Source organism: Balearica regulorum, chromosome 2 (assembly GCF_011004875.1).
Source record: "Balearica regulorum gibbericeps isolate bBalReg1 chromosome 2, bBalReg1.pri, whole genome shotgun sequence".
In the NCBI taxonomy this organism is placed as follows: domain Eukaryota; kingdom Metazoa; phylum Chordata; class Aves; order Gruiformes; family Gruidae; genus Balearica; species Balearica regulorum.
The window spans coordinates 35,893,897-35,965,985 of record NC_046185.1 but is presented as its reverse complement, the minus strand read 5'-3'; the positions used below and the strand labels follow the sequence as shown (position 1 = coordinate 35,965,985).

Sequence of the window (72,089 nt, the reverse complement as noted above, 5' to 3'; positions counted from 1 at the left end):
TCTGCTTACAGCTTCCATGGCCTTTGGTGGGTCAGTGCGAAGCAGCTTGGCACTATTTGCGAGAAAGAGCAAAACTGCCTCATACCATGCATTTGCTTTGATTTGGGGTTCAGTCCTTCCATCAGCCAGCACTGAGCATGATTCAGAAAATTTGCGTACTGTGCAAGAAGGAGAAAGGTCTTATGAGATTAACCGTGTCCTGCTGATTGAGGCGCGTCGGCATCCAGAAGAGCTGTATGCACCAGTGTTTGGTCTACTGTCTCTTCACAAAGAATAAATAACAAGCTACTTGCTGATGTTCACAGCTTTGGGATAGGTTTTGTTTTGGGCTGTGCGGATGTGAGGTTGCAAGCGAGACTACAAGCTTCACATTGCACAGGTCCTCACTGTGCGAGGAGAAGAGTGAGGGCATCCAGCCAGGCTCTCGGCCAGAGCCACTGTTCCCTCTCCAACACGCCAAATCGGACAGTCCCTACCTGTGGAACAAATGGGCAAGATCGGGAAAGAACCTGTATCGACCCGTTCCAGATTTCTCACACCCAAGGTGACTCTTAATATGACACTGTCTATCCCCTTTTAATTTTCTGTCAGTATTTTCTCAAGAAGACGGCACACACATTCCTTACTCAGAGCTATCTATGGCCAAGACTGAACTTTTAACTTTCAAACTGCTGCAAGTCATTCCAGTACAAAAACAACTTTTGAAGAAAGGCATTCATGTTAAAGTAACATTTTTTTGTGCTTAAAAAAAGAAGTGAGACTCTTTCAAACTTGAAAATATGCATTTGCTAACTGAGAATATACAATAAATATTTAATTTGTGTAGGTTTCTTTTTCTCTTTTTTTTTCTCTGACTTTTTGAAGATGGAGTCACTGGAGATTCCAGACATATTGAACAAACTGTTCTGTAGGTTCATGCTCCCTGTAATTTTTTTCCACCCTCACTGTATCAACATCTAAAACCAACAAGCATGGCTTTGTAAAGGATGTATATTGTTATTTAAAATAGATTTCTGAACATTTTTTTTTCTTAAAAGCCTCCTTTTTATATAGAAGTTGGCTGACTAGGCTTTAAAGTACTGCATGTTTAAAAATTATTTACTGTTATGCAAACAGTCATGAGGTTTCCTCAGCCTTAATTTAGAATATTTATCCCCAGAGAATCCAGGACCCTAAATTTAAGGATAAACTAAGGCTGTTTGTTTCCCTGAGGAATCTGCTCCGCAGATACAGCAGCGACGGCGCACTGAAATGGCAGCAGTGTCACGAGTTCAGCTGTATGCCAGACTGTCTGGAACTGCAACACAGCAGCAAGCTGTTGCACGTATGCCCAGCGCATTGTTACGGTCAGGGTAAGGCAGTACTACGCTCACAATGAAAACGTGGATAACAAAATAGTTTAAATTCAGTTATAAAATGACAGAAAAACTTACTAAATAATTATTTGAATAATTATGTAAATAATTATGTAAATAATTAACTAAATATTAAATAATTATTTAATAACTCTGACTTTGAATGCTTTAAGCCAGGCTCTTCAGTTTCAGTGTTTCTACTCAAAACGTCCTTCTAAGTTTCTACACGAGCAGTGGTGTTAATCTGTCAATGCCAACTCCCCAACAATTAAAAATCTTTTGTCACAATTTTTAGCTCTCTTTTGCTTTTCACTTCTGATGTGGATTAAAGTCTGCAGTCACAACTCTGATGGTTTGAAGACATTTGATCCTACAGTATTTATCCATTATTGGCTTTGTTTACCTGAGGGAAAATTAAGTGCTGTGCCTTAGAACAGCGAGATCCGTAATACACTGATGCCTTCGGTGATCTCTGGCAGATGTTAGTCTTTGCGAAAAAAAAAAAAGAAAAGCTGCGTCACTAACTTGGGAAGCCAGTTTTGAAAGCTGCCTGCCTTTGCAGGTGCACACATAATTATTTGTCATGAAAACTATACAGAGGTGAGAATGTTTCTGATGAAATGATGATTCAGTGTATTTTAGTTAACAAAATATCTTTTTCAGTATGGAAAACTTGTCTGTCTTTCTCCTTGTTCTATCCTCCTTGGGTGACCCGGTGAGACACATCTAGAGATATGCAGTTTGCTTGCTTTACAGAATGCACTTTTTTGAAGAGAACCACAGAGAATTTCTTGCCTCTCAGATTTAGAAAACACAGGTTTCTTTAGCTAGGAATAGGACATTTGTACCCTGACACCCAGCTTCTCTATAGCAGTGTGCATGCTTGCCTTAAGAATTGTTAGGAAATATGTATTCCCTATTTTATTAGTAGTATGTCTTTAAAATATACACAATAAATGTCTGATATACCTTTAATTCTTATTCATATACAAGGGCATGTCTAATATATATTAATGTTGAAGTAAGTAATATATCCTTCTTGCAATACTTTGTCTGCAGTAGCAAAGTGTTTTACATCATTACTATTTAATCTGAATATAAAACTGAAGAGATACTAGGTGGCAAACCTGGAACCCCTCAATACCATATCTAACACACAGCTCTGCCACCGGAGTAAACTAAAAGCCTCATTTTGCTAATATTCTGGTAGGCAGCGGGCTCCCGTGGAGCTGATCTAAGCTCCTCGACACTTTTCAAGTTAAAGTCCAAGAGAATCTGAATCCAAGTCACCCTGAGGGAGTTTGGCAGTGTCTGTGGCAAGCTCTTTTAGGTTGATTCATGGAATAATACAAAACATCAACCCCACAAAGCTGTTCTCATCTACTTGGTTAGGTGGCAACATGATATATTAATGCCCTGAATCATTACAACAGAAGAGCAGAATAAGCATAAAGGACACATTAAAATGTAAAGCCTTGACCTACTCACATTTAACACAGGAGAGCTGTTCTCTGGTATTGACTTATGTGATCAAAATGCTATTAAAAAGATTGAGGTGATTTACACAGCACTGAGCAAAAGATCCCTAGAAATGCTATTATGGAATATTTGTTTTCAAAAAAAGCAGGGAAGGGTAGGGGATCAAACCCCTCACTCTTACTTACACTGAATAGGACAAGAGTTACGGGAACAGTCCCTGTGAATTTGAAACAGGACTTCGGCAAAGAATTTCTGTTAATGGAGGAAGAAATCTTTTTGAGGATTTTGATGACATTTTAAAATTACGTAGCTACTTATAGGAAAGCCTATGAATAAATCTACAGACTAAGAAATTCCATGAGAAAATGAGATCAGAGCTTGACAAGTAGCTTTCATCAAAAACATATCAGGAATGGGAAGCCCATCTTCTAAGAATGATATCTATAAGACTTGAGGCAAGGAGAGAAAAAAATTCTCATTTTTTAAGGAGAAAATATAACCTGAGTATTAGAGTCCAGACCTGTAGCTGAAATAATTTGATATATCTTCCCTGGAATCAGTAGAACTATGCTAGCTGAAAGCCAACAACTTCTCATGGACAAAAATGGCTGTAGTAACAAAACCAGGATGGCAAAAAGCCTGGTTGTGTACATACTTAAAATTCTCAGTATTGGCCCATTAGTAGGAATCAACAGCTACTTTTAGGAAAATTTGCTCCCAAATACACAACTCAGACTAGACTTAGTTAGCCAAGCAGACACTTGAAGGCATTTCTTCTGTACAAAGTATTGTAATTGCTTTCACATATGGCAAATACAATTATGCATCTCACCGGTAGGGTGGATTATAAATGTGATCCATGAACAATGACTTATGTTTCAATAGATAGCAGCTGCGTTTCTGTAAGGAATGTTACAGGAACTTGTGGCCAAAACCAAAAAAAAAAAAAAAAAAAAAAAGGCCAGTCAGGTAAAGGGGAAAATGCAAGTTCCTGATCCTGAGAAAAGAACGATCTGGCCTTAAGAAAAGAGCGGCACAGCTCACTGTACCCAGCCCTATTCAAATATGCAAGAATGATTGATTTAAGAGAGTATGCAAAACTTCTCTCTCTCAGTAAGGGTACAGTTACTATTGAAACATGTGTGCCTTGTTTTAAACAATCTCCATGAAAGAAGGGCACAAAATGCTCATTTGGGCTAAAATTATTTCACAGATTATGGAATTTAGTGTGTCTTATTTATAAAAGTGGCTACCATCACAGATGTGAACTGTACAAACGGTCAGAACTGATTGATTACTCCATAGATAAACTCATTTCACACATAATCAAGAAAAATTAACATTTGAAATATGGGAATAAGTACAGAATCAATTCAGTTTAAAGCATAATAATGAAGTTGTTCTAGATGTGTAAGAAGTGCAATTAAAAGGGCGTCCCAAGTAAAAAGAAAAATGGTTTCTTATGAATACATTATTTTACTCTTGGCTTTTTGTTTTCCTTCTGCTATCAGACAGATCATCCTACATTAGTGATATACTATTGCTGCTCCACTAACTATCAGCCCTGGCAAATGAAGTTCAAGGCAGTATGTGAGCCCAGTAAGAGTACAGTCTGCTGGTCTCTGTCTTTACAATAGCATCCAAAGAATAATACAGTTGTCTGTGGCATAAATGCTGGCAACAAGAGCTGTTGGACTTGCATACAGTAACATCTGGTTTGGAGCACGATCTAAGATTTAACCTATGTTAGAAAGAAGGTAAATTTGTTTTAAACCTTTGCAGGATTAAAATTCTGACTCGGTTGAAGTCAAGGGGTGTTTGGCCATCAGTCATCAACTTCTGTGAATGAAGATTTTCTGAAGCAGCCTCCATCTAAGGCTTTCCTGATGAACGGGCATTTGCACGGCAGTAGTGGCAAGATGTGCCAGCAGAAATCAGAACCTCTCTGTGCTCTGCCTGCTCTGCAAATCCATAGTGAGACACCAACCCATAGTTGGAGATACTACCACCTACCTGAGCAAAGCAGACAGAGGTCAGAGCAATAACAGAGACAGGAGAATGATTTGCTGAAGATCATGCGATACTGCCAAGTAGCCTCTATCCCAGTTTGCTGCCATAGCTATTATGTTGTTTTGCCCTGCACTTGACTTTGCCTAGAAAATGTACTCTTTAAGCTATAATATAATAATATATACCCAGAAGAAGTAGATATTATCTGACAAAGAGCTAAAAAATAGTGGTAAGCCTTAGAATTTTTCGTGTGCATTTTATTTTATTTATGATGTTCCAAGGGACCAGTTTCATCTGCAGTTGTGGGATGGAAAGAGAAAACAAAACAAAACATCCCCTTCAAATTTAATACCTCCCAAAGGCTCCCACAGGCTGCACTGCTAGTTAAATTCACCTGACTTCCTTTGCCTCCTTGACAAGATTTATATTTTTTGTTGTTTGAAAAATTCTATGAGCAATGAATGTAATTTCCTTTGTTTATCAGTGATATTTCTAAAAGGGTCCTTTGCCTGGGCTCCCAGGTACTGGAGCCCTCTTAAAGCCTGGTATGGAAAGGCCACAGTGAGTGTCTCTGATCACACATCTGAAGGGTGAGACCACCAAACTGAGGAGAGCAGGGGGGTCTCTTCCATCCAGCCTCTTCAACCACTGCATTGGGCCCTTCACCAGAAAATCAATTCAACTGCTCTTCTATGTAGGCTTTATTGCATTTAAGAAAAAAAAAAAATTAGGAATCCTTTCCCTGAACCAATGTCAGAAGTGCTTTTTGCTCCAGCTCGGTTCTGTCCCCATCTTTTCCCCTCGTCGTTCTCTGAGGAATACCTGGGGAAATTAGCCAGGAAAGGGGAACTGTTTCCCATCATCTTCAAATATATGATGGGATAAGCGTCACTCAACAACCAGCCTTACTGAACCACCTAGCGATCCCCTCTCTTCTGAACTGTAACCGATCACGTCACCACTCCAGCTGTTTAGCCGGATTGCGATGTGGGTCTCAGGGAGGCAAACTGCTGCACCTCACACCTTGCTCTGGCTGCAGCCTGTGAGCTGCTTTGCCTTGGGGCCCTGACAGGTGCCGCAAAATCTTGTTTGCCCAAGGTTTCCTTCTCCTCCCCCAGCAGCCATTAGCTGCATGTGCATCACTTTTGAAACCCAGAGATCCTGTTTGGATGAGCCTCAGAATAGCTTTAGAAATCTAACCTTACCTTGTTCTGCAGAGGGAAAAATGTGCCAACATAAGAAAAAAAATCTCACAAGTATGATATGTTTCTGTTAGTCTGCCAAACACATGCAGAGGAACCCAGCAACTCCTGGACAGTGAAGTGATTAGTGTAGGATCATACTAGTGGTGTGGAGTTTAAAGTCCTGGGACTTCTTTGAAGCATAGCCTAGCGCTGTGGTTGCTGAGTTAGGTCAGATGAGTAGTCTCCTAAACTCTACCTATCTATCATGTTGAATAGACCATTGACATTCCTAGCAAGGTAACTGTTTTTAACATACCAGTTAAAAACTCAGCTAAAAGAGACAGTCATTACCAAAAAGCTAATGGGATAGGTGATCTGGTTTAAGTGTTTCTTAAGGATAAATAGCTAGTCAGAATATGTAAAAAAACCCCACCCCAAGACCTAGGCTCATGTAGAAGGAGGAGACTCACAGGGAAAGAAGAGACTAAGGATGCCTCAGTATTCACATGAGCAGGACAAGCCCAGGGACAAAATACTGACAACAAGAGCATAACTAACGCTCAGCCGTGCAACCCCATGGGCTGTTTCTGCACATTTTTCTGTGTTGTAGAGGTCTTTGGCTCAAAGTGTTTGGGGAGATCACCTGAAAGTTGTAAAGTTTAAGCAGTTTATCTGATGCTAAATTCAGAGCAAAATAAGAGCTCATTCAATGTCTCTGTGGCTGTGAAATAAAGATGTTCTCTTTCAGGACAATGGAAGGAAAAATACTTTAATTATGTGTCTATCTTGAGAGGTGTAAGCACAGAACTGACCAATTCCCCGTCACGAGCAAGGTGGTATTCTCTGAAGAAAGTGATGGCAGAAATGTTCAGGTGGGAAAATGTGCCACACCATCCTCCCAAATGTTTTTACTGTAATGTTTGCATCCTGTTTGCTGGACTGTTCTGAATCCTAAACTATATTTTGTATTTGTCTTATGGGCAAAAACCCCACTTGCCTAAAGCCATTCCTGTGTGTGGTCTGAAGCTGGTTATCACAAAGTCAATCAGTCACACCTTCGTACACCTCCTCTGTAAGTCTGTGGGGCATGGAGAGAGTTATTTTTATACCATATCTCCCTGTATCTCTAATAAACACAAACCATACCTCATATTTTCATCACGGGCATAGGCAAACCACCATTCCCTGCAGCCCTGTACAAATCATATATTGTGTACTCTGGAAACTTTGTCATTTACCGGCTTTTGTGAAACTGAGATCCCTTCAAGTTTCTACATATCTTATTTTCTCCATTTTTCAGCTAATCCCTTTGCTCAAACAGTAAAATCACTGTCCAATGTATGGAGAGCAATGCCCATGAAGTTTGGCTCGTCTGCAGGGGAAAGTGTTTTTGGGGCGAGAGCCTGCAAGAGCTATCTGAAGGAAATACTGCACGTAAAAGGTTCACAGAATCCCCGAAAATATTTTCAAGGAAACCCTAGCTCTGTGCCGCAGATATTCTCGAGGGTCTCGTACAAATGACTAAGGAGGTGCTGCCTTCACTGAGTTTGTAGAGCGCTTTCAACTTCAATCTCTGTCTCAAACACAAGGTGAAAAGTCCTGTGATGTTTGCTACTACCCACATCTAATTTGAACCATTTAGCAAGGCCTCCAGTTCATTGTTTTAAAATCATACATCTTAAAACTGCACAGCTGTTCACCTCTGATTGCCAGCTAGATAACAGCTATAAAATACAAACCATAAGACAAATATTTCTGCAGATTTGCTAAGTTATAGCCATCCAAAAATATTCCCTCTGCTGCCCAATATGCAAACACCCTTTCTACTGTTAGGTTTTATGACTGCCGAGGATGGAAGTTGTAAAGAATGTGATACCATTGTGCTATACCATAAACTGCTATTTCACTAGATTCCCCAATTTCTTTGGGGAAATCTAGCGCAAAAAAGCAATTTATGTGGAAAAAACCCTAATTTATTAGAAATACCTTTCTTCTCTGATACAGTCAAGTACATTACCATAAATATGTTTTACAAATACAGGGCTCTGAGTACAGACCACCCCTATTACTGCCTGTGGATTGAAACCTGGGGTTTGCCTGCATAATACTGCTTCTCCAGTTCTAACAGTTCTGCATTAATATGGTGTGAAAAACCTATATATAGAATGCTTTTGTTAAAATCAGATTATACTAATTCTATATGAAGTGCTTTAATGAAAAATGTTTAATGGCTGAAATACTATAAGACTGCAGTTAGAGTGCAGGTGCAAAAATGATATTCTACACTCCCTGGAGAGCAAACTTGTACATACTGTGAAATATCAATTAAAGTTTATAGTTGCCTGTACCGGTTAAATGTCTTTTTCATGGGAAATTTTCATCTTCTCTTATGAAGCAATCACTTGGGTTAAAATGTGTACTGAATTATGTGGGCATGTTGAGTTATTAAGGAATAGATTTGTTTTACAAGCAAGCTGTAAGCATTCTTTGCAGTTTTTATGAGGTCATCTACATGACTTTTAAATGGCACTCTTGGCCAACCCCGATTCTCAGATCAGTTCATTAATTCACACAGCTGTCTTTAAAAACTACAAGAATAATATATACTGGAGTCTGGAAGAAAGAGGTGGATTTCAAGGCTGTATTTCAATCAAGGGGCCTGTTGACATCATAAACTATGAGAGGACAGCCTAAGCTGTTTTGTGAACAGCAGCATGCAAGAGATTGAAATACAGCCTGCTGAATTGATTTCTTTTAGAATACATGGAGAAAGGATGCAGAATTTCACTTTCAAGTAAGAACACCTTCCAGCAAGTGTTATCTGGGACATACGCAACATTCAGTGGTGGCAGAGGTCATCCCAGTAAAATCTTATGTTCTATGGTATATGCTATGGTAGTCAGCCAGCTCACATGCTTCTGGATCTCAGTGGAGAAGACCTGGATTTAATTTCTGACTCTGCCACACTTCCTGGGTGATTTTGGACAGGTGTCTGATTTCCCTGTGCTTCTGTTTCACTTTTTTATATTTTTGAATAGTACATCTTCTTCTTTCCTTTCTTACCTACCTTTTTGCTATCTTATCATCTTGTTAAAAAGCTTTTGTGCCAGGGTCTGTCTGCCAACAGGTGTCTATATCGTACTTAATGCAACCTGTTGAGACCTCAAGATCCTCCTGCAGAGCAAACAGATTTTTAAATATACTGATATAGAAAAAAACCTGTTAGGGGGGTATTTAAGAGAATGCAGCCTGGGCTGACAAAGTTGGATAAAAATTTTCTAACAAGACCATGCTCGCCCTAATTTTAATATGCTCTTCCATAGCCTGGTAGAGCACCAAAGTCAAAATATAAGAAATACTTGCAACTAAGCACAAGCATAGTGGAAGGGGGACAATCCTCACAGAGCTTCACTGAGAATGGGATGACTAGAACAATGAGGATCCACCCCAAGATTTTCTTTCTTCACCTTAACTGCAAGTAGAAAGTGGCACAAACAGTAAGTAGAGAGCAAAAAGTTGTCATAGATTTTTAGTTGTTCTTTTTTTTTTTTTTAAGGTATTTGAATTAAGTCAAATAAAGTTGATTAGAGGCATATTTGAGCTGAACCTCCTGCAGCTAATTCATGGATAATATTTTAGAATTCACTACATTCTGTTTCCTGAATGTGCTTGAAGTGAAAGCAGTCATCCTGCAGTGCTGCTGCTACCAGGCTTAAGCCCTTTCCTTTCTTTGACTTTTGGTTCCATCCAAGTTGAGAGCTGTTAGCAGCTAGAGTCACTCGGTAACCCACGTGGGCAAGGCGGATGATCTGAGACACCCTTCAGCTCAGAAAACCTGCTGTAACCGCTGCTGTAGCTGCCTCAAATCCAGAATGTGCCCACTGTCAGTATCCTGCAGTATCAGCAGTATCCTGCAGTATCTCTGAAGGTCTACCGTGGGAGAGTTACATCAGCACCAACAGGACCTTCCATTGATGCCAGTGTATCCATTTGACAAGTAAATATTTGGATTTCAATCCTTGGAATTTGGCTCTTCAAAGGCTTTCAGAATTACAGTTTTTGCCGTGGCAAATTTTCCTATAGTAATGTTTTAATATAAAAGCATAAATGTCTATCAGGTTTGCTTAAAAATAAAATATTTGGAGTCTAGAAAGGATTTCATTACATTTACATCTTCATAATCTACTGTTGTTCAATTAAGCCTTTTAATGAAACTCCAGATCAGCAGACAAGCCTGGTAGAATATAACCTGGAGTCTCTCAGATCAGCTGGACTATTGAACTGCACAGAGAAAGCCAAATCCCACCCAGACTCCCACGATACCTGAGTCGGGGACAGTTGGGAACAACATCTGAGTGAGTCTCAGATATTGAATGGGGCACAAAAGAGTCTGTCTCCTGACCACACAGCAAGAAACTAGGGGGGGGGGGGGGGGGGGGGTGGGGGGGGGGCAGAAAAAAAGGTTAGGAATCTAAGACAGGACAAAGAAGGTATCTTTTAAAATCATATATGGAAATTCTGTTTGAACTCCTCCTAAACCAATCTAATTAGCTGATTTCTGTGGTAGGAACTTGAAAAACACTGACAGCAACGTGCTTATCGCCCGTTACAGCTACAAATGTCTGGCACACAGATAATTTGCCTTCTGTTTGCTCTCTGCCCACCAGCAGAGAGACTTAAGCAGGAAGAGATGACAGACAGCGTGTGCTAACTCCAACCATCCTCCACAGCAGACCCAGGAGCAGTTTTTCCCGAGGCGGCATACCATAGCTATGCATTGTGATTACTGATAATTGCCCGTCATCCTACTCAGCCTGACCTGGGACAAAACATGGAGGCAGGAGACCAAGGCAGCCCAGCGTGCGGTGGGAATCAAGCTTTCCCTGCCACGTGGTGAGAATCATAGCGAGGGTTACGGTCAGCAAGCCACTGGTGCATCACAAAGGTGCAATATGAGCATCTGGCAGAGGCACTGTCAACCAAGCAGCATATTTGAGATGCTGGAAAATAAATTGTGGAAGCTGGTTACTGATCAAACTTACAGACTTTGGGAGAAGAAACAGAATTAATAGGGTCCTACATTTAAAACATGATGCAGTGAAATACAAAGGAAGGAGTGTGAGGGATGCTGAACAAAGAAAAGTGGAGTTACTATCCTAACCCTCCATGATATGACTTAACTAGCCTGAAGAGAAACACTGTAAGAAGATAGCTGGGACTCTGTTACCACATCCTGTAAGGAAGTTGCTGTGCACACTAAAATCTATGGAGAGCTCATAAACGACATTGTAACTGTGGAAATTGCCGAAGATCAGATATAGCCTGCTTTTTAACTTAGAGCAATGAGGAATAGCATAAACCATCAACACTGACTACAAAAAAGCCTGAAAAAAATGCAGGATATGTGCTCTGAAGAACATGGAAACTGGTCTAACCCCCTTTTTGCCAGAGATCAAGGGGTGGAAAGAGCAGAGCATTGTGCTCCCGCTAGCTACATCACTGTGGGATCCCAGGAGAGGTGTGAGGTGGTGGTTTGCTGCCGCTGGCATTCTTCCCTCCTGCTGCCCACGCAAAACCTAGCAACATTCAGAACTGTATAATTTGAATACCAGCTACCTATTGAGATTAAGTTATTTGAAGAAGGCCTCCTTCCCTGAAGAATCTTGCTAAGGGCTGTCACTTGTTTTTTGGCCTGTTTTTGCCTTTTTATGCTCCTCTTTATTAGTTAACTCTGTGTTTTCTGAGCCTCTCTTGTAAGACAATGCAGCTCAGTACCATTAGTAATAGATAATATATACAATATAGATAATATAGATAACAGATACAATATACGGGCAGCCAGAGTCCTACATTTTGTTTCAAGCATTACCTCCCAAACATCTCATTTAAGTATCCTTTGTTCACCAGTGAAAACTGCCTTGCTTTCTCATAGTCCTCTTTGCCAGTTAGGGGACAAGAGGCAAATCTTCAACGCCTATCACCTCATGTGCACACAAAAAAAATAATAATTTGCAGAGTCCTTTCAAGTACCTATTTACAGTCTATACATCTACTTTCAAATATTGACCTTTAAAATTGTACCTTTCAGCCTCAAGTCTCCACAGGAGCTCATGACAAGTATATGTGTCCAGAATGCCCTTAAAATATCTTTGGAAGTGTCTGGAAAGAGCCCTAGGCTCCAGCTGGGCCTCTGGAAACCTCATTATGGTCCCTGACTCATTCAGGGCAAGCAGGCAGGACCTCCATCATCACGCAGAGGGTGAAGAAAGCTGGATGGGACATGGGCGATGACATTCCACACATTGCACAACCTGTGCCTTGCGAGGATAAATGGTTTCCCCTTCCAGGACAAATCTCTTTTTCTTTTTAAACCAGAATCCTTGCCATTGAACACATTGCAAAAAAAACCCCAAACTCTGGGCACAGGGATCCCTTACTCCTTGATAGTGTTGGCATTTTGTGGAAAAGCAATTACACAGGCCATAAAATATTTTGTCCTGTAGCAGGCCATTTGTAATTGAATCAGGGAAGACTACAACAGCACTCGTGCATCCCTAGACACTCTTTGAAAAGACTGTTGCTTCTTGTGCTTCTCTAAATTTTCTACTGGGAAATTAGCTGATTTGTGAAAAGACTACAAAGATGCAATCTGATTCACTCTTCAAGTCTCTATAGGTACTTCGTGCTCCTAAGGCCCCAAGTAATACCAGCTATGGTTAGCAGTATGGTTACTTTCTCTTTGCGGTCTTTGCTATGTTTGGCTGGTAAAGGCCATTAAAAGCAAAGAATAACATGGCTGCCTATTGCTCAGCTTGTCTGTGCGTTAACTGTTCACATTTAACGATACCTTTATTGTAGAGCTGCCATATAACGTTCAATCGTCTGGCCTGATAGTTGGCTTCTTGGACAGAAAATGGACTTTTCCAGAGTCACTTTCTTCCATGGATCATGATATTCTTGAATGTTTTGAGTGATTTCACTGAACAGTTTGCTTTCACTTTAATTCTCCCAAAGGAATTTATTGTAAGTCCTCAGCACCTTCGAGTCTGCCACATCGAGCAGTTGAGAAGACGGCACCATTTCCAGCATTATTTTTTTTTTTTTAGCACCGTTTGCTTCCAGGAACATTTGAAAGTATTAAAGTCACCTGCTCCAGTTTTCTGCCAGTTGCCTTCCAAACTCAGACTGCTTCAGTTATTCCATTTTTCCCACTTATGTACTGTATTTCTAACACCGTGTAAAAAAAGACGTGACACAGGAGTTTTGGCAGCGATCCTCAGGGCTTTTCCTCCTTAGGTCATTTCCAGGACATAGTCACATGAGACTAGCAATGATTTTAAAAGATTCACTCCTGCTGTGGGCATGAATTGGCTTCAGCAAGTGCTGTGCTTTACAGATGCTTTTGCCCCTCTCTCCTACTTAACAGGATTTTGGGGCAAAGCAGAAGGTCTTTAGCTGTCGTAACTGCTCCTACGTGACTTCCTCATCTTCTACTGGGTAGAAGTGAGCAGGAAAAGCAATCGGCAAACATTTTTTTTTTTTTTTTTTTTGCAACAGTTGTTCTAGTCTGCAGCTGTGTTTAATTAATTACTTGGGTAACTGAGATGGATAGAAGAGCTTTTGAAAGCTGTTGAGAAGAGAGCTGTCTGCAAGCTAATTATACTGTTATAATAATCCCTTGGCATTCCGCAGACTTTTCATCCTCTGACTGAATAATAGTATAGCAAAATATCCAAGGATCCCTTGTAGTTTTGAATAAACAGCAGGGAAGAGCAGTAAAGCAAAACAGGATCCAGTTAGGAACAGCTAAAAGTCTTTCAGCTTGCTTACAGACAAATCATAAAAGATCAGATCCCAGGAAAATGCACAAAGGATTTTAAGAATGTTTCCCCTCCTTCACCCAAAATATTTATTTAAGTTTGCTTTTTTGTGCTTTAGGTAGCTGACATGATTCATTTTAACCAAAATACTTAATACTTATCAGAATCACTTGGAAAAGTTCCTTGTAACGAGCAGCACTGCCAAGAGGGAAAACCAACCACAATGTCACATAGCATTTTTGCTCATTTTGGGAAGAAAAATGCATACATGAATACTGAAATACTAATACCACAGAGCCAAATGAAAGATTTTTCAAGGACTTAATAGCCTGGGGTTCTTTTTGCCAGAACAAACTTTTATTGTCAAACATCCTGGGTTGCACCTGAGAAATTAGATTGGGGGCCAGAAGGGAAACTCTAAGTACCTGGTGAATTGGGAAACCTGTGATAACAACAGGACAAGTTGGGTGGTTCTTCCATTAAACACTGTGAGACAGGTTTCTTTTTCTTTGTGTGCAGAACTTCACATTGTGAATTGCTCATGCAGGAGATACCACACATGAATCACACTTGGAAAAGTAAAGAATAAAAATGAAAAAGATCTTCCAAGCTGTGGCCCCAAAAGTGTTTTTATTTTAATACGTTTATCTCCACATAAGCCTCAGCGAACTTTCAGCGCATACATCAGTCCTCAATGCAGCTACCTGTTATAAACACACAATACTCCAAGAGGCATACATCTCCTGCAAACATATCTGAAAATAGAGAGCACATATGCAAGCAAAATCAGTGTCAGCCAATGCCTAATGATACCCATCAGAGCCATTTCTAATACAGGTCTTCTGTTCGCTGAGCTCCCATTCAGCCAAAAAAAAAAAAAAAAGTGATAGGAGAGGACACTTAGTTAACACCAAGCTATATCTCAGCTTAAGCACCATGATTTTTAATCTTACTACATACAAAAACATGTTAGGTCAGCGTATTCACTAGAGCATGACAGATCTAAATATTAATGGAAGTATTAAGTCAGATGTTAAGACACAATAGTAAAATTATTAGAAATAACACCTCAGCTGCTGTGTCTCCAAGCATGGAAGTTATTCCAGAGTAACAAAACCCAGAAATGACAACTCTATAATGCAGTCACACAATGCTGGTTCAAATGGACACGTCCAAAGCTCTTATATTTGCAGCTTTCATGTGGATAGTCCTGCTAATATTGCAGATGCTATAGATTTTTTTCACTAGCGACACGTATTTTCAGAGCTGGGTGTGCAGCAGCTACTACTTTGGTAAAGCACCAGTTGCAGACACTGTAGGTAGACAGTGGAAAAATATCTCACTTTTGTGGAATAAGTCCGTGTACGGGCAGGCAGAAAGGAGCCGTCAGTGTAATGCACTGACAGCCACTGCAGAGACAACCTGGAGATTTTACTTGGCTGCTGACTGCAGAGATTTTTCTGCAATACTTCAGGGTTCTGCATATCTAGCAAAGACAACATTTTTCCAAGCTAAAGTTATGCCTGACGCTTTCATTTGGGGCATGCCATTAATAATCTGGCCAAAAAGAGGTATCCCAACACCCAGCATCAACAGAAAGGTCCTTAAAGCAGCTGTTGCAATGCACCATACAGTTGGCAATTTTCTCATGTCTTAATAAACTCCATTGGGCAGGAGGCTGAACTTGACAGTGATATTTCTCTTTCCTCTCTGCCCCTCAGCTTTCTTGCAAAGGCACAAGCTGTGGGTTTGGGGGGTTTCTCAGTGAGCACTATCAACACCTGAAGCCCTAGAGACATAATTCCATCCCACCAGAATCAATTGTCTTCCAAAGTGCCCTAGCAGAGGTGTCCCCTCTGCCTGGGCAGACATGGACTTTCAGAGCTGCTTTCCATCTCTGGATCCCTTTTGGATGGTGCAAAATGAGATGGGGTATGAGGGGAAATGCTAAACGTGCACTGTGTCATGTCTTGTTTCTTTCTCTGATATTCCTTCTGGAATTATATTTTCTCGCTTTATAACTTGACAACTCAACCCTCACAAATGAGAAGACATCTGCAAAGTCAGCACCTGGAATTAAATACTTGTCAAGGAAACAGAAGCCTTGATCCCACATGGGACTGGGTCTTAGTCCTCTATGGAGAAGTGACCAGCTCTGTTTAGCTTGTGTGTCAGGAAGGAAACTTGTCTCCAGCCAAGCTAAACAGTGTAGATAATTCAACTGTAACAACACAGCTCTAGGCTTTGTGTCATCTCCTTTAGACAAGTCCTTCCAGAGTTTTCAGTAGCCTCTATCTTTGCAGTTCCTAGTTAGGATAGGGATGTTTAGCAAACAGACATGCACATAACGAAAACTTTCCGTATGGTTTCTTGCAAGTGTTATTTGCTTTTTTTCAAATAGGGGTTCAATTAGTCCTACTCAGCACTTGAAAGATCAGTTTCTCATTTAAAGGGGAATAAATGCTGGTCTCTTGATTTCTACTGTCTTCCATAGCCTACTGAATATAAAATAGCAAATGTCACCACAATCAAGTGCAGAGAGGATGATGATAGCACGAACGTGAGCACCTTTTCCCTCTGAAGGAAAACAACGTGTATTTTCCACTTGAGATTTCCACTGGTAGGTAGAGCTGAAGTCAACCAACCCCTGTTTCAGAGGTTTTTTACAGCACGTGTCATGACATATGGACTCCCCAGTGCCAGTGGGAATAAAGTAAATTAATTCAAAGGATTCCAAGATGATCTCTGATAGACTATCTATCTCAGACAGGATTTGCACACCAAGAACATTTCACAGTGCTCTGGACAACAACAGACTCTTGTGGTAATGCTGTAATAGATCAGTTACAAAGAATAACCCTTCCCTCCCTGCACCCAAAAACCCCAAAGGTGAGGGAACTGTAAAAAATTATGAAAATCAAACAAAATAGAGAAAGAGGAAGGAAAGGATGACAGACCAACGTGTTTCTATAGTCATAAATGTACAGTGGTCCCACAAAGCTCCCATGAAATCCACGGAGTTTATTGTATTTTCTGTTGCATCCCTAAGGTAATTTCCCATTTCAGTGAAATACTTTAATGTTGGAGACATTTCTCCCTGGAAAGATCTGGGCCAGTTCTTTCACGGCTCCGGCTCATGGTGGCACATGAACAGGATAAGGGTGAATCAGGAGGTAATATATGGTACCTCTCCCACTCGGCCTTGAGATAACTCCTTCAAAAAGATAAAACTGCAAAGTTACCGCTGAAATGAACAATGCAGCAAATATAAAGGCACAAAATGTATTACCGTAACAGCTCCACCAGTGCTAATTACACATGACATTTATTAATGAACTGTATATAATACAGTAAGGCTTTGTTGATATGTAACAGGGGGATTTCAGTTTTTCTATCTCACCAGCACAGTTCATGGATCACTTGGCTTTCCACTACTGATTGCATAGCACTCCTGGTGCAGCAATGAGTGCTTACACGGTAAGTTGATATTTGGGCCACATTTCTAGTGTAATTTAGCTTTATTTCAGCAAAAATACCAGATTGGAAACCAGGATAGGCATTAGCAGAATGCAACCAGTTAGCCCATCACAGATCAGGAGCGGCCATCTGACAGTCCCTATCTTGCATTATACATTCACCACATGGAGGATCTACTGCCTGGTGGGGATAATCGCCTCTGCAATTAGGCAATGTTATTTTGCTATGTGTGTTGGAATTTAAATTGCTCCGTGCTTGCTACAGAGAGGATCAATTACAGAAAAATTGAAACTTGTTGCAACTACAGTATAATGCTTATATTAATCTCAGGTAATTGAAATGATTTTTAAAGGCGGTCACTCTATACTTCATATCTTATGTATAGCAATGATTTAATGTCAAGAAAGTGCAGTTTATTCTAATCAAATTTTCTTTGGAAAAGAAACTTAGATTCTAATGGGACTTCATAGATTACGCACATTTCAAGACTTGAATCATAGATTTTTGAGCTGGAACTGAACAATGAAAAAATCCTACAGTGCTATTAGCTCATTTTCTCTTCAATTTTTGCCAAAATAAAACTGCTTTTTGAAATGCATTCCCAAGAGCTTTCTCTAATCTATTTTTAAGTGACTCATATGATGGGACTTCTGGCATTCCCCTTCAGAGAATATTCCCAAATCTAATCAAACGATTAATATATTTTTCCTGCTATTTGAATGAAATTTGCTGCCCTTAAACATTTTCTTTGAACTACCACTTCAGTTCAAGATTTATATGTATTATAGTAACAAAATAATAAAAAAAAAATTCTAATAATAATTGTTATACACATAGGTTATTGCAGTAGCTGAGTACTCCCTTCAAAAAAATCCAATCCAAATTTCAGACGTACTCTGATGGACGGTGGCACCCTTGCAGCATGGAGACTGGCAAGGAGACTGGCATCTTCTCAAAGCGTGAGCCCTTGAGGGTGACATGAGGAACAAGCGCAAGGTCCACTAACCCAGTGAAATGCATCTGATCGTCTGTGCAAGATCTCTTTATCTTCTAACTCCTTCTCGTTTCCCCTCCCCTGCAAGGTCAGGCACTTGGAGGAGCAATTTATAAACTCACAGCTCATATTCTGGTTGCAGTTCCAGAACTGACACAAAATTAAATCAGTCTTGAGTGCAGTAGGATACAAAAATTACCTTCCCAGTCTACCGAGCCCTTCAAGACTTCCAATAAATCTCCCAGCAGCAGCATTCCAGTGCCGGTTGCCTATCTTCCTTGCCTTAGAAAAAAACCCCTTGAAATGGAAACAGAAGGGTTTTCTTTGAAGTCATATTTCATAGCACAAAAAGACATGCACAGAAGCAGCTGACTTAAGTGGTTTCCTGCTCTTGTTCAAAGTATTTTCTGAAAAGTTTTAAATGGGACTTTTTACTTAATCCCCAGAACTCCTAATTGCTGGGGCCACACCATGGGTGAAAGCAGGAGCTGATGTCAACAAAGGCTCCTTGTAAAAAAAAGATAAAGGTAAAACTCTTTAAAAATATGCTGGCTAGCAGAAACATTGTTAGGCTTCATCTAATCGCATTCCTCCCCTGAAAATTACAGCACTCCTCCCTAAAAAATATTAAACTTAAGCAAATACATTCACTTCAGCTTAGAATTGGCACTGATCTCATATGAAATATATCCCTGCGTAATTATTAAATTGTGCAAGCCATAATTATCCCTAGTAAGATTCCCTGGGCTTCAGTAGAGATATGCCGAAGTTGAAGCCTTCTCTGTTAGAGCAACCCTTTCACTCGCTCTTCGTGGAGCAGCGGGAAGGGGTCTCGAGGCTGGCTCGGGTCAGTCCTGAGCCCCTTTTGCCTGGTGCAGGGTCCCCGCGCTGTTACTGTGCGGAGCTCGCTTGGGGAGGAAAAGGCTCAGCATGCCGGCTTATTCCTCTTCCCCAAGAGCTCGCGGAGCTGGGGGACTGGCAGGGCCACAGCCCTCACGGTCCTGAAATCGAGGGGCTCGGGAGATGACCCCACGTTAACCATTGCCTGGGGACAATGCTAGCCGGCGAGGGAGCAGTTCCCAGCAGGAGCAGAGGTGCCCTCCTCTGCTGCCCCCAGCAGAGAGCAGACAGCTGCCCTTGCCTGGGTGACCGTGGGGATGCAGAAGCTTCTCAGAGCCTCCATGAGGGTTACCCAACCATTCCATAAAGGGCTGCTGTGGATTCTTTGGTGTCAGGCTCTCTGTTGCTCGAATCAGCTTAAATGCTGCACAGTGGACGTGGACACCAGCCCTGGCACCTCCCAAACTTTGGTTCCGATGCTGATCCAAGCTTTGGCCTAGGGCCCACTTCTATTTTAGGTACAGAGCTCTCTGAACCTGTCTGTCTGTCCGTCTGTGTGCAAGTGGGCTCCAAGAGGAATTCCCACATGAGCGGCCGTGAAGACTTCATTTTGGTTTAGGCTGCCGAAAGTGTTATTGGAAAATTTTGTAAGGCAGCTCAAGTGAGTGAAAATGATTTGCTTAGGATGAATGTAACCACCAGTGCATTACTTCACATAATCTAAACAGAGTTTCAGGCACACTTCATCTATCATTCCCTGAAAGAGAGAGGCTGAGTTAATGCTCTCTGACAAATATTATGTTTCTCAGGCAGCCCCGGTGCTGTCTTCCACGTTTCCTGACCCACTTTGATTAGATATATAAACAGCACAAGTGAAACACAGGTCGGGTTTTGCTGTTGGAAATGCGAGATAAGGGTACCATAAAGGCTCGTCAACACCCCAGCGCTCTCTGTGTGAGACACCGAGCACTCGGGAGATCGGAGATTCCTTCTCAGTGCTGTAAGATGAGTCACTTGGCTAATAGCTATGATTTATAACAGTGTTTTAATAGCTCCCCGGGCTCTCTGACGAAGGCAGGAGAGGGCAGGGTGTCACACCTCGGGATGATTGCCTGCAGGGCGGGGGGAGAGGGGAGAGCGGGGCTGACGTCCAGCCACCAGTGAGCATCGCTCGGAGGGTGGCCGGAGAAGACCCGGAGGGAAGCGAGGAAGGCACGTGAGGCAGAGCCACCGACGGGCTCCTGACGGCGGATTTGCGAATGTTGACACTCTGAATCTAATATTGATGTCAGGGACAGGGCTTGGAGCTGGTAAGGAAGAGGGAAAGCTCCATCTCCTCCATGTTGTCTTTGCTACAAAAAGGTGTAGCCTCTCAGGCCCTACGGGCTCTGTAGTGGATGATCGAGTGGGTTAAATTTGCCTTAAAAACACACAAAACCTTGAATGTATTTATTAATTAGCTCTAAGTGGGCCTGTAGCCACATCTCTGGGCATGTGTACAAAAAAGTAATCAGAAGAAAATTGGAACTCTTCTTTCCAAACATGAAAACCTCCCACATCCATCAAACTGCAATTCCCCTAAAGTCAGTCCTCACTGCTCGCTTTCCCAGAAAGGAGCATTACAGAGCAGCTTGGAAGTCGGCAAACAATGTGCAAGACACACATCTTCACTATATTGCTAATCCAAAGGGCTGGGAGGTTAACTGAGAGCTGGCAGGAAGAACAAAATAGAGTTTTCTCTATCTGGTTTCCTTGATACAATCATGCTAAAACATTGGCTGGAGGAGCAAAGGCTTAAGACGGTGCTCTGCAGAGCTGGGCTTGTGCCCTATCTTCAGATCTTCACTCGTTTGAGCAGGAGAGCACAAACTGAGCGACTCCACCTTCCTCGGGCTGTCCAGAGAGGTGAGGACAGCTGAATGGAAACCTTGGGGTTTTCAGCTCCAGGGGTCTGGGATGCAGATGCCCATGGCGATGGACAACTTGGAACCCAGATAAGTCTGCAGGTAGAGCTGGGTGGGCATGATATCATAGAATCATATCGCTGCCTACGACATGTAGCGGGTTTTGAAAATACATTTCGCAGGCCAGATCAAGACAACAAATTAAAAATCTCAATCCAAAATAAAAACCATGAATATGATGGTTAAAAACTTTAAAACTAAACCCATGGTATATTTGATTCCGATACCTAATGCTGATCATTATGATATATTTTCAGTATTTATTTATCTTATCTTTTTTTTTTACAAACCCCTCAAATTTCAAAATGAAAATCAATTAAATCTAATGGTTATCCCCTTCTGACTTCAAACAAATAAAAAAATAGTGTGCTTTCCCAATTTATCGTTTTTTTGAAATGCTAATTTTCTTGTGAGTTAGTTATATTTCAGTGAATCATTTTTTTCGGATGAAAAAACTTCTTTCTGTAAAAACTACTTTAAAACAATCCAGTGAGCATATGCTGATGTTTCATTCCTTGTATCAAGCAGTTAAAAGCAGTGGCCTCATGAAGATGCCATGAAGTGGTGTCTACAAAGCACTTGCAGCTTCCTGGGTGCTATAGAAATGGAAAGCTGTATTTTTTTAAGCATTTTTTTTTTAAAGAAAAAAACAGAAGAATGGTGATTGCTATCTAAAAGCCTCTTTCAGGCTACTAAATCAATACTTGATATAATTAAGCATACTATATATGTATCTTGATTAACTGAAACTCAGGTTTTTATTTTTTGCACTAGGAAGTAAGTCTATTCTGACTGTCTTCTCTAGCAGATACCCAGTTTACTTTTCTACTGAATATTGTGATAGGGAGAAGAGCATCTCAGGGTCAGTGATATTGTCTTACATGGGTTGTAGCAGGAGGGTCTTTTATTGTATTTGGTGAAATCCTTATATAAAGAGAGCAAAATTTTCTTTTTTTTTAATGGAAACTGAGAAAAATAGTTAAAAAAAAAGACTGTCACTGCTAGGAAACAAAAAATAGCCATGGTTGTGGGCCACAGCGACAGAGAAATATTCAAGGTGGTTTTAACTGCCTCTGGATATTGCCACACCAAAATGGTGTGGGTGGTGGAGCTGGACATGTACAACTTAGGTTTTACCAGTCAGGCACCACTTCAGCAGCCAAAATCTGTGGTTAGGATACTTCTACAAAAGAGAGGGCAATTTATTAAGGGTCAGTTTCTATAGTTAGTAAAGACTCTCCAGCATGTTATGGGCTGATGCAGCAGGGTGGGAAGAGAGCTGGCAGTCTTTTTTCTTTTAGCAGCCTGGAGCTTTGGCCAGGGTCAAAATAGGAGAGGAAGAAATTAAGAAAGTAGGGAAAGACATTAAGGTGATCCTTAGTCTGTACTGACAGCTGAATTAATTTAGGAGTTATGAAGAACAGGGTATTGTTTTCTGTCCTTCCATCCTTCTCAATCGGGACTTCCTTTCCTTTAGTCTACCCATCATGTTGACTAGGCCTGAATTGTCTTCAAGTTGCTGTCTACATCAAGCCATACCTGGAAGCCAACTTCAAGGTCTCTGAAGTAAAAATGGATCTTTCCTTTGCTTTCAGTAATCCTTGGGACTTGCTGTCAGAGTTGTTATAATGCTGTTGCTTCTATGCAGTTACTAATTAGCCTAACAGCAAAATATGAGGGGGAGGAGGGATGAAGAATCACTGGCTGGCTTGAGGACAGCTACACCATGCCTCCGCTCCTGTGGCTGTGAGCTGTGGTACAAATGGTGCTAAGTGCCACGGCACGACATTACAGAGAGGGCATCCACAAGGCTCTGCGACTCTGGAAGCCTCTCAGAAAACATCATATGGCTTTGATTTGGGAAAGACCACACATGTTACAGTACTTGTGCCACCTGCTACACATTTCTTGCCAGTCACCGCTTTGCTTTGCTTTGCTGGTTCTGGTGTAGAAGGTGATCTTGAAAAATCCTCCTATTTTGATAACAATACCACAGTAATGCATACCCTACTCCTTTTAAACATCCTGAGGGTGTATTGCAGGAAGAGCACAGGCCACTGAACCAGTAAAAGCCAAACCGCAAGTACAACTTCAGTTTCTGCAGCAGGTTAGAATTTCCCCAGCGGATTAGGGCAGCCACTTGGGCCAACACTGCTTTTGGAGGTTATTTTTATCCTGGAATATATAATTCATGTTGCAGCACCTGTTGGTTTGTTTTCTCAACTGCTGCTCTGCCAGCGCACCCTGCGAGTGGACACAGGGAAGTGGGGGGTCCCCTCTGCAGGACCGGTCATGCCTCACAGCCCCGTGTTTTCTGCTGGCACTGCTTGCGCTGGGTGACCTGTTTGCTGCTGCTGCCGTGTGCCAGGGAAGTGCCCAAGGAGAGCCCAGGTGCCACCACAGGTATTCGGCCCTGGGAATAGCTTGTGCCATGTCGCTGCTGACAAAAGCTGAGTGACTCTCCCAGCCGTCCCCAGAAGGAGCCCAGCCAACTTCAACTACGGATAGCAGGGCATTAACATAAGATGAATGCCACTAATGATAACAGCAATGCTGCCACACCAGGATCCCTTTATCTTGCTTCCCTGGGAAAATGATCTTGCTGATAGAAACCAAGAAACAAGTGCTGTGCTAGCATGGAGGTCCTGGCAGTAAAGAGAAACTTGCTGTATTTTGAACAGCAAGGGACCATATACTCTATTAATGCTTTGAGAGAAATACAGGTTTGCTGCTCCTTCATCTAAGAATGTGGTTGGTGGGGATTGTGTAACACAGGGCAAAATGTTGCTGGTGGTTCTCCTCGGGATGTGTTGGACATCCCACACGTGCTCTGAAAACTGACTTAATTTGCTGGAAAGTTTGCATGAATCTTTCAGGCATTTCTAAACAACCCAGAAATGGAGTATCTGAAAGAAACTACCCTAAGGCTATCTCGTTCCGTTTGAGTAAAACAGCAGAGCAGCAATATATCCCACTTTGTGGGGGTGCAGGTGAACAGCTGGACCTGGAGAGGGCTCGGAGCAGGCTGCCTGGGCTGTGTCAGGGCTCGAGTCCTATCACAGCGGTGTGGCATTCAGTGTGACTGGACAAGAATTACCACCCGCAGGTGAGATTCCCAGAGGAATAGTCACCTGAGACAAAGTGAGACCTCATGGAAATCAATAGTGGATTTATCACTGGGGCCAAAATAACCAGGAGTATTCATGCCCCCTTTTTCATCTGCTGTCATCTAATGCGGCACTGTTTAAATGCATAGATTAGGGCAGACCAAGAGTTGGGATGACACAAAAGGATCTTGGGTGTTGAATTTAAGAATGACCAACCCTGCTTTAATTTTCTTTATTCCCACCGAAGCATTTTGCCTTTCATGACCCTATTTAGATACACTATAAAATAAACCAAATATCCAAGCTTAAGTGATGTTTATTTTTATTTTCTTCAGCCCCTCTTATTTCCCTCTAGCTAGATGGTTTAACTATTTCTAAAGCTTAAAAGGAAAGAAACCCACTGGCCTAGAAAAGTATTATTACTTGATTTCATAATTCAAGACTAAGATCTTCACCACCCATTTAAAGGCTATTTTGTAAAATAGGATTGTAGGCATTAGAAAGCAGACTTTTACATCAGAAAAAAATGCATGTTTGATTCTATTGTTTAACTCTAGAGTCATTAATACATGTTTTATGAGTTCCTCAGGAATAATTTGTGCATTGTTGTGTTTATTCAGATAAGTGGACAATGCTTTTATGACTCTGCTGGAAAAGAAACAAAGCTCCCTGGAGACTCACAGTCTTTGTTGTGGACTATTGGCTTCATCCTTAATTCCCCCAGCACCCCTTGCCTTTCCTTTCACCAGTCAAACTTCAGAAGCTTTACAGCACTGAAAACTCTGCTTTCCCAAACCCAAACACCACAAGTGCCCTCTAAGCTAGTTTCTCTATAGCACCTTTCACTCCTTTTAAGTTCTGCTGTAATTGCCTACAGCCCCAAGGTAGGGTCAGATATTCTTTGTATTTGCACCTCCTCCTCCTCCTCCTCTTCCACTCACTACTCCACACTGATCTTCCTCAGCCTCTTTGTCCATGTCTGTATATCACACAGTTAAGACAATACTTATTTTAACAGTGGATGTTCACTTGCTTGTGCTCTCAGGAGAAACCCAGTTGTGCACCTCAGGGGAAGGTTCAGCTGTGAGGGGTAGTGTCCTCTGTGCCACCCTGTGCCTGACCTCTCCCTGTGGTGACATCCATCATATGACTGATGTCAGGCAGAGAAGACATCATAGATCCACTTCAGCTGCTGCAAAGGCAAATGGAAAAGGGACAGCTGGGTTTGGTATAAGGGAGGAACTCCCAGGTCATGGGAGGCTTCCTAACTTTGGGCCACAGCTGATGCTATGGCTTGGAGGCAGCAGAGGTATATTCCAGCAGTCGCCTTCACTTTCTAAGACCCTTTCCTAGTGTTTAGCAATGCATATTTATGTCTTACCTTCCCGTAACAAATTTTTACGGGAAACAGTTTCTTTCACTTCTCCAGCTGTTTTTCCCTGGTCGTAGCAACCTGACTTTTGGATTTCCCTCAGCCCTTCCACAAGACCCCATTTGTCTCGTGGGCAGAAGGCTGAAGGTGCAGGCTTCTGATTGTGGTCATCTGTCTCTGTTTCATCTGACGTAATTGTAGCATGTATTTTTAAACACCCCAGTACTTATTTGCTTATGTTACTGAATAGCAGAGAGTTTTTCAAAGCAAAATCTCATTTATTTGAGTCAGATGAAGGGATGAAGAGAGTAGTGAAATCTTTTGGCTAGTTTTATATATTAATGAAGAAACATGAAATAGCTGAGGGTTTTTTACGTGCTCGGAAAGAAAGTCTTACTGTAACTAGCAAGGGAAGAAATGCTAATGAGATGAAATCAGTCTAGATCTATTAACTATCAATTAATAATTGATAATTGAAGTTAAAGGCAGAAGTAATGCAGAACTTTCTAGCTTTTCCTTTGTGTGTGAAACTCTCTTACAAAGCAGTGCATGTTTTACAGGTCCTATCAGCTACCTTTCTTAAGGGAGAAATAGTCAGTGCCTAAACTCAGACCAGATATGGATTTGAAACGCTAATCCTAGCTCTTCTCAGAACCGAATGAGGTAAGCATGCTCAGAGCACCCTACAAACTCACTAGAGCCAGCTGAGATTCAAGCTCTCCCCTTTTCTTTTGCTGCATATTGACAACAAACAGGCTAAAATCTGACAAAGGGGGGGCATCTCTCCTAGGGGGGCCCTTTGGGCACCAGGCTCCAGCCTGTCCCACGCACTCAGGGGAGAGGTGCCCCTGTGCCCACTGACTACCTCTGCCTGGGGATGGGGGCACACCGCTCCCGTAAGTACGAAATACCTGCCATCTATTTTTAGATATATATTTTATATATAAGCATATATTATATATATGAAACATACACTAAATAAAACATATCCTATGTAATATGAAAATATATGGGTAAAAATAATGGCTATTATTTCAAGTGTGTGGTGTATTATTACAGACGGTCAGATACAAATGCATGCTTACTGTACTCTACATTTTTATTTAGCTCGAAGAAGTTGCTCTGTTTCCTCCTGACAGTGAGCTAGTTTGCTTTCTCTCTGAAAGAAACAGAGACAACTTCTTAAAAGCTGTATGCTTGCGCAGTATCAGAGCAAGGATCCAACCCTTAGGCAATTCCATCAAGACAAGGTGTTGCCTCGGCTGCATAGAGCAGTATCATTCTGAGGACAAATTTGCTTTTAGGTATCCATTTTGTCCAAGAGCATTTTAGAAATGCTGATGTCCTGTGGGCAAGGCCAGACACCAGACAAAACCACTAGCACAGTCCTTAACTTGACAATAAACAAAGTGAGGCCTCGCAGTATGCAAAATGCCCTTGCAGACTGTCAAGGTCACACTCAAACCTGCTTTTTCTACGCTAAAAGTTAAAGCTCATATCAACAATTAGCAACTGTATTACAAGTTTCTGTGCTGGAGAGCAATGGATGAATTTTATTACTGCTCCACTTTTGGTGGAGGCTGACCACAATGGTAACCAAAACAGCTTTGGGCCAGTAACAGGATGAAGGAATAGCATTCTCACATTTTATCTTCTTCTTCTCTAAAAGTGATACACATCCCGTCTGTCATAGTAACTGTGAGAAATGAGCCTGTGCTGAATGATAACAATGCTGGTTTTTGACTAGAACAAACCCCTCTTTGGTTCCTCTTCGTCACAATCTCTGCAAGATTTGTCTTGAACATGCAAACACAGAATATATCTTCTAGTTATTTATTTTTCCAGAAGGAATTGTGTACATAGATTCTACCTGTAACACCCCGGATGCTGTCCTTCAGCAGTGGCACAGACCAGAGGAGACACTGACATTTCCCAGAAGCAAAGCTGTTTCCTTCCTGCTCCTGTTACTACAGCGGAACAGTCATATTAAAGATCTGAAATACTATATTCCTGTCATCACCATGGATATGTGAGAGCGAGATCCCATTGGAGAAAACTGGGATTCTAGATGATAAGAACTCCCTGATTCCCAGCTTTTATCTAAAATACAGTTTATATATAAACCCGTTACTTACAGACACCTTGCTCTCAGGACAACAAAACAAAGGTGGCAGTGCCTTCACTGAGTGCTCTACCCAAGCTGAGACCATGAATCCAAGTCTGTCTTTTCCCTCTAACTTTGAATTTCTTCATTTTTGATGACTCGTCAGAATGTTGTTGGCAATCCTTGCCTGCTTCATTTCCTTTTTCGGTTTGGGTGCTTAACGGACTTACCCAGGCTGTGTTTAGCATTTTTGCTCTTGTAGCTTCGCAGAGGCCTGGTGGGGCACTGATGGCTGGAAGCGGCAGCAGATGCAGTGGTGGCAGAGGCTCAAGACACGGCACAGGGCTCAGAGCAGTGAGTGTTTCTGAGGGAGCGCTGCCGCAGTGTCAAAGCTGCGTTTGGAGGCTGAGCGGTGCTAACGCAAACTGGTTTCTCTGACTCCCAAATGCCCCACGCGCTTTTTACACAGACTATTTCAGCCTAGGAAAGTGCGGCTGTCCCTTGCCTTGAGAATCGCTTCCCCTCAAAAGAGTGAAGCCACCAGACTTCAATTCTTCATGCACAGACGTGGATGCAACCTTCAAGCTGAAACAAGGCAGGCCAAATCCTTTGAAAGACACACGCTCCTTTCCTTATTACACTGTAACAGTGCCAGTGTTTAACCATGATTACTTTCAGCCATTTAATGCAACTGTAATTATCCCTGGAAAATATGCCAATAAATGTTAAAATTCAAATCTGTGGGAAGTGAATCAGCTCATGTGATGAGAAATTACTCTAAAGCCCGTTATGGCTGGCTGTCACTGCATTGCTTCTGGACTGCCTTGCTGAATTATTCCCGGTGACATTGCCAGCTCCAGGGAGTATCATCAGGACTGAGTTGAGAAGCACACTTTCTGGTTGTAAATGATCTTAACTCTCCCTGTCTTCGATCTCAGATGGCTGAATGCAGCTTAATTTGTCATTCCTGTGAGCGCTCCTGTGCTACTGTATGATTCTATGATTCTACTCCCACTGGGCCAGTGGCGTCTTGGGGCTTTAGGTCCTTTTTAGTGTGATCACGCTAATGTCAATGTTACTCCCAGCTTCTCTCCATTTTTTCTCCAAGTTACTGGCCTGTTCGAACTTTCTGTTTTTCTCAATCTCCAGCTTCCTGCTGCTGATTGATTTTAGATGGCAGTCACCTCTCTGTATAAATAAATATTAACAATACTATTACTCATTTCTGAAATGAGTAGCTTTAAACTTTTCTCTGCTACTTAAGCTGTAATTCCCAGTCATGGAGAGACATAAAATGTATCCCTTCTCATCACTTGCATTACTTCCCATCTTGACTCCTAAATCAAGTCTTACCATTGCTGACATTTCTCTCCGCCTGAGCTACTTGTTCAAGTGTCTGAAGCACCGTCTCTCATGATTACTGTGACCTTGTCCTGTTGCATTGCTATACGGATGCCAACATCTTTACCTAACAGGTTCGCACATGCTTGAGTGGGCTGTGCACAGACCAGCCCATGCACGGGCTCACATGGAGCTCTCGCACTTCACATGCCGGGGCTGATTTACACCTTGGCACCACCATCTGTGTACTGCTTGGAAAATGCTGCCTTTAAGCTGCACTCTTGGTATCAGACATTTTCTCATATCCTGCAACATGGTTTGGATGGGACTTTGGGCAACGTGGTCTAGTGGAGGGTGTCCCTGCCCATGGCAGGGGGGTTGGAACTAGATGATCTTTAAGGTCCCTTCCAACCCAAACCATTCTACGATTCTATGACATCCTTTATAGCTTCTCAATCATATCAAAAGGAAAGCTCAAAAAACTCTCCAGCTGTCCGTAACTCCAGGGTGAGGTTTGCTACACTCCTATGCTTTCTCCAGCCATTACTGATAACATGGGCCTAATTCCTGCTCACAGCAAGACCCCTTGATCAGACGGTCAATGTAAAGATATCTCATAACCAATGTGTACTATGTTGCAGCCTAAAGTGATTCCTTACACTGGCAGGGTGGGGTAAAAAGGCATTAACTTGAAGGAAAATCTGGCTCTGGTTTCTTCTCTTGGCTCCTCCAGTTTGGATTAAGGATATTTTCTCACCTCTTTTTCTTTCTCTTGCTACACGCCCTGCTTATGGGCATTTCATCTTACAAAACAAAAACCTAAGCAGTTAATAGGACCACCACTTTGTTGACACAGATTTCTCTTCTTCCTCAATACATGTAGCCCCCAAGGTTTTTAAATCCTTTTTGGCTGATTTCATCAGGGGAGGGTCTCCTTTACCCATCTTCTATAATCCAATTTTTCACATAGCAGGTACTGTCTCGAGATCTGAAGGGACAACATTTTGATGTGAAACACTTTACAAAGCCACATCTTCAGTATGTTACATGTAAAAAAATGGTATTATACAACAGAATAAGGAGAATGCAAGGCTATTTCTTTGGAGACAAAATGTGAGTCAAAAAATGATGGAGGCTTACTTATAGAGTGGCTCTGTCTTTGTTCCAGCAGCCTAAGATCATATAAAGGACACAAATATGCACACTAGACAGCTTGAAGCCAGTTATTTCCTACCTACTGGGTTTTCCAGCCCTAAAATAGTCTCACTCATCAAGTTTGGGCCCTTCAGGTTTTCTCATAAGAATGCATTTGATTACTCTAGCTGATTTTAATTCACTCGGGCAAAGTATTTTGCTAAGTCCTTCTCACCAAGAGGCTGATGCATTCACTAGAAAGCCAGGCCTCCGGACATCTGGTTTCGGCAAAGGATTGCCAACCTGTTTCAGACTGCCAAATCATGCAGTAATGACATTTCTTGCCCCAAATTGTGACCTTCCTGTGTGTCACACAGATGAGGCGCAAACCAACCCTCCTGGGAGGAACTCTTGGGGACATCCTGGTCTGGTGGAAGGAGATGGTGCCATTGCCTGACCCACACTGCTGTTCGCTTTGAGAAAAAAAACATTGCCAGAGCTGCTGAGCAGGTGGACATGATCTGGAATATTTACCCTCGCTATCACAAATACTCGATACAAAATCCTGAGAGAGAAATGATGCCCACGCATGCCTACAGAACTGTCCATACCATGAATGAAGACCAGGTGGTATTTCCATACAATTAAAGGGAGGTGGGTGATGAAGATTGGATACAGATACCCACCCGTCACAGTTTGCAGATACTATCCTCACAGCCAAAGAACCCTTCAGTTGAATGTATCCATGTGAATTCCTATGTGTGAATTTATATCACATGACGACACTTTCAGTTAACATAGATGAACATATATAACGGGATTGCTTTTAGGAGTCACTGCAATGGCCCAGTCACTTCACCTCAGTCTACACAATCCTTTTCAAACATAACTGTGATCTGTATTCCAACTGATACTACTTGTATTTAAGGTTTTAAGCTCTACACTTTTCGTACTTAGACTCTGTTAGATATTTCTATCACATAGCACCTATATAATCAGTCTGATGATTTCCACAGAAAGTTAAATAACTAATTCATTGCTGTGATATTAGCCAATATAAAATACCTTCTATCTGTCTTTCTATATAAAAACTGTTGATCAAAATTGGGTTTTGTTTACATATTAATTAGCACACAGGCGGTTTAGCTGTTTTCTGTCCACTGTTATTTCTGTGTCTGCTGAGCACTGCTCCTTCATGAAACTTAAAAGCCAGGCTCTAATGCTGCATCTTTACCTTAAACTGCAGGAAACATCTTTTTTTTTTTTAAACTTCTATGTTTTCTTCCAGGATTTGGCTGATTTTGGTTCTGCATAGGACCAAGAGAGTCCTGCTCTGCAGGTACTCTCCATAACCCAACCACCATAAACTTTTCTGCCACCCTTGGTTTGTATAGTCCTACTGTCACTACAATGGAAATGACCATTTCTTTGCCAGTCTATCCTAATGGCCACAGTAGCCTGAGAATGCATACCAAACCCAGGAGCAACTACCTAAACCAACGTATCCATAGATATTAATAGCTGTTCAACTACCTATTTGTGTGCAAACTACCCAGTAAACAATGTGTATTTGGTAATTTTTCCTTAAATTCTTAAATGCATTTACTTTTATAAATGGTGTTACGACACACAGTGGAGTTTGTCAGAAGTGTGTGCATTACCAAAATCACTTCTGTACACGATGACGTGCATTGGCTTCTTAATCATGAGCCAATGCTGGATTTAGACCCACATCGGATGTCCAAGGTCTCTAGCCACATTAATTGGTGGAAGAGCAGTTGCTAAGAATTTTAACAGGCTGTGAACCTGCTATGGTTAAGACACGGGAAAGAAAATAAAACAAAATCACGCAGGCAAAGTGTGCAATGGCTTTAGGGTCAGCTTTACGTGTGTATGTGGGAGGGTGGGTATGGTCATCTGTATTTTCCACCATAATGACAGCTGCTAAATGAATGAAAGAAGCAAAGCCGCGGAGGGGGGAGAAAGGAAAACGGTTCTCAAATTGTAAGTTAAGTGCTCAGAAAAGCTGAGAGGCTGCTGTTTGTAAATGTCTCAGAGTTCTGTTTAGAGAGGCTTGAAAGGCTTAAACTTTCAAACTATGAATGCTGACTACTTTGCTTCTGCTGTAACCACACTGCTGTTCCTCTTCACTTAAAACTACGCATTTAGGCCCAATTTATTTACTCAAAAATGTTATCACTCACTGCCATCTAGTGTTAATTGTACAGATTGTCAGGAATTTAAAATTACTTTTCTGAACTTAAGAATTAAAAAAAACCCCACATACATTTTTCAAGTTCGGCCTTACCTGGAGAACCTGGACATGCCTGTTTTCACTGACAGAGGGAACTGCAGACAACAGTAGCTCAGAAAATTTGAACAGCTTATTCACAGGAACAGATTGCCACAATGCAATTTTGGTGACTACAGTTACTTTCAGCTTTACTTTCGTGATTCACATGTTCTCGCCCTGTTTCACTCTGTCCTACCAGACTTGGCCCTGAAGCAGAACCGCGGCTGCTCCCCCTGCAGCCTGCAGGGCAGAGGGGGTGTCACCATCCTCAGCCCCTCGCCGTTAAGAGAAATCTGGAGACGCTGTTCTGCCCCACGGTGTACACAACACACTTCTTTCCAGCCGGGTGTGTGAGAGTGATGGTAGGCACCAGATCTCAACAGCACGGTGAGAATGTGATCCAGGAGCAGGCTTAAGGATGGGGCCTCTGGGGCACCCAGGGGTACATCTGTGGACACAGTCACACTGCAGTGTGTATCTCCATGCCCCCAATTTGCTGTTTGAATGGCATAGCCAAGTGCTTATTTTCTGCCCCAAACTATTACTTAACTAAACTATTACAGTCACACTGAAATGCAAAATGCCTATGCAGGCTCTGGGAGGCAAACCCAGGACAGAACTTCAGTGTGAACAGCAAACATTTTCAGTTACAACTGGTGCGGATTTATGCCATGGGATTCAAAGGTATCAATGAACCTTGCTAGCAAAGAGAAACGAACTCCAAATGCTTCTTGAATCTCTACAGATGCCGTTCACCATTGGATATTGAGTGTAGTAGAGGGGGCAAAACGAGTGATAACCTCCTCCTGTCTCCTTTTTACCAGGCAAGGATTTAAATTCTCAAAGCTGGGATAAAGCAGTCAGATGAGAAAGCATTTCCCCTACTGAACGGCATGTCATCCATGGCAATTTTAAAGCACAAATCTCAGTAATTTACAATGCATCTTCCTGTGCTTTCTGAAAATTGGACGAGATCTATACGGTGTGAATTACCTTCTGGTGGCTGCCTTTTAAATGAACAGGACTCAGATTTGTTCTTTATATGAAGAATTAACATATATTAAGTTCTTAAAGAAAATGTCTGAATTCAAAAGCAGACCACAGAGTGTTACAACCACATATAGTCATAATTAGTTTATTAGCACTGTTTTTGAAACAAGTATACTCAGGTACTTAAACACAGTTTAATTCATGTTTATTTCCACATTTGATATATTACTGTATATTACATAATGCACTGAATACCCAGTAAATAAATAACAAAACCAAAGTGCGGATTGAAGTAGCAAGGTCAGTTTTTAGGTTATCAGCAAAGCCAAAATCACATTAGCATTATAAGGACAGTAAGTTGTAAATGACTAATCTTTAACATGTCGTTCTATCGTGCTATATGTATGTTAGTACAAATGATCCCTCTGAGAACCACATATAGTTATCCACAAAAGAAAACAGTCCTTTCCTTACATTACATCTTCATGATCTTGTTATTTCTTACCTTTCAGGCCTGATCCTGCAGTCCTTACTCAGCAAAACTTCCAAAGCAATCTGTCAGGTTAGTTTCTTAAGCTACACGAAGCCCATTGGCTCTCTCAAAACATCCGAATACTAAATTATTAGAGCCTGAATTTCTAAAAATTCTGAAATTCTAAAAACAGTCGTAACAGAAAATAACATAATTAAGTACAGGCCTAAGAGTATTAGGGCCAAATCCAGGAACAGACCTCGACAGAAGCCTTGGGAACTGTCAGGACAGCAAGGTTGGCATCTGGCGAGTTCGGCACTTTCCTGATTAGCCAGCCACACGGGATCACAGTTTTGGATGTAGACATCTTCAGTCTCCTTAAATACTGTTTTGAGCACCTACATCCTTTCTTTTTTTTTTTGGGATCTGGCCTTTTTTTTTAAATATTTGAATACATGATGTATCACATTAACATTATGCACAAACACTAAGAGAAACGACCCTAAAGTAAACCAAAATGATAATACAACGATATCATAGCCATGTCTAGAAGAAGGTATTGTTCTTTTCTGTGCTTGGGTTCGGCACATTTGTTTTAACAGCTTTTAACACTGTATCCCATTTACTATTCTTGTGCTCTAACTGCCTTTTCCTAAACTTGTGCTGAAATAAATCATTGCTGTCTTCATCCTCAGCCTCTGACACTATCTCCATTTTTTGTATAATCAATTTAATGAGGTCATGTTGCTTTTCCAACAGAGTTGATATATCTTTGAGCCTAAAAAAAAAAAAAAAAAGAAGAAAATGCACAGAGCAAGGTTTGACATTTGCTTTCAAAGGACAACTTAGTCATTAAAATTATGGATGCAAAAGACCTGATAGTCCTCAGCTTCACCCTTCTGCTAACAAAAAATATTATAGAATCATAGAGTCATAGAGTCATAGAATCATAGAATGGTTTGGGTTGGAAAGGACCTCAAAGGTCAACTAGTTACAACCACCCTGCCACGGGCAGGGACACCCTCCACAAGACCAGGTTGCCCAAAGCCCCATCCAACCTGGCCTTGAACACTTCCAGGGAGGGGGCATCCACAGCCTCTCTGGGCAACCTGTTCCAGCGACTCACCACCCTCACAGGGAAAAGTTTTTTCCTAGTATCTAATCTAAATCTACCCTCCTTCTGCTTAAAACCATTACTCCTTGTCCTATCAAAGGACATGACCTTGTAAACAGTCCCTCTCCAGCTTTCTTGTAGGCCCCCTTCAGGTACTGGAAGGCTGCAATTAGGTCAGTTGGTTCTTCCTTGGACGTAGTTGCTTTTTTTTTTCTTCCCCCCAAAAAGTAAATATGTTTTAAAATATGCAGCAAATAGCTAACATTAATACAAAGCGGAAAAAAAACCACTCCAAATCAAAAACCAAAACCATATACACTCAGCACTGATTGCCACTAGCTTCAGTAGGAACTGAACTCTGTTTTGAACACTGACAATAAAAACATACTGGCAACACAGTAAAACAAAGTTTTCATCCACTATTTTCGGAACAGTAAATGTAACTTTCCATAGTGAAATGATCAAAAGTTATTCTACTCCAAATAATTGTATATTTTTATAAAATTATAGTTTTCTTCCCTCTCTGTAGGGAAAGAAAAAAGGGTATGTTCCATGCTGGTTCCTAATATATTGATGTAGTACGGATTTGAAGAAAGACTTGTTAAATTCCATGGTTTGCCTATATCTGTGGGGTGTATTCTGACCCCTTCAACTCTTGCTGAGTCCTTCATGCAAAAAAAACCCCAAGACTTAATCAGAATCTGTGCAGGGAGACAAAAATTTAGTAGATTTAAAAAAAATAGAGAAAGAAAAACAAAAGAGAAAAAGAGCAGGGTAGAGTGAGACAGAGTGAGAAAGAATAGTTTTCCTAGCTGTACATCCACAGAGGCTTTTCTGAAACCATTCTTACTGATATATTGGTAAGATGAGTAAGAAAAGTAAGTAAGTACAGAGAATTCCTTCCAATGCTTTGGGAAACAGATGATTTGTTCAAAGGAGAACCAGGACACTAATCCATTTTTGGGGAAACAGTCTGAAGCAGATTTACCATCAGACCAGTGGAAAGTCACTTACAGATTGTGTATATTTGCAAACCAATTGGAATCACATCAATTGTGAGTTTAAAATAGCTCTTGAAAACCTCAATACACAAACCTCTAATTCTGAAATGAAAATGCTTTTTCCCCATTACTTCAGTTTACTTTAATGAGCAAACAAGCCTGTCCGCTTTCTCTGCCATGGGATAAAAATATTTCTTTACCATACAAGTATTTTGAAGGTAAGTACATTACGGAATATAAAATACTAAGTTACCATAGTGAGGGAGTTTACTTAAGGACACTAGATACATTGAATTTTACTTTTTAGGTACAGTATAGAGCTTTAAAACACTTTTTAAAATAGGAGTATATTTGTAATATTTGTTCCTCTGATTTTTACAGCAGCAAAATAACACAACAAATACCTGTACTTCTGCTTCAGAACTTCCAGTTCTAATGTTGTATCAGTGCTCTGTGCATCTGTGGTAGAGTCCTCACACCCAAAGCAATACTGGAACACGCTCTAAATGAAACATGGAACCAAACTGAAATCAGGTATTATAGTCTGACAATAGATTAAAAATCCCAAGTAAGTGAATGGTAACAGTCTCCACACAGTTTTAAAGTTGAAAAGCGTTTCTGTTATGAAGTTATTTTTTGTATATTACACATTTGTTTTGCAAAATTTGTTTAATCAGAAAATTCAGTCTACCACCAATAACTGAAATGAAAAGTAAACAAATAAAAGAAGAAATGCCAAAAGGGAGCAATTCTATTTTCTCTCTGAATAACTTTTGTAGCTTGTCTCACTTAATAAAGTCACAGATCACTGAGAATTAAAACACTAATTATATCTGAATAAGATAGGCTGTGCTCAAATTGATTTATCATTTTCACTGAAGATAGTCAAGGTCTAATCACAATTCCACTGATGTCAGTTAATGGTTGAGTCTTATTAATGCAATGTTCCTAGCAATCTGTGTAGAAAGTTGATCATATCACATTTTAGTAAGAATTTTTTAATCTAAGATTCACCATCTTACCATAAATCCACAGTATCTTGGCCTGTTGGGATATACAGTGATTGATTCCTGGTCTACCCGACTTAAGAACCAAAATGGTAGCTTCTTCTCTAAGTTGGTGTGAAGATTAACCTAAATGTAGTTTTGCATTTAGAATAAGATAGATTCTTTTAAGATAAAGACACATTACCATGTGAAAATAATAATAAAAAAATAATAAATACAATAAATTATAATCAAATCACTATTACTAGATGTCACATTTCAGAGGATATCTACACTGCAAACAATGGTATAACATTTGAACAGTCCAGCCCAGACACTAAAAGCATCTAGTCATAGCAGTACTGAGTATCTTAGCAAAATTAATTATTCCACATTGATGTGCACTCTTATAACTAAAATGGTTCCAAAACTGAGTTAGCTCTTGTGTAATGGCTTGAATAGCTCCTTAGTACATTGTGGGTTGCAGTATAGAATTACAGGGCAGAAACGTTCAAAAGACAGAATACCTATCACAGCCATGGGCTTTAATACCAAATAATAATGAGAGACTGATCTTTCTCTCTTTAATTGTGCTATATCCTTTTACTAGATTATGACAGGGTCAGTATAGATTATGATGCCAGTGGAATGCCTTATCTCTTGGGTAGAAACAAGTATATTATATACGAGCACCTTTTCAGGTGATGCTACTTTTCTGGTTGTTCTCAAATTGCTACAGAAATGCTGAGCATGTGTATTTAAAGGAACAGGATGTACAGTATAAACCTACTGCAGACAACTATATTCCTGTCAAACATACAGAAGGTTACATGCTTAATAAAGATTTTGTAGCACTGTCTGAAGTTGCAAGACAACATCCTTCCTGAGCATTCCGTTGGCAAAGAAATACCTAAACAGGTGAAAAGCATTAATTGCTACAAGAGCTGCCCTTGTACCTCTGCTTTAGTCTCTAGCAAAAGAAATATCTCTTGGGAGGAAATGTTACTATAAAAGAGAATTCTTCAAATACGCTTGAACTAAGCCAGTACAGCACACAATTTAAAGTTATGTGACTAGCAGAAGTTATTTCTGAGCTGTTCTTGTTCATTCTGTCTGTGCGCACCTCTCATGCTCAGCCACTAGGTAGGCTCTGAAAAGTTTTAGAAAAAACAGAGCCAGCAGGGAACATAGACAAACCCGCTCCTTGCATCAATTTTATGAATGCTCAGTTTTTCTCACAATACAGACTTTAAACAGAACTTCAGTGAAACATGTGGACAGAGAGTTTCTAAGAACATTAGTAAGAAGTAATCTTTACTTGACAGGTATATACTTTGTGTGTATATATACTTTGTGTATTTCCACTTCTGAAAGGTTTGAAATACAGTTCACAAGGAAAAGAAACTTTTGAAAACTGTGCCAAATTTATAATTTCTTAAAATGAAAATTTTATGAAGTTGTGGTATTGCCCTAGTCTCAGCATGTAAGCCTCAAGGATCACAATTGCAAAAACTACTTTGAAAATATCTAAGATGCATGTAGTTTTCAAAAGCATATAGATTATTACTCTTCTGATGTCAACAGAAATTGTTAGGTGTTTTTATACATCTTAAGGTAGCTTAAAAACATTTAGAAATATGACCCCAAGTTCCTTAGTTATATCTGGTATTGCATACTATCTCCTCAGTACACAGACCAGCATGAGCCTTCAGTATACTGCAATGAATTCGGTGTCCTTTTGATTTCTGTGTACCTTAACCTTCTTTCCACTGCATCAATTCTCTCCTTAAAAGGCAACGCTCCAATTTCCAACATTGCATTTACTCATTTTGAGATTCTGTTGTTGGAATAACTCAGAATTCATCGAACTGACTGTTCAAAAGTTTCTTAAAAAGGCATTTGCTTATACATTTCCTTGACAATGTCTCACATGACTGAAAGTGAGATTCAGAATAGGATGCCCATGTTCACCAATTTGCTTTACAGAGATGCTAAAGATGTTCGTTAGGGATATTGATGATAAATCTAAATTATCTAATTATCTAAATGGTGTCCTAACAATGATATCTACTTCCTATAGTTGGTGTTTCTAACTCACCTGCATTGCAATCCTTTTGAGTGCAGCATATTTTTGTACTTCAGCTATGTCTCCAACAGCCAAACCAATCTAAAAATACCAAGAAAGATTTAATTATCTATTTTTTCATAGTCTGTGGTTTCAATTATGTTTCTTATTCACATTTAAATCCAAAATGACTCTAAAGTTAAATTTATTTTGTTTCACCTGAATTTGGAAACATATCTCTTTTGTGCATATTTGGAAAATCCATATCAAGGGATGTAGTAAGCTTTTTTTAATGCCACCTGTCTACCAGTAAGGCACTAAAGAGCTACTTGAAAGATTTGTCAAGAGTAACATCCCTTCTTTTGATTCTTCATTACCGCTGTTATGTTAAAAAAGTCATTGACCTCTTGATTGAATAGGATCATGGCAGTAATAAATAACTTAGAAAATGTGAATTGTTTTTATTACTCAGCTCATATAAAAATGATTGCCTAAAAAACCTGATGTTCAGTGGAACATGGCTGAAAATGTATTACATATTTTTCCCCTTTTCTCACTGTTATCAGGTTTTCTTATTTATTTATTTTTTTCAGGACAGGGTCATTAGTTTTAACACTACTGTTGACTGCTGTTTTGTGTTCAATGAAGATCTGGCTTTTTTAAAAAAAAATATTGTTCGTGCTAGGTTGTGATATAGCAAAGTGTTGAAGAATTAAGACTGTGTCTACTCTAGGAGGCACACATTTATCAAAGTACTACTTAAAATCATTGTTCCCCAATTTTCTTTACCAAGACTTCATAATAATACATTGCAGCTCCAATTCAAATTCCATCACAGTTACTACCTAAAGATGTATAAGATAACCCTGTTAGAGTTAACTGTGGGAAAACACTCAGAACACTAAACCGGAGGGAAAACGAGTCCAGGGAAAGGCAAATTTTTCATACGTTACTGAAAATATCAATTTGTTAAATAATGAATGAAAGTCACAAATCAGCACTAAAGTAATTCTATATGCTAAAACTGTGTATAAACCTGTGCTTAACCGCTTTGTATATTAATAAATAGTGTACTTACTAGCAAGTTCATAAGAAGGATTGGAATAAGCAAGGTAAATATAATGAGAACTGTGTAACTCAGGAATGGATATGGCAATTCACTGCTCAATAATGGATCAAGGAATGCGTCATGGTAATTAATGTCTCCCAGCATCATTGCAAATGTCTTCATTACAGAAAGCAGAGGTGTGCTATATGTTTGCTGCAAAAAGAAGAAATACCAAAATAAAAACCCAAACTGATGAAATTTGTAAATAACCTCTTGAGATTCTTTGGTCAAAACTAATATTTATAATGATAAAAAATTAACTATGAAATTCAACTAACCTGTGAACCCAAAAGGACAAAGAAACTCAGTCCAAAGGCCAATATCAGGAAAAAGAAAACGACAGCAATCCGAATCAAAGTCCTCAAAATTTCCCAGAACATCACAACATAGATGCCATAATTTTCAAATCTAGGCAATATGTAAACAGAAAAGAATGCAAAATTAAACAAGTTCGAGTCCCTTACAGTTATTTATGTAAGGCAATAAGTAATCCTGATTTTCATGTGTGAAAACAGATATTTTGCCTCTCAGACATTCTGAGATAGTACGAACATGTTGTACTTTCACATCTAAAAGAATGCAAGTGATCTTATTTACAGCTATTCTAAACTACAGCATCTTATATTTTAATGCACTACAGCAGTACTTCTTCAAGATACTATTTTTCACGGACAATTTTTACTCTTTCCATAGCCACAGACAGTACAATATTGCACAACTGTTGCGCTCAGAATAATAACATTAGGAAATTATCCCATTTTTTGCTGCTTTTTGAAGCAAATTAGCAACCAGAACAAAGGACAAATGGCACCATGATCCATCCAGCAGCCACATGTGTGATTTAAAATTATTTTGTTTTTCATAACAGTATGGAAAACAAACAAACAAAAAGAAAAACATCACTCAGGAAGAGAAGGGGAGTAGCATAATTTTAAGACACCTGTGTTTCCAAGAACAGTCTGTCATTTGGCAAGCCTCTCCTATTCTCGGCTTACACAAAAACTAGATCTCAGAACATGAGATGTCATAAAGCAGATTAGGCTACTTTTTCCCCTTAAACCTGAACCTGGGAATTTATGTATGTATGTCCTCTGCCAGATTCAGGAACCAGATGACTGGTTTATGCTACAACAGTAGCAACTGAGAAAATCCCTTCACAGGATTCCCCCTCCCCCACCCCACAAATATTATGTGCAAGGCTGAAAAGATCAAGCTGTAAGCAAAGCAAACCTGATCTTCTACTTATTAGGCCATACTCCACTGAAGTCAATGGAGCTACAAGTTGCTTTGAGAAGAGACAGCCTGAGTGAATTAGAAAAATGATGTGTAGAGTTCTACCGCTATACAAATGAAAAATGTTCAGGCCACGGAAGCATTTAATCTAGCAGATGAAGAAAGGTTGGACAATCATGAATTTACTTTTTACCGTTTAGGTTCAACTCCCATTTTGCCCACAGCACGCAGCAGAGGAGAGAGCACACGCCCATTCATGAGTCATCTAAGGTCACAAACACGTAGGACAAGGTTTGCCAGCAGAGGCAGTACCATAAAGATACTCTCTCTTTATGACATTAACTCTGTTTACAGAGTTAATGTCATAAACATTGTCCTTAAACATCCCAACTACAGATCCTGAAATTAATCAGCAAATGCTGCGTTTGTTTCTCTGCCTCATGGGGGTGATTAGTGCATATATACAGTAAGAATCAGAAGAGCATATATGGAGAGTTATCCTGTCATCCTTATTTTCTGAACAGCTCCAAATCACCACTTTTTTGCTGACCACACCTCATCTTTGTGCAAGGCAGTCCGGCTCAGGCACAAACGTTTAATTTATGAGTCTTAACCAGTACACCCACACTCTTTTGCCCTCCACCCAGCTCTCCTGTGGTCCATAACTCTTGGACGTTATTGTACCAGTGACATCATTAAGATCATTAATGGCAATAAGTAGACCTAATGTCAACTAAAGAAATAATTTAATTCGTTATAATTCTTTTACAGGACACTATGGTGTAGAAAAGTGGGGTGTGCCATTTAATCTGTAAAACGGTAGAAGAATTTTACCTTCTGCCAGCTATTACTTATAAAACCAGACTTCCTTTTTCTTCCTGTAATTCATATCCTTTTTTTTTTTTTTTAAGTGAAAGACTATACAGTATAATGAAACATGTTTCTGAAAAGACATATGCGGTGGCTTTGCTTACTTAACATTAAAATAAATTTTGTTATTTCTTTAGTTGCCATAACACATGCTGTGATTCTGTACATGAAAAACACTGAAAAATACTTTACAGTTCATTGGGTTAAAAAATTCCTACGGTCCTAATAAGGAAATTTGTATAGCTTGATAAAACAAATAAAAATGGGGCTATCAGATTGGATCAGTCATGGTTTAGGATATGTAACATCCAAGTATTTTATTGTCAAGCATGTAAATTACTTTTACCGTTGAAGGTAAAGCAAGAAGTTCATCCAAGACAAGTATACAGCAATTGCTCCACATTCCCACTGCAAATGAGCTGGTGTATTAATAAATAAAGAAGACACAAAAATTATGCTTGTAGTATAAATTGTCCAGTCCAGTAGATTGGAGTAATCCAACAAATATTTCAATTTCTAGGATTTAAGAGAGACAGATACATATTTACAAGCCATGCATCATTAAAGGACTGAATTTAATACACTATTTAAATCCTCTTCTCACTTTTAATCTTATATAAATTGGTATTTCCCTTTTAATTAGGGAAAAACCAGATTTATTTCAATATCACACAAACTGCTACGCAAAAACACTGTCTGATTAATGTTGTTTCTCTATGTATTTACCTGCTGAATGAGCTGAAATATTTCTTTGCAGATTCCCAGTAAACTCATAATTAAAACTAAACACATACACACCCTTGTGAAGTATGAGTTCTGAAAGAAAAATCAGAGCACAAAACAAATTAGAAATTTACATGAACGTTTGTTTCAGCTCTACCAATTGCATATATGTTATATTGCCAAGTTAAGAAACTCTGTTAGCCTGCTTCAAATAAACTTACTATCTAAATTCTGTTTTACTAATATTTATTGTGAAATCCTTGTCATGTATATTGTGTTTAATTCATTCAAACAAAGTATGAAAATTTGAGCATGATAAATAGTTGCTGAGCAGCTTCTTTATTACTACTATTCAAGTTTGGGAACTGAGATTGTAGTATTTATGCCACATCTTCAGTATATTTTGCCACTGGATGAACATAAAGACGAATTCTGTTGTCCATAACTTCACTACCAGATTGCAGTATCTGGAATGGCAATAGAAGTTTTTGGACAAATTGGAAGACCTGACATCCTTATGTGGCTGCTCCCTTTGATGTCTCCCTTTACAATCAGTAAAGGCAAACACAACTTTTTTTGTGAAAAGCCTTCTATAGGCATAGATATCAATAGTGAATTTCATCTTTAATAAATAACTTGTAGAGCTAACGCCCCACCTGAGGGGTTTGTTAACTCATAGACAGACCACAAATTCACTTTTCAGTGGTTCTGCAATACACATCAGCATCTGCCCCACTGCAATGTCCCTCTTTAACCGGGGTTAAGAGTATAACACCATGTTCTGTAATGCTGTGCTCCCTCCAGAGCTGGCATTCCCCACTCCATTCCCATTACTGAGTCATTACAGCACTGTCTCCTTCAATGCATGACATTTCATATACACTGCTTTTCGTCTAGTCTCTCAGGCAGCACTTTCATGGCTCCTGTTGAGTGCACTGCTTCTCCACCAGCTGGCATCATTCCTCACTGAAGTACAGGACTCTTCCAACAATGCTTCTTCCACCCAGTCTCTGAAGATTCAAGGACCTGAGTCAGTCTGAGTCATTCTTCCGTCTGCTGCACGCAGCTCCTGTCATTCTCCTGTCTTCCACCAGGGAGATGAGTTAGTGGACCATGAATTCTTCCAGTTCTGCTATTTCTTCTGGCTTCTGAATCTGTACTGTGCTGGGCTGGGTATGTGATTCTCCAGACTTTTTCATATATCAGGATATCCTCATGAACTTTTTATATCCGTTGAGTTTATTTTATTTCATATTTCTACTAGCATACCCTTTTTGAGTTCCTGCTTCAGTTTTATGTCTTTTCTCTCCCAAAAGAACTGTAATACGTTTTCTTGCCTCTTCTTTTTTTCTTGCCAAAATCCTTGGGTTCATTTATTTGAAATGGATCCTTTGAAAAGTTCGCCACATAGCAAAAATTTGTCTCTATTAACACCACTATGTTACCATTTCAGGGGTAATGACACAGGTGTCTTCTCAGAATGTATGACTTCATGTTGTGGGGACAGAGTTCTGTGACTCTCTTGCCCATCACATGGACACAGGAGTGTACCACTACATATGAGTTGTACTCACAGGTTCAATAAACAGCAGACCTCGCAGTTCCTTCTCTGGAAGTCTAGTACAATGTTCAGCTTAGGGACAACACAGCCTTCTTAAAAGACAGAATACTGCTTAGTTTTAACTGCAGGAAGGAAACACTTACAAAAAGGACATCAACCAGTCGCAACCAGTCTTTCTTTTATAAAGCCTCATTCTCCTGTAGCGGTGGACCTGGCAAGTCTAACTTCTTTGGTTCACTATGGTGTCCTAATTTTTCCAGTTCCAGCTTCTGAAAAAAAGTTTGAGCTTTGTCTCTTAACAACCCCAAAGTATCTATGGAGGACAGGCTTATCCTGAGACAGGGTTCATCCTTGCCTGCCTTCCTTATGGCCCCAACTAAAGCATCGTTTCCATCTAAAGCATATCATGAATGAGATCAAAATTCATAAATTACTAGAGTAGCCCCACACCTGTCACAGCTGTGACTGAGATAGAAATATTCAAAAGTCACTACGATGCATATGTACTTCACTACCTGATCAAGTTTTTCATTTTGAGATATCGTAATTCCGAAATAGGGGTATAGTATTCACATTTTAGCACAAAAGAGCTGTCTATATTTTTTTCTTTTAAGTTTATTAACAGGGATTAAGGGAGACATCCAATACACTCAAAAACCTTTCACAGAGTTTTCCATCCATTTATGACTGAATTCTGCTGTTACATTTTTCACTACTGTTGTACATGAGGTACCTATATACAGAGTGGCAAAAATCGTTCTGTCTTAGCCTCATAGTTTATGAGCCTAGTGAAGAAATACTGGGCCTGCAAGGGAAACTAATACATAATATGGGAAAATAAAGATGTATTTGAATACCCAAAAGCACTTTATTATTGACCGCTCTTTCTGTGTCAAATTTTAAATGTGCAATATCCAGTTATTTTGGCTGAAAATTAAAAGGACATATAAAACTAAAGAATCCACTATTTTATGTCTTTTCATAATTAAATACACATTGTTATTTTTTTCTTCAACATTAAAGAAATATTCACTTCAGGAAAGAAATTGAAGTAACCATGTACCAGACGCAAAATTTTCAGAAAATATTAAAAATAAGAAATGAGAACTGAAAATTATCTACAAAAGTTGCTGCTGAATGTTTAAAAATATACACTTCAATTCTATTCCTTAGAGTTGCTAAATCATAGATAATTCTAGAAATTTTTTAAATAATCATACCATTTTGCTATAAAAATCCTAAACATATTATACCTAGTAAGAAAACTCAGTACCTCATATTCTAGTGGTCTTGCTTCATAGATCTCTGTTCCATTCAAAGGTCTTCCTGGCTGTATGTGAGTGACCAGAAGAGTCAGTGGGATGAGACCGAGAGAATATATGCCTAAATTCATCAGATGTGCTCGAAACCCATAGGCCATCCTTGAAAGTAAGAATGTTACAGTTACAACACTTTACAAATTTAGAAGACCATGCATTCCAATGTAACAGCCAACGATGTTTTCAACATGAGAAAATAAACATTTCTTAAAAAATCCCTTTGTGATGAATGTGTTCATTGAGCTTTATGTGGACAAAAGAGTATTGGCCATGCTGAAATTCTGTTTCTTTTCTTTTTAACTCGGCAAAACTATTATGTATTTTTGCAATAAGACAGAAACAAAAATAATGGTATTCTTTGCTGTAAATATCAAAGAATCATTACTAAATGCTAAGCTACATTTTATATGATAATCATCAGTATATTCTAAATATGCTTATGAGAGGTTATATAAAAAAGACATTTGCTTCAGTCAACACTATAAAGATGTACACCTTAGTCAACAACTCTCAGGCACAATAGCCTTCATCCTGACACGCAATATTATATTTCATGTACATTAAACTGCACCTACCATTTCATAAGCAAATATTCTTTACATACAGGATGACTGAGTAGCTCCATGCGATTGTGGCGTACCATGGCCTACAAAACAAGAATGCAGAAGGATCAAACTTATCTAGCTAAGTAAAGTGCTCACAAAACTGGCCAGGCCACCTTCTTTACTTGAATATTAGCCTAATGAAAAGTAAAATGTCTGTAAGATATTGCAAAGTTCTTTTGTTTATGCACTCCAGCCCAAAGCTGTTACTATCTTGCCTTCTCTGCCTACTTAGACATCTGGCTTCTCTCCTGCTGCTCTGTTAGTGTATTTCAAGCTTTAAAAAATTGTACAAACTATTGCCAACTATACCCGTGACCAAGCTTTTCCAGTCACATTTAATGACAAAATAGCTATTTATTTATTATTAGACAGTATATCAAGTCTAATTACCAACAGGAAGTCAAAAAAGTAATCAAATTAAACCAGAAAGTTTGTTCAGTAAACGTTTTCTGACAAAGAATGAGAGAATAGACTGGCAGTGTGAAAGAATAGCAAAATTTGTTTTAAGTACAGAAAGTATTTTGCAATTAGCATATGAAAACATCAGTTTTGTCAGGTTTTTCAATGCCTTATGTTCCAGTGCGTGGTCAGTACAATGACTGGAGTATGGTTTTTCCCTGATCTATTACCTGCACATACAGCATGTCCTCTTGAAACATTCATCGTTGTTTCAATAAACTAAGAATTTTTATCTAAACCTAAAATAAATGTTGTTTATTACTTAGACTATACGAACTTTGGCCCATAGTTCATTCCAATATATTTTAAATATACAGAGTTATGGGCTTTGGAGAAGAAATATTATGATGAAAAATTCAAACCTCTTGATTTTATCTAAAGCAAGAAAGCATGGAATGCTGTCAGAGTAAAATAAAGAACTTACATTTAAAGTGGTAAGTGGTTCATAGAAAATGTCTTCACCATCCTTTAATTTCTTGTTAAGTGTCAGGGGACACTGAAGATATCTGAAGTTATATTCAATCTGAATAATAAACATACATCAGCATTTAAATGTGATGAAACTGATAACCTAAGGCTGAGTTAATGTGCTTAATTTCAAAAAAGGTTATGCTTTAGAGAAAAAAAAAAGGCATATTGTGTCGAAGTAATTAGAACACTGATGTATACTGATTGTTAGTTACTCTGCCAGTGAACACATGCCATCAACATACACATCTGTGACTGTAAAATGATTAAACAAACAGCTATTTTTAATTTCTTCTTAAAATCTTATAGTTTAAAAAGGTCATTCTCATAACTGTAATTTGTTTTAATGTTGACTTTTCTTCAAAGTTTGTATTTAAAAGTCATATGGCTTTGATAACACAATATAAAGACAATGTACAGTAGCAAAAAATTTGCAAGTTTTCTGCTAATGATGTAGACACGATCCAATGTAATAATTGATAAGCTGTTTTTCAATATAGTTTCAAAGTCAACGTAACTGTAGAACATTCATGCCTTCTTAGCATTGTAAAATGCTTACTGCTTAAGATTTTGGACAAGAATTTACAAAAATGAAAAACACTGGACTGACTTATTGATGACAATTGTACTACTTATGATAGGCATGTTTTTGATATATGTAAATAGAAATTATGTATTCTATCACCACTGTTATTTTGAAATATCCATAAACTCTGATACCTAGCTTGATTGCAAGAATTAACACAGCAAAGATAAAAGTCTATAGCTTGCTCAAGTTTATTGTTATACTTGTTAAAATGCATAAACATGAAGATTACAGAAACTGAACTTCCAAGGCCATTTACAGTCCAAAGGGTAAAAAAAGATCAGTCACCTGTGTTTTCTGTTAAGACCTGATATTCATCTACAAGTGTATCTTATCCATATCAACTTGACATATACATTAAAGTATACATATTATGTACTTCACAAACTTTCACGTCAAAAATGTGCTCATTTCGATGTCACAGAGGCAATAATGAGAATTAAATCAGTGGCTTTGCTAAAAAAACAGTTGAAGATTGCTAGTATCAGATAAACTGATTTTTAAAAGCCATCCTAATACTGAGAAGTTTTTTGCCAAATATATATTAAAAGCACAGATTCAAATACAGTTATTGGTGAATAACTTCTGAATTATTCATAAATCAAGTTAAAATATTGGCTGATTTCAATTTACCAACTATAGAACTATAATTGCAACCACAGAAAATACGTCAGGGGTATCAGAATTTAGTCCAGTATTAGCAGCTAAAAGCCAAACGGATGATTTTCTAACTCAATTATTACCCAAATAATGTACCATTGGTAACATACAGCCAGGCACAGTGTGGAACAGTCCATCCCAAGACCATAAAATGCACTATCTTCATAAATCTTTTTCATCCACTTACATAGAAGTCTCGACTTGTTTTTTCCTCTGAAGACTCAATTATGCAGTTGTCCAAAACCAGCTTTGCAAATGAACAGAAAAGTGAATTAAGGTGATATAGATAACATTCATCAGAAAGAATATAATGTTTGTATGCAAAGAAGATGACCTTCAAATATAGCTGTCATCTAATGGAAGTGATGATTCAGTCGGATTTTATGGTGTAGGTTTTGAAGACATAAAACTACACAGTTTACATGTAGGAGTTAAATAACGAAACTATCCAGTTTACAAGGCTACATGCTATTTACAAGTATAAAATGTGAGATGTTTATAAATATATACATACCAAGTTACTTGCTGTTTTAATAAAAATAATTTCTGTAACGTCATTTAACAGTTAGCTCAGAAGGTGAAAATATCTCAAATGCTTTTGAACCCAATTCTCTTCTGACTTTATCGCTTTTATATTCCTTTTTATACTACTTTTATGCTGTTATAACTCCATTGACCTCAGGAAGTGAAGAAATTTTTTAATACTAAAGAAATTAAACAAGCCAAACTGAAATTATCACTAAAATACAATTAAATCAATTTGGAATTGATATTATTTCTATTTTATAGTAGTAAGTATTAGTGATGATAGCATTATAAAAGCAATGCCAAATGATGCCATGTAACTAAGGGTTTTTTTGTGCAGTCATTTCTTTAATATGTGCAGAAAACTTACTTTAAATGAATCAGGAAGATACTCAACCATTTCCAGCAAAGGACACTTGTTGGCACTAGAATAGTGAGAGAATGTCACAACAGCTTCTTCCCATCTGCAAAAATGAGGTGAAATAATGCAAAATTAAGTAGTTGCTTCTCTTTTAAATTAACTACTTTTATTTAAGATATTATCTTGCAAATCACAATATGTAACAAGTTTACATTCATCAATTGGAAAAACAGCTGCTGGGGGAGTAACTGAGTAACATTCTAGATGCTTCTCTAAAAATGATTCATGTTTAATTCTGTTATCTATTAAACAGAAACATTTCAACTACGCTAAAATCTTCTAAGAAATATGAAACTGAACTAAAGCTGGAATCTTGAGTTACAAGACTAGGTAAGTAATAATAAATACAGAAAATAATGGCAGCGTTCCTGCAACTCTTACCAAGAGATGTAATCATTAGGCAATCATTAGTGGTGCAACACTTTTATTCCTGAAGTGGGGCTTCACTATATTGTAATACAAAATATTTTAAACTGCAGTTGAACACTGCCACATTTTTAAATATTCGCAACATTTAAAATAACAATTTTAAAGTAAATCTCTTGAATAGTATCAGTTATACACACATTTTGATTAAAATTCTGTAGATATTGAAGCATTAAGTGAAAAGCCAAAATTAGGTATGTAAGAAGAGGGAAAACGTGGGGAGGATTACTTATTTTTAATGGCTTCTACATGTTTTTTTAACAGAATCTGAATACTCAATCTAATATGGAAAACAACATGCCACATGTCTGATATCCATCACAATTATGCCATCTTTTATTTGCCCTCACTAGAACACAACATAATCTCTGGAATTTTAAAATATGTACTCAGTCTTACTTATTAAACTACAGGTTTTCAGAACTTAATCTTAGTTAAAAATCAAACCAAACCACAACAGAAAACAAATTCAAAAACCCTTTTCTGTGTACCTTACCTTTTGTGCAAAATGACAGCAGACACTACATCTTTTCTCCTATTGTGTATTGCTTCATGGAAAAAAGAAGCTACTGCTTTGTTGAACAGAATTTTCGCACCATAGTCAAGAAGTAACCTTACTGCTTTTGCATGTCCTTCTCTTGCAGCCAGGTGCAAAGCTGTGTTCTGTGCAGAAAAGTAGTATAGCAATACATCCATGAGATTTTTTTTTAAAAAAAACCCTACATATTTCAGTCCTTTCCCACACTGAAAAGCCACATGCTATTCTCAGTTGCAAGTCCTGAATACTTTTACTAGCAACACTAAAAAGAAGAATATTGTCACAGAGATTCTGATAGAGATTATAGACAAGTTCTTTATTCTATGTCTACAGTTACAGTAGTGGTAAATCTGAAGAGCAAACTCAGCTGTAGGTAAGAATGACCAAATCATTAATATCTCTTAGTTTTGTAACTAACAAACTGCAAGTCACAAATAGGTATAAATGATGGTATCTACAGATACAGAACACCTGCATTCGATAATCAGGAACAGAAGCATCCAATTATATCCAGATGTGCTCATACTAATCTGCAAGAAAATCTGCAGGCACAGTTTTGTAAGAGGAACACTTTTTTCTTCGGCATTTTCATAGAGTAAGGCAACCAGTGGTTTAGAAATCAAGTCACACCCAAACTGACTTTTGAAAGCCTTCCCAACTCATCCAGATTTTTCTGAGGGAAATTAAGAACTAACCATTGGCTTCTTATTAATTTCTAGGCAAGAGATTTGTTCCTAATGTAATAATTCTAAATGTTTTCAAGACCACTTCTCAGAGAAATTAACAACACCTTCTGTGTTGGAAACTGTACAGTTCTTTAAAATGACCACCCTATGTTTTCTGATGGGGAACTGTTAGGCAGGTTCATACAAGCGGTCTCCAATCCAGGAAAGGGAATCTGCCTTGACACAACAGATACTCCATTTATCCAAACTTCAGAGCAAGATAGGAGCTGTATCTGCTGAATATCGCTGTGCAGAACAGATGGATTTAAAACAATATGTTAATGAGTTACAGTTGATACTGGATTTTTAAAAATCTGTATAAGCTCTTTAAATTTAAATTACCAATGTTTGTAGTACATTGTTAAAATACTCTTGCATTGTAAAGGGGGCAAGAGGGACATGTCTAACATAGTATTTCTTCTAGTATGCTATTTGCATTTTTTCATCTCCCACTTACAAGAATTGGATAACAATTTCAGCAATCATATATTAATCTAAGTAAAAAACTTTAACAGTGGTGAAATATAAAGACTTTAAATATGCCACAGGAAATGAAATATTACATGTAATGCACAATGGAAAACTACCAATAGCATACCACCAATGTTTGGTCTAGAAGTTATAGCAGACAAGTAACAAATAATGCTATGTGAACACATACCCCTTCTTCATCCACTCTGTCAGTACACTTCACATTAGTATCCAAAATGATCTGCATAGTGCGAGTGTATCCTCCGAAGGCAGCATGGTGCAGAGCTGTCCAGCCTTTATAATCACTTACATGTAGCAGTATAAAATTAGTAATTATAAATGGAAAATTTTTTTATAAATTTAAAGTAAATGTAAATGTTTCCCCCTTTGACTCAAACCTCTTTTCTTTGGCATGACTACCGCAGAGATGTCCATGCCTTCTGTCAACTATTATGTGATTATCAATGCATCATTCAGAAGTAAAAGGTTCAACTCAAAAATAGTATTTGGGTCTCTCTCCCTCGTTTCTTCTCTCTGTTTCTGCATATATATGGATTGCACCTGTTTTCTTTTATGTTCCTTGAAAATTATACAAATCCTTGCATTATTCTGTTACTAATACTTGGCAACAGATGTGGCATAGATCATGGCCATATTATGGAATTTTGCATTTAAAGACAGTGAATATAAAAAACATTATAAGCACACAAATCTATTCCTATCAATATCACTTCATCTTAGTATAACAAAACTCATTAAACCTTTTATCACATAGAACCTACCAGCACCTTCTTTAAAAAAATGCAGTTTTAAGTGTAAATTAAGCATAAATACATACACACATACATGCGTACACATAGATATACATACATATATATACTTTTTTTATGTATATGTATATTATCATCTCTATCCTGGCTAGGTAGAGTAGTCCAGCTAATGACACTGGAAATAAAGGATTTGACAGTAATCCATTTAGCAGGTCCTTTGCAGTCACAAATAATGAAGGTATGAGAGGTCTGTTTGTTTGCTAAAGGATTGCCTCAGAACTCTTAGGCCCCTAGCTCCAAGGTGCAGCTGCAGTGGACTGGGAAGCACAGGACTTGAAAGTTAAAGCTCTAGACTGTACCTGTGAAACAGGACTCTCAACATTGGTAGCTATGGCTCCTGGCTTTACAGGTGTGAGCCTGGAAGCTTTTGTGGAGCTGCCAATGCTGTGAGGATCTTTGGCTTGAAATCAGAACTTAAGAGTGCAAGGCAAGTTGCCTGTGAACGACCAATTCTAAGAACCCCTACTCAAGCCTGTCAGTGAAGCTGACATGATTATATTTCCAAACCAATATTTTTTTTCCGTCAAAAGGTTCAATATTCTTCTCTCAGTTGGATATAGAGAAACCTCTGTTTCCCCAGCTTTAGAAGCCTTGCTTTACAGCTAGGCATGATTCTAGGTGTCAGGCTAAAGCAAGGCACAATCAGCTTAGTTCTACAAAATCTGTATACGTATGCTCTTATATCGTATATTTATATTTGTATATATTAATATATTAAATATTTTCATACAGTGTGTTTATATTTTATTAACTTCCCAGAAGATGGACATAAAATGTAGGGCGATAGTTCTTTTTTGCCTTGATGAATGGAAGTCTGTATACTTACCAGAGAAAAAGGGCCCCTCTCTTCAGAAGAAACTGAACTACCTTTTCATGACCATTCTGGGCTGCCAAATGAAGGGGAGTCATTCCCTTCTTATCACCTTCATTCAAAAGTCTTGTGTCTTTCATATCTCTTATAAGTCGTTGACACGTATTGATGCGCCCATAGCTTTGAAAGATAAACAAATAAATTAATGTCAAAAGAAGAGGGATGGGAAAAATGGCATTAATTGCATTGCCTAGAATGCACTACTAACCTGGCAGCAAAGTGTAATGGTGACTTCTTATCCCTGCTCTTAGAGTAGATGGAAACGTTGAGACTGAGTAAATTATTTACAGAGAGGGCCACACCTTGTCTGCATGCATAATGCAATGGAGTGCATCCTTCGTTATCTTCATCCACTACAAGATTTTTAATATGTTCCATCTGTTATCCCCCCAAAAAACCCCAAAAGCACAGAATTACATTTGTATCACTAACGCTCCACAGCTTCTAATAGCTCATAACAATAGCATTAATACTTTAAAGCAGTATCTAAAAATAAAAAACTTCAGGAAAAGTAAATTTAGCAACAATGAGCACTTAATGTCTGCTGATTTGTGGGTCACCATGTCTTCAAACAACTACTCTTCAAAGAACAGTTTGCCACTCTGCACCCTTACTGCGTCCACAGTACAACCATAATACAGGAGATTCTTCTTTGCTGCCATTCAACTCACTGCTGTCAGCAGAAGGCTTATACAAAACATAAGGGTCATCTATAGGCTGTATTCAGTAGCAAAACTGCTGGCTGTCAAGAACCATCAGTTCACTGATTTACAGTGTAATTTTATTTCCCCCATTTCTCTTTCTCATCTTCATTTCCCTGTTTTTCCTCCATACCTTGTCTAACACTATGTATGTGTAGCCTTTCTTAAAGCAACTAAAAACCTCCTTCCCCAGCCTGCTCTACTCTTTTCTCTGAATTATTAGTATGATCAATAATTAGAAAGTCAATGCAGACAACTGAGAGTTATCACTCTTATTTAAAACGAATTCTCGACACCTTCTGAAAAGGGATGTTAAATCCATTCTGCATTACTAATCAAAGTTGTTTACAGATTTCAGCAGATGTTGTAAGATCAGTTATATTTGATTCACATTTAAAAGGATGTTTCTGCAGTTCTGAAGGCTAGCAAATTTAACTCTTTCAAGCACACTTGGGCTCTAGCTACATGAGTGCTCCACCTCAGCATAGCCAAATACAAATCCATGTTTGAAATCCATTTTAAAACTAAATCCAAGACCTCATTACAATCCAGTCCACAGAAAGCTTCTGCAGAATATGCTGAAGTCCTATAGCTTGACTAAATATGAGCATGTCCCCTAGCTTTACTGCATGCAAGCTGGGAAAATAGAAGTGAAAAGTTCTGTATTTTATTGCCTACCTCTTGAGCTATTCAATCCCCCAACAGCAAAATAATTTATGGGATTATGTTATTCCTTTGCCTGGCAATAAGAAAACTGTATTATTGGCTTTGAAATGTTTTCATGAGATATGTACCTCTTCAAACTATTTTCTGTGACACTGGGCAACTTAACAAGTATGACAAATTTTTACAAACATTCCAAAATAAAACAGTAGTTGCTTTTTTCTTTACATTTTCTAGTAAGGGTAACAGAAATACATAAATTTATGCTTACTGTACCTGCAGAAATTTCTCATTCAGATGCTGTAATCCTCCGGGCTGCAATACCGTCAAATGCAAGAAATTCCGCCCAAGATGATCTTTTAATGATACATTTGCTCCTAGATAAATATGGAAATAAATACCAGCAACTTCAGAACTGCTGGCCCCGGCACTAATTGATGATGTTTAAGACAAAGGAACAAATGTTGAACAAATGTGTTTATAAATCTATAAAATAACAAATATTATTTCAAGTCAACATTATAACATGTAATTTTACTTACAAAAAACCCCACCCTACTGACACTCAGATTTCATCATTTTTTCATGTGTGTATGCATTTTGTGTTTCATTGCAGCACTAAGATTTCTGTGGGGCCCTTATATTCAGAGATACTGAACACCCACAAATCAAGAGGTAATTTGAAGATGCATATGATCACTTCTTCTAATCTTTGAAAGTTGTAATCTTGTTACAGCTTCAAAACTTATTGCAGGGCTTAGTAACAAAATCAGTTATATTGCTATTAACAAGAGGAAGTAACAATAATTAGCTTGCACCAAAAGTGTAGCACTTGAAAGATATAGCTCAAACATTTTCAAGGTGACTGTGATTATATAAAATCACAGGTAATGCTTAAAATACGGGCTCTAACTTAAAGATTGATTGTTGAGACAAAACATGACCCTGTGTAAGTGGTGTATTTATTCCACAGTTGTGCTTTGTGAACTGCTAAGGAATGCAGGGATGGAGTACCAGTGCCACTTCTACCTCGAGAAGCACGACACATGGCATACACATTTCTTGACAGCCTGTTCACTCTGTATTAAAAAGGGTGAAATCATCACACTAATTCTTCCTTTATCTCAGGAGTTACCAGCACTGTGCAGCTGTTTGTTTAGCTCAGCTGCTCCTGGCCCGTATGCTGAAGTGCTGAATTGAAATTGAGAGGAAAAAGTTAGACATAGAGTTTTAACATGCATATGAACCCTGCTCAAAGAAAGTATATTGTATGTGTCCTTTTTACCTTTTGACAGCAGTAAATTCACAATTTTCCATGATGCACAGGAAGTGGCCAACAGAAGCGGGGATCGACCTTCTATGTCTACACTATCGATATTAGCCCCCTGCAATAAAGAATTGCAAGTTTATCATGAATAATGAATAAATGAAATTATAGAATGGTGCTGCCCTTTATAAGCATTGCAAAATTACAGGCATTCTTAGTAACTCCAGAGGCTCCAGATGATAAGTAAATTCAATAAATACAATATATCTCTATATGATACTACCATGCTCTCAAACTATTAGCTGCAGCCCAGTCATCTATATATAAAAATTTAGATGCCTAAATAACAGTGGACTACTTCTAGGTATACTGAACTCACAACTCATGATCTTTTGTTAGGGTACCTTTCCGTGCATTTAAATATTCAAAATATATAGTTCTCAATTAAAAATACTGGAAAAATACAAAAATACAAAAATTGAAGCCCTTTTGAATGATGTGGTCTTACCTATCAAACAATTACCAATTACAATTATAAGACCCTTCTGAACCTCTGCACTATATGAATACTGTTCAAGAAGTAATGCACCCAGAGATTAGTATAGTTCGATCTGTATAGCTTGATCTATCTTTATTTTCTATTCTCCATCATAAGCTAAAGGAGCTGATTTAATTTTGACTCCAAAGTAGCTGTATTTAGAGAGACACATTTTTGTTCTCCAAACTCAAGGTTTTTGATACATCCTTTCTCCTTAGGGGAAGCACAAGGACTCGAATGAGATATTCTGGCAAAAGTGCAATTTTGCTGTTTTGTCTATTTTTGTACAAGATGCATATTGCCAGGACAGTATGGTCACTGTGGTCACAGTATCACTATGATCATATTAGCAGAATATTATGAGCATAAACATATCTATCTAAAAAATCCTGCCCACAAGGGAATATGAAGATACAAGTAAACGAAGCAATGAGATGTGTGTTTATTTTATGATGCTTTAGATATAATTTTTCTACATACTGAGTTGCAATTCAAATTGGATGAGTTGAACAAAGTACACAAAAAAATCTATTTTATTTCAGATAATACACAAAGATCATTGAAAAAAATCAGTGGGAGTTTTTCCATTAACTTGAATCATCTTTGGGTCCAATCCTAATTCAAGAGAGAATTAATCATAATCAGGAGCAATATTTACTTTCTAGGATGGTAAAACCTGTAATGTAGTAATAACATTTAATAAATGTACAATGATTACCACAGGGAACAGGAAGCTTTCCAGTGAAATATTTGAGAGTAACATATGCAGGACCCTTCTGCCAGTTACCTTTCTACAAGGTCAGACAACCTCTTAAAAACGTTCTTGTTCATCAAAGAAACAAAGACCTTTTTTATCCAAGTGGGTCATTCATTTCAGTGAATACAGGGCAGCAATTTCCAGATAATAACACAATCTTTAATCACCTTCCCTCCAGCTAACATCAGTGTTCAGCCTTCAGCAAAATGAATTTTGCAGCATTCATCATTATTTATCACAACAAGGAGTAACAAATATTGCCACATATATTCACCACATTTACGATACAGCTGAATTAAGTGTGTAAATTTAGTTTCTGAACTCCTTTTATTTTTGCATTTATACATTAATATAGATGAATTAAACAGACATTAATATAAAATAAATATTATGCAAATTTTGTAAATATCAGTTCGTATTTATACCAATTTAATGTGTCATTTTTCTTTTAGTGAAGACAAAAGAAGCAAAAGGAGAAAAGGGAAGTTAAAAAAAAGAAGCAAGAAAATGTGTAAAATTACTGCTTATTTACTTTGAATAAGCACATTTCAATAAAATTAATGAAGTAAACTCAGGAAGCACCAGACACCTCAATTCTAAATTGTCCGGTACACAAGAAAAAAAAAGCCACTAAAAGATGCAGGGAAATTGCTAAGATACTAGCTAAATCATGAGAACTTTCTAATTTTCATGTCTTTATTCTTCCTGACAGTTGTGAACATAACTTGCAAATACAATCATGCCATTTACACGCATAAGCCAGATGCTGTGCACCTAATCGTCAAATGTGACATTGGCCACTTTGGCATTATTGTTAAAGTCACTGTGCTTAAAATGCTTAATTTTCAAACTGATTTGTAAGTAGCATTTCTTTAAAGCTGTAAAGTTTTGTAATGTTTACAAGTTTGGAATATTGATCTAGGTTTCTGCCTTTTGGCTTTTTTTAAGGCTTTGGTCAGCCTTCAGTTATGGTAAACCATAGCTGTACATCTCACCAAAACAAGGGCATATATTCATCACCATGTTATGTTGAGATGAAATGGAAAATAATGAAAAGCCCTGCAAGAAATATCTGTAGAGTTTGATTCTCTGATTTTTGTGTAGCACATTGACCTACAATTTAGAAAAAAACACGGTGTAATTTAAATGTAAATAGCATACATTTTGTGCCTGGGCAATTCTGTTTAGCGTGACTAATCTTACCTTTTCTATCTAGAAGAGCTAGATGTAACACTGTATCTGTTTATAATGGCTTTTATTTTCAGACACAAAAAGTAGCAAAAATAAGATAAAGGAAGTAATCATTGTAAGTTAATGTACATGAAATGTGGATATTTAATGTGTAAAATAAATAAATTTTGTTCTTTATTAAAACCAGAAAGCTGTTCTGAACTGCTATTCCTTTTGAGCAGTTACATTGTTCCACCTTTTCTTTTTCACCCTCGTGTACATCACAGCATAGGCAATACCTAGTGATCTTGCCAGGAGTGCCACATCCCACAAACCCCAACCGGCATTCTTTGATCCATTCCCAGAGAGGGCAAAAGAAAACAGTCCTAAAACTTAAAACCTGACATACTTTATATGGAAAGCCAAACAAACCCTCAGCATAGATTCTACAAAAGAGGCCAAAATAGCCAAAATGACACTCAAGGAACAAAAGTTTGTTCTTAGCAAATACAGTGTTAAAGATATTCCCTCTAATACTTTGTGCACATAAGCCTCCACATGCAAAAACTTGTGCCTGTATTTATCAGGTAATAACTTCTGTTGTGCTGTCAGACAAGTTTAAGCAAACTTCACCATTTCACATTTGAATTAAAAATAAACACAACATCTAATTCTGACTAAATCCAATCTCTATCACAGAGTCTGAGAAAAGCAAAACTGTATGTAGAAGAGAATTTTTCTTAATATAATTGTCATGAAATTAAGTATAAAACATAAACATACATAAAATGGAAAAGAAGTCTGCTGACTTCTGAAAATTTCCTCATCAGAGTGGGAAATATAATGGTTATATGAGCCTTAGTTTAACTGGTGTAAATGGACACTTGGAGCACAGCCAATAGCATCCCCGGTTATGTTTCTTCTCTTTCTCCATCATAATTGTTCAGTGAAGAAATATAACCAAGCTACACAGAATGAAAAATATTTCTAGATCATCAAACTTCAATATATGGCTATGTGATCCCAGAACAATCATATGTACATACTTCAAAGAAAGGATATCTTTTTGGAAAAATCAGATTAAATTCAGTGCATGTTTAGCATTTATTTCATATTTCATATCCTAAAAGTGAGAATGACTGAACCAGTTTGACATATCTAGTAAAAGATGTTTATGAAACCTTTCTGAGTAAGTACAATGGAAAGAAAAATGCAAGTTTTCCTCCTCTGTAACTGTGGGATGCTATTATGGAGCTATAACTATCGCTGTACTGTAACTGTCAATTATGCATTATGAAATATACATATGTCTAAATAACCTATACCTGAGAACACATTCTCCTTTATGAATTTCTCTATGCAGACCTGTAGTAATAGATAGCAATAATCTCTATAAACATGTTGCTTGATTAAATATTTACCATTGAAATCAAATACTCTGCCAGTTCATAATGATCAAACAATGCTGTCCTGTGGGGAAAAATGCAAAAATACAGTAACATTAGAAAGGACAATGAAGTTTCAAGCCAAAGGGTAGCATTTTTCTCCATTTGCTGCATTTTCTAATATTTTCAAATAAATACATTTTAAAATAAAGAGACAGAGAGATACCTTTATTACATAATTCTTTTTAATAAATTGTTTCCATTTTTGTCATGGAGTTTTGTTTTTAAACTAAGTTCAGTTCAGTTAAGGCACTGAAAACTCACTGTGGGAAACAAAGACCTCATGAATAGTTCAACAGGCATTTTACCACTGATTTTTAACAGAACTAGTCATTTCATATTTCAGATCCTTCCCTGTACCACACAAAGTCAATATAGAATTCCATAAACTTCAGACTCCGTTTGTTCCATGCAGAGCTAGAGCCTCAAATCCATTCCATTGATCCCATCTTCAAAAAATAACTTGCTATATATTTTGTGTAATAATGCTAGAGTGGGGTTAAAATGGTCATGATATAGCTAAACATATTCTGACTGTGGCAGGCAAGTCTACTAAAAAATATTAAAAAATATAATATACTGATATAAATTGTGGTCACATTTATTAATTTACTAAAAATATTTTAAAGCTGTCTATACACATGAACAATTCTCAGGTTTTATTTTACAATAAGACATTGAATTATATATTATAGGAAAAAATGGTCAAAACAGGAAGTATAGCACAGTTAATACACACATTCTAAATGTTTTCAGAAGTCAGACGTCTGTTAAATATTTTAACTCAATGAGCAACACAGAAGGACAGTTCCAAGGGTGTACTGTATCTCAAAGATAACAGTTCCCTTAGCATTGTAAGAAGTAACAACACAGGGTGTACTATAGTTAGAACTGGTTACTCAAAAGACATATTTTAAAAGTCATGTCATGGTTCCAAATAAGTAGAGATGCCTCCGTTATCTATAGTAGACCTCTCCAGCCAGGTATAAATTCTGAATGCTTCACATACACTCAAAATAAATTCAAAGGTGCCTGAAGAGACAGCGAAGCAATTTTATAAAATATTTAGATGGAAACATGCCAGTAGGAATGTGAATGGATCATGCCCTGCCTATGCTTCAATGCTTCTTCACTTTTTAACAAGGTAACATTCCTATTCAGTTTATTTATATTCTGAGAGATTTGGATGACTTTCTACCTTTCTGATGATTCTTGATAATATTTTTTTTCCTGTTTCACAAACACAGGGAGCAAGAGAGTGTCATTCTTTTTGGTCCAAAGCTTTTGCCAAGGACAATCATTTCCATGGATATGACAGCCAGTTATCTATTATGTAGTACATTGCATCTGCACAATTTTCTTTGGTGTTCTGTCACCACTTTGTCTTCAGTAGTGTTCTATCACAGTAGCATTTCGAAGTGTACCCAAACCTTATCTTAACTTTACAGCACACTCCCCTTTTAAATTTCTTCAATTATCTTTGAATCATTCCACTTTATATCATGTTCAAAGAACAATCATCTCTACTGCCTCTGACTTGCTACCAATTATTTCGTATTGTAGAACTCATTGTAGAATAACACTGTAAAATTATTATATTTTACTTAAATGCAATGAGGCACAGCTTTCTTGCAAAAATGTATATATGGGGAAAGACACTATCTTCCATAGAGTTGGTAGCCAGGACATTTAAATGCCTTTCTGCTACAGAAGACTGAGGAAACTCCTCCACAGTCTAGTGCTCCGGTTTCAAATGGACTGTGAAACACTAGAAGTTTAGAGGATTATTACATATACAAATGCCACCTGCAACTTTATAGTCATAGGGAAGTGTACCAACATCTACTTGTACCTGATCAGGTATAAAATAATTTTGGGGGGAAAGAAAATAAATTATTTTTTAAAATTGTTTATATTATTTTTCATTCATTTTCTGGAGAACACAACCCCATCAGATGATGGCATTTATTCCACAACCTCAGAAGCTGTTAATTCCATAAACTTGTTCACCTACTAGTTCTTTACTGGAGTAAATTTTCAATACAAACTGTTAGTGACCATTCCTTGACATGGTTCCAAGGTAACTGGAACTGTTTTGATTTTGAGATCAGCACCAAAATCTTTACCATTCTGACCAAATTACTGATTCTTTCATATCATACTAAAACCATCTCCCATCCCATGGAGAAGTTCCAACCCATATGGAAGGGTGTTCCAAAGTATACTATATAAAGTATAATTCGATGTTGAAAATAGCTAAGAATATCATGGGTCACAATTTATAGCGAAGTCTGGCAGAGCAGCCCCCTACCTGTGAAGCAATGTTTCCTTATTCCCATCTACAGCATCAATAATGGATTCCTCACCAGCATAGGATGACATCATTAACTTTACAATCTCAGTTGCTCCTTGAGTGGCAGCAAAATGAAGTGCTGTGCATTTTTCATTCTGTAAATGGGAAAACAATATTCAAACATTTAAACCCCAACAACCTAACCCCCAACCTGCTAAACACAAGATTTGTAATTCCTAAATGCCTAAATTTGTATGTAAGTAAGGAGACTTTAAATAAAATAGTGGATCTCGAAAAATATCTTATAGACCAGAAAAGACTAAAGAGATAGCTCTAAAGGAACTTATTACTGTTATTTATTCAGCCTTATTATTCTATACCAACTCCCTAAGATATGAGATAATGACAGTCTTAATTTTTTTTGTAGTTGAATTAATAAACAGACACACACAGCACCCTTTAATACAAGAGATGAAGCAAAGCAAAACTACAGAAAACCATAGGTAGACCAATACAAATGAATAAGTAAACAAATGTGCCTATATAATACAGAAATTATGATTTTAAAATGCTTTTGACTTCCTTAAATGAAATCTTCCTTAGATGTTGTTCTTAAACAAATTTTTCTGCAGCTTAAAAATAACTTGGTCTAATATGTTATTAAACTTTTATAAGCTAGGCAGTCATAAAATTATTAAGCAATAAATAAATGATGAGAACAAGATTTGCCAAAACAGGGTTTCATTTAGCTAGATGGGATAAACTAGGTTTGATACATGCCTGAGGGTTTTGACTTTGTCCTTTTCAGAACAGGAACATTTCAGTGAGTGCATTGGAATGGGCTTTTCCATAATGCCATAAGCATTCACAAAACAGTCTTATCCATCACAAAATCAGCAGCATAAATCATCACATTCAAAAGCATGTGTCTTCAAAGAATCAAACCAATAAAAAAAAGCTAAACCATGTTTATCTTTGCTCTCATGAGTTGATTTCAGCCCTGCAAACAATTTGATTAATGATAGACATTTTCAGAAATGTTTATTCATCATGAAGGCGGGCACAGGCCCCTACACCAACAGTATCACTTTAACACCAGTAGCATCACAAACTTGTGCTTGCTTACAAAGAAGATACTGTAAAGACCAGGGCAAGGCTGAACATAAACAAGAATGATGAGAAAGGGTCAAATAGAACATCCCATTTCTTGGAAGGGATGATAGCAGCTACATAGTAAAGAGTTTGTGAAGAAGGCTCTACCACAGTGATACTCTTCCCCAGTGCTCTCCCAGACTCCACCTGTTTATGATGCAAGGTCTTCCTCAGCCAGAGGGGATGTTGCTGTATTCAGTAGTTGAGGACAGATTTTTCTTCAATGGATCTGCACAAATGCATTTTAAATCCACGCAAACTTTTCATACCCACAACATCCTGTGTAACTTGTGTAAAGAAACCTGCCATTTTGCCTGATTTGAACTAAAGACTTGTTTTCATTTGCTGCTCCCTAGGTTTTGCATTGGAAGAGACAATGAGTAATGATTATCTGCTCATCTCTTTTTCCATACCACTCAGAGATTTAGAGATATCTAGTTTTTATCAAAATTGTATTTCGCTCTGAGTTTTACCTGTTTTAGATCAATTTGGGCTCCAAATTCAATGCACATTTTAATCATTTCAAGGTCCCCACTTTGAACTGCCAAATGAAGTGGACTGCACTTTCCATTATTGGTAAAATTGATGTGGGTTTTAGCAGAGTGACCCAATTCTTCACCTGAGAGATGAAAATAAATGGAAATCTTTTAAGCAAGAATGACATAACAGAAGATATCAAGGCTTTCAAAACAAGTATATTAACTGTGGAATTATATTCTCCCCCCTCAAAAACCTTTCACATCTATCATTAAACAATGGATGAACACACATTTAGGAAAGGAGTTAAGCTGCTGCTGCAATTCTACAACAGTTACTAGCATGAATTGCCCATAGGAATAATTGCATTAACTTCTTGTAAGTTCAATCACAGTTATAAGTGCTTGTTTGAACAGTTTTATGAGAAGTAAAGCAGTAAGTTGGTAACACTACTATAAATAATAAATCTTACTGACTGCTTGGGAACAAGGTATTTACCTTTTTTTAAAAGAATTTCCATACATGTTTTTGCGCCTGAAAATGCAGCTGCATGGATAGGCATACATCCTGTTTTGTTTGCTTTACATATTTTCCCTCCATTTTCAATCTGAAAAATAATGCCTGGATATAACTTAATGACATACAGAAAATTCTGACTAACGAACATATTATTACAGATATAGTCTCCCGTATAGCTGTAGCTATGTCCTGTTTTGTTTTTTTTTCTTAATGTTGTATATTCATTGTGAATTTTATAAACAAACATCTTAATAATATGCTTTAACTTTTAGTCAACCCTGAAGTCAGCTGGATTAGATGATTATTGTAGGTCTCTTCCAACTGAACTATTCTATTGATTTTTTTTCACAAAGCAGGCAAGCCTTATTCACAAAGTCCCATAAACAAGTAAAGGAACTCAGGTATGCTTGACATTTTTTCTACAGTTTTCTAAATCACAAAATACCACACTTCATTTTTTTGCAAAGTATATTTTTTAAGTATCAGGGATCCCAGATCATATATAAGAATTGCTTGCATTCTTTTCAAACAGCTCTTAAGTATTTCATTAGTAGTTTTCTTCATGCTTCAGAAGCATATAAGTGAAAATTCTAGAAAAACAGTGACATAGAGGAAGATAAAATACTTTGTATTTCAGACAAAAAGTGTTGTTCTTTTTGAACTTTAAATTACCTTTTTTTTTTCCTGAGGGGTGATCCCTTTATCTAAAAGATAGTGATGCTGTAAGGGTGTCCACTGCACATTTATTTGCAATATAACGATCTCATAAAATAAAATAAAAAGGACCACACATATACATGCACCTTTGTAAAGTAACTTGAATATTAGGTCCATGATTAACCCTCCACTGAACAAAGACAGAGCACAGGAAAAGAATAACACTGCATCAAGGTAAACAGAATCACATGAAAAGGTGATGGATAATTATACCTACCAGGAGTGTCAGTGCTTCAGGATTATCCTTGTAACATGCTACAATTATAGGTGTGTTCCCAGCTTCACCTTCCAAATTAACATCTGTACTGCTATGCTGGACTAAAATCTAAATGTTTAAGACAACGTTCAGTCAACCATAAGCCAAACACAACAACAAAGGCCTATTCCATTACTTTTGGTTTTTATCATCCATAGCACTCTTGTGACTTGTTCTTTTTGCATGCCAACAGCCCACAACGCATAGGCAGAGGAGGGACAAAATGTGAGAGAACGTAAAAATATGCAGCTGAAAAATGCAGGTGAGAACCGACAAAGTAAAATTCTTTACAGCAGACAGCTGGATAACTAGAATAAACACTGCACATAGTTGCAGAGTATCTTAATGTTTTATTTAACAATTTCCCCAATACTGGGAGAAAATCTTTTCTGCAGCAAATTGCAGGTGAGGATTTTCAACTGAAGTTATTGTTATAATGTCTCATAATATTCTGCATTCCCTGGAAAGTGGCAATGTTGTGGATCCTGCTTAATCTGGCATCTATCAGACAGTTATAGAAGATCAAGAGAAACTGGACTTGATGAGAACAGGGATCCTTCCAGTCATGATTTCCTGCTTCAGTCCCTATGCTGACAACTAACACTGAACTATCAGTCTCACCAAGTACCATTTTTTGAGAAGCAAAGGATGTAGAAATGATAATGACCATACTGAACCGCATATTTATTCCTCTTTCTACATATTTGTTAAGTTCTCTTTCAGTAATTCCAACGAATTTTTCTGTACTGGAAGAACTGGCACATTTTAATCACTCTTTGGCAATTTGACAATAGAAACCAAAGGAGAATTAGCTTGAATAAACAATAAAGTGGGGAAAAAATGAGATCACGTATTTAGTCAAAAGCAGAGCTGTAAAATAACCCAAACACAGAACTTGCTACAAAGCCCACTTTAAAAATTTCATTGTATTTCAGATTTTATTAGTCTTAATTCACAGTAAATACAGATTTTGTAAAAGATGTGAGGACAGTGAAATATTTTAGCACTGAAAATCTCTGAAGGATTTTAAGTCTTTAATATAGAAGTATGTTTTTCTTTCTTTTGTTTGGATGAACTAGAAAAGGAGACAACTTTAAAGTGAAAAAGTAAGTGCTGTGTTGTTAAGGTTGTATTCACCTAGTACATGCAAGCACTTTACAAATACTAAAATTCTATCCAAATGCCAAATACAATGAAAACATTCTCATTACAGTTAGACAAATGAGGAAAGAGTTACGCTGCTTAAAATTTCAATGCTGTTGCTATTTTACAAAGTTCAAAATGGAGACCTTGGTAATTTCTTCACAACATATTTTTGAGATTTGTAATTGCAGCTTTAGCTCTGCTATTATTCAAATGATTATTAAGATGTTGGTTTTAAGAACTGTGTTTTTTGACTAATTTAAATCTGATTTTAATTAAAAAAATACACTAGTTTCAAGAAAATTTTGATATTTCCATTACTCCCTACATTTGAAATAACACATGCCTACATGAAATTTTAGTGCTAAAAAAATCCTTTTAAAATAAAATCCCTTCTGCTTGGAAAATTTAAAAGAATTATCTGTAAAACATCATAACTACTATAATAGCACAAATTTCAGTATTTATATAAATCAGTAAGTTCCTTTTTACTTGCTGTGCTAAGACACAAACATTTCTATAAGCTTCATATGTTACACATCCTGCCACTAAACAAAGCATATGAGGAGATACAGCATATATAAACAAGGTCTTGGTGTTCTGCATGAAGCTGCTGTTGAGCTACTTATCCAATCTGTGTATTTATGTGGACTTTAGACTTACCTTAACAATTTCATTATGTAGGGACTGCACTGCCATATGCAAAGGTGCCATCATATTGGAGTTCAGAATGTTTGGATTGGCTCCTCTGCTGAGAAGCAAACTAACACTTTCAACCTGGTTTTTCTTTGTGGCCCAGTGCAGCGGGGTATTTCCAGAAGAATCCATCACATTTAATACTAGGTCAAAGGAGAGAAAAAAAACCCAAAACTAAAACCAAAGCAAAACCATAAAATGTTCTCATCACACTGAAAAAAAAGAAAAGTGTCTTCAATGGAGGTTTAGGTCTGTGCTACTATGTTTCTTTAAAGAGAAAAAGAGCAAGATTGCATGTCACGCAGTGTATTGTGTTAAATTGATTAAGTATTGTGCTAAATACATGGTATTGGTTAGAGAAAACATTCTATTCAAAATATTAATATACTAAAATAGCAGAGAATAATCTTGATAAGGTTATTAAATAGCAATAAAGCTTTTTATTAGATCTTTTGAAATTACAGTAGTGGGGAGTTGGAAGGGGTCAAACACCTGCCTATTTCTTGCCCATTATTATGCATCTTTTCTCCTCCCCCAAGAGTCTGATTTCCCTCATTCCTTGCCTCTTTTTCCTATCTTCTTTGACTTTGCAGCTATTGCTTTAGAGGCTGCACAGAACAAGTGAATGTGAATAACTAAAATAAGAGATAATAAATAAGTGCTTGCAAGTTATAATATTAAAGACCACATCTATTCTGATTCACTTAAGAACACAGAGGTAAATCAATTCGCATCAGTTATAAAAGTGGTTTTTCTGCACAAAAAATGGGAACTAAACTTCAACATATATTCTCAAAAATTAAGACAAAAATTATATATTGAAAAGAAAAACAGTATTTTTCAGATCGAATAATCTAAAATTAGATTGGCCATCATTAGGTGAAAAATGAGCTTTTTAGGACCATTGTGTGTTTGCTTAGTAGCCCATAGTCTATCAGTGGAGTTGTATGTACTTTCACGATGCTTATTAATAACTACTAAACAACATCTTTTACACAGATGGTTTTTCAATCATTCAAAGCCCCATGTTCTCCTACTTATCACTTCTTCCCTAAATTTCTTTACACGGCCTATCTCATCAAATGTTTATTCTTCCTCATTATTAAGTAAACAAGTTGTGATGATAACTTGAATGGCAAGTATGAGAAACCAAATTACTTCTCTTTTACATTTCCAGTATTTTAAATGTAACAAAAGACACATAACATATATAAGGAAGATAGAAAGTCAAGCCTACTGTACCTCACTACAGTTTTCTTTTTCATATCTGAAGCCTGTAAATCTGAGCCCCAAACAAACAAGATATATTGAATCACTGCTTTAGAGAGAAAACAGTCCTAATATAACAAGGGAGACCCAAGCCACACCTGAGACACTGCAAACTGTGGCAGACAGGTTGAACTATGTCTAAATCTATAAATGTAGGTAAGACATAACAGTTCTGCTTCAGTCGGGTAACACTTTGATTATTGAACATTTTTATTCTGTTAAATAAAATAGTTCATAAAATGTGTGTTACCTTCACAGGAAGAATCATCTATGATCAATTGCATTAATTCTATTTGACCTCCTTCTGCAGCATGATGCAGTGGGGTGGCGTTTAATTCATCCACTTTGGTAAGCCCAGAACGATTCTTCTTAATGAAGCTCCGTAGCCTACAGGCACTTCCATCTGAAATCACCTATTTGGATACAAATATTCTCATTTTCCTAATAGGCAAGATGTTAATAATGCTATAATGTGTTGCTGTGGGCATGTTACCATCCAATAATTCTCTCCCAACTGTTTACTTTCATACAGAAGTATACAAATCCTGATCAGATCAAGTCAATAGTGAAACTCAGATTGATTCGACTGAATGCAAAATCAGACCCAGATGAGAAACAGTGCAAAATAACAAAAATATAAATTATCTTGAATATAGTATTTTGTCTTCTGTAGCGAGCTCAAGATCTGCCTTCCACCACAGAAAATCTCAAAACAAGCAAATTCATCACTTACTGTTTTATACTCTCTCCAGCTGTGGTGACATCAAATGAATTCAACAGAGAGGAAAAGTTAATAATCTTGATTAATTTTCTAGACATTTCTACAGACCGATATTGGGTCCTGGGCTTTCAAGTTCAGCCATTGGGTTTCTGTGATGTTCTTTATGTCAGAGCAACCAATAAATTCTTTAATTTCAGCAGTATCTGAAGAGCATCCCATGGGCTACTATCTCAGTCTGAAAGAACCCAGCATCTTCACAGTGTAATACAATAAAACCCCGTCCAACAGCTCAGCCCTCTGACAGCTTGGTACCTCCCTGGTACTCTGCTTTGCCAAGTATGGAAACCCTGCTGATTCTTACTTAATGATGTTCTCCACATATTTTTGTTAAAGTGTTTGAAACCCCATACTTGTATACGAACAAAAATGACAGAAAAAAAAATATTGCAGTAGAATGGGGAGGAATTTAAAAACAAGTTATTAAAAAATTAAAAGGCAATAAAAAAGAAAAACAATTCAACAAAATTGGGAACAGAAGGAAAAAAAAAAGATAAAAATGCACATAAAAAGAAATGCAAACCTTCCCAAAGATGTGTAAGCAAGCAAAGGGTAAAAAAAGGAAATCCCCCCAAATCACTGTTCCCTCCTCAGCTGCAAAAGAAAAGGAAAACTTTGCTCTTCAGGAACCCTGAACCACAAAGACACAGCAATTTTTGCTGTCATTAAGCAAATATACATTACAGGGCAGCCCATTCATACACTTAAGCACGTGTTTAACTTCCTTCAGCTTAATAGTCTCATTGAACTCAATGAGGTTACTCATGTGAATAATGTTACAAATGTGTTTAAAGATTTAGAAGACTGGGGCCAAATACAGGGGTAGCATCTACTTCAAAAGTGCAATTAGAAAAAGCGAATAGAAAATAGGTGATATCATTGTGGAAAGGGTATTTAAGATGACTCCACTGTCATAAGAATAAGAGGTCAATTACATACAAAAATATCAAAACATTTTATACACATCAAAAAGCTATTGAAGAAAACCTTATTATAGAGCCCAGTATCTTCTATTCCTTCCTGCATTCTAATTTAATTTTAATTATAATGAATTTCAAATATTTCTATTGATTTAGATCACATTTCTCCACCCTTTAAACTGGAATTTTTTGTCAACGTAAGACAAAATGCGGCTGAAATGTGGCATGATGATAATTTCTATCAATAAAAATAAGATTCTTCAGCCAATGCTGCAGTGTTTCATTAACAAAATAGGAAAGGAAGAAATCATTTTGGTGTTCTCAGTACCTCGGTTAGTTCAAAACAGCAAAGCAAGCTATTTTAAATAACAGCGGCTCCTTTGCACTTCGCCTGAACAGCTCTGTAGTGGCAGACACCCACCAGAGTGACAAGCCATGTTATGCTGAAGAGGTGTTGCTCAGGACTACAGCTAGCACACAGAAAACAAGGTTGGAAATGACCTCAAGAGGTCTTTAAACGCATCCACATACTTTGTCAAATTTGGTCAGCCTGCTCTTAAAAATCTTCAAAGTTACCCAAGTCATCTGTCCCGTAAGCAATTCTTACCCTTAAAAAAGGCTTCCCTAACATTTCATCTAGGTCTCCTTTGCTGCAATATAAATGCATCGCTTATCCTATTCTCTGCGGAAAAGGAAAGATGTTATATCCTTTATGGCATTTGTGGGTTGTGCCGCTGGTTCCCTTTCCCCTCATACCAGTCCCAGCACTTCTAAACTTTCTTTCTGGGACGTTTTTGCTAGATGATGTACTCACTCCCATCGTGACCTCTCAACCTCCCTCTAAGAGGGGGACTCTTTGTGGGGAGCTGTGCCCAGGAGGGATGTGAACCCTCAGCAGCCGCCTGCCACCCACCGCCTGCCCCTGCCACCCCACACCCTCCTTTGCCTGCTCCACTCCTGCCTTCCCGCTCGCCGCGGTCTGGACTCGGCCGAACAGCACCACAGCGGCCTGTGCCTTCACACCCCATGGCCAGGGTGACTCTCAGCCTGTTGTCTCCCACCTCTCACAGCTCTTCCCTCACAGCTCCACTGACAAGTGAGGGGAAAAGGCCTCTTGGAAGAAAGGGCCTCTGGCACGGCTGCCTCCAGAGCCCCACATCACCCTCCACCTTCACCCCTCCTTGTCCCAGTGCCCACACAGGAGCCCCGGTCTTGGGCACCATCTTGTCCCACGCCGACCTTGGTGTCTCAGGCAGCTGGGCTGCCCCGACGCCGCCCCCTCACACTCATACCCGCCACCAAGCCCTCAGGACCCCCGCCCCCTCCGCGCCCCCCCGCACGCACCTTGAAGACATCCTGCGAGGCGACGGAGGCGGCATCCGCCTCGCAAACGACGCCCTGGTAAGAGCTGGAGACGGCCGCCTTCTCCCGCGATTGGCAGAGCCGCAGCAGAGAGCGCTTCATGGCGCCGGCCCGCTCGCCTCCGAGCAGCGCCCGTCCCGCAGGCTCCGGAGACCTGTGAGGCGAGAGACCGAGTGACGGCCGGTGCCGAGGCGGCGCCCGGCCACTCTGCCGAAGTGGCGGCGGCGGCGGCGGCAGGAGGCGTGGAAAGCGAGCGGGGCCGTTCCCGCCGCGGTCCCCGGGAGGGTGAGCCGCTCCCCACCGGGGCGGGCACCCCGCTGGCAGGCTCACCCCGCCGCCAAGCAGGTGCCGGGCGGTCCCCGTGGGCCACTGCCTAAACTAGTGCTGGGTGGGCGCTTGGCGGGTCGACGGCTGTCCCCGCAGCGGGCTGGGGAGCTGCGGCGGCCAGAGGCGCCTCTGACAACA

At 38.4% G+C, this 72,089-nt stretch overlaps 1 protein-coding gene across 1 annotated transcript; it reads right to left on the bottom strand.

The window, feature by feature from the left end:
* Positions 1-33,752: 33,752 nt before the first annotated feature.
* On the bottom strand, positions 33,753-71,779 carry TRPA1 (transient receptor potential cation channel subfamily A member 1). Its single transcript, XM_075747093.1, has 27 exons — positions 71,607-71,779; positions 68,815-68,977; positions 67,263-67,438; positions 65,418-65,525; positions 64,463-64,571; positions 63,961-64,106; positions 62,354-62,490; positions 60,019-60,067; positions 56,151-56,250; positions 55,142-55,242; positions 53,710-53,879; positions 53,457-53,621; positions 51,991-52,105; positions 50,563-50,729; positions 49,590-49,683; positions 48,882-48,941; positions 47,405-47,503; positions 46,492-46,562; positions 45,871-46,018; positions 43,040-43,129; positions 42,660-42,829; positions 40,489-40,618; positions 40,181-40,363; positions 39,136-39,204; positions 37,074-37,184; positions 36,456-36,553; positions 33,753-34,714 (listed from the first exon to the last, which is right to left on the bottom strand). The coding sequence occupies exons 1-27, from the start codon at positions 71,724-71,726 to the stop codon at positions 34,483-34,485; spliced, it is 3,381 nt and encodes a 1,126-aa protein (XP_075603208.1). The 5' UTR covers positions 71,727-71,779; the 3' UTR covers positions 33,753-34,482.
* Positions 71,780-72,089: the final 310 nt, after the last annotated feature.

Bases quoted from the DNA above. Each gene is read 5' to 3' on its own strand.
- TRPA1 (XM_075747093.1), bottom strand. From the start codon at position 71,726: ATGAAGCGCTCTCTGCTGCGGCTCTGCCAATCGCGGGAGAAGGCGGCC. The intron at 64,107-64,462 runs GTAAATACCTTG...TTCATCTCTCAG, and splicing joins GGAAATTCTTTTAAAAAAAG to GTGAAGAATTGGGTCACTCT. The intron at 47,504-48,881 runs GTAAGTGGATGA...TTTATTATTCAG, and splicing joins AAACAAGTCGAGACTTCTAT to ATTGAATATAACTTCAGATA.